Raw genomic sequence first — 72,089 nt, 5'->3', positions numbered from 1 at the left:
GTCACATTCTCCCATCCATCCATCCCTCCCTTCATCCATCCATCTTTCAGTTCCTCTTGGCCTCAAGAAAGGGCACTATGGCCTTTCAAGCAGACAAGAATCTGATCAGATCAAACCAACGTGGAGCCTTATACATACATACACCTGAAAATCTTTTTCCTCTGTTACTGTTCATGAAGCTGTCAATTAGTCTTTTGAACACTGCTCCTATTAGCCTCTTTCGGCAGTAGGCATGAGCTAAAACACACGTGCAAGCTCACAAACACACAACCAAAGGCATACATAACCAGGCATGTGTGCAAAGTACTCACTCACATGCTCACTCACACACACACACACACAGTACACCAGCCCAGCTGACAAGCCAACCAAGCATCAGGCCCTCGCTCATTGATGTTTGTTAAAGTTATTAATTTTCTCTGTGAAATAAGAGGCCATGGTGGCAGGACAGAGGGAGATGGGTGCCAGCCCCAGAATCTCTCTCTGCTTTCATCTGCTGACACTGGGGCTCTATGGGTCCACAGCCTTTACATGGGCATCGGGGTTACCCACGCATACCCATTGCCCTAACCAACAAAGGCTCCGAGTGGGGCAAACGAAGGAAGACACAGATGAAAGAAAATGCTAAAAAGATAAAAAGAAAGAGATGGAAAGGATGTGAAAAATGATTACACATAAAGGCAGTGAGATAATGAGAGAGGGTGAGAGAAAGTACAAAGAGACCGTGGAGAATTTGACAGGAAATGAGGACTGGGAAATGAGGGAGTAAGGCGTGAATTAAGAAGATGATAGAATACAGGGACGGGAGGGGTTGAATGAGTAAGAGATAGTGAGTGGCATGGCACATTAGCTGGTAAACAAGTGAGTTTGGGTTGTTTTTCAGTCAGTGGAAGCTAGCGTGTTTGTGGCTTGTGGTGGATTGCTGTAATGGGGGTTAAAGGACGTTGTGCTCAAGGTAACAACAGCTGGTGGCTAAAACCACCATCCCTCTTCCTCCTCCTCCTCCTTCTGTCCCTCCACACACTCCATCGTCCAGCCCCAGACCACAATAAACACCTAACGCTATGTTTTTAGTGCATAAGGCTTCTAAGCATCTGAGTGGTTCTGTCTGAAACCTTGTAAGCCTTAATCTTCCAAGACAGGGGGATAAAGCTTCCTGGATGTGCTTCACTAAACGGTAGCCTTTACACTTCGTGCCATACATTTTTTTGGCAACAAACACCACTTGGACAGGGCGAGCAGTTTAGGAGCTAAGCCGTAGCTAACGTGGCAGCCAGTGAAAACCATAATGACCAGATCCGTCTGTCACTGGTTGAGAGTGGCACCAATACTAGTCTTGCTACACGCCAGTTCGGCGCAGCGTGTTTGGTCAGAGAGTAGACAGAAGGAAAATAAAGGCAGGATGATATAAAAGTGGAGCACGGGCTAAAAGTGTCCTGGAGTTAGCGGGCTAGGCTATCCACCGCATGGCTAAAGCAAACAAAGAGCTGCCCAGGGGACTGAAGTAGGGTTTGCTTTGCTCACACATGTGCTTGGAGGGACAAAAACACACATGCACTTAAAACTGGAGCATAATGTCAAATGTGGACGCGACGTGCAACATTTCATTAAGCATTAATGTGTGCAAAATTCACAAGAGTACAAAAAGACAATCTTTCACAACACACATGTGTGCAGACACACTCTGCTTCTCAAAAGATTCAGTCCGATATATCGCCTCATAGAGAAGAATCAACTACAGTAGAATAAAATACAGGCAAATGAATTCCATAAGTTCCTCAAGGTCATGGTAATATTATTTGGATAATTATCTATTTAAAAAAATTGTTCGATTTGAAAAACAAGCACTGAACACTGACAACCGCTGCAGAAGGAAAATCAAATTTCAAAGTTTCCTCTGATCCTTATAATTTCACTTGAAAGGCATATTTATTAATTACATATGGGTGCACTAAAAATAAGCCTTGAGGGCCAAGTGAGACTCAGAGATTGGAGACTTGCATGAAGATTGTTGACAAAGGCTTGAGACAAATTTGTATGAAGTGTCCTAATAACAAGTTCAGGAGCTTGGTAATGCCAACAATAATGCAGACTAGTGCTCCTGCTGCACTCTCTCCATGTCAAATGAGGGATTTTTTTTCTCCTCCCTCTCTCTATCCTTCTCTCTCTCCCCTGAGTATGTGCCACATCTGTGGGCTCTGTGGTGATGTTTCTCTGCTCAGAATGGATTCACCAGCTCAAAAACGTCCTTATTATATTTATATTTTACTACACCACTAGAAAACCATGCCAGCTGGGCTGCAGAACTCTGGGCAGAAAAAGGGAGAGAGAGCAAAAGGGGGAGGAGGGAAAGTGAGAAAGAGAGGGAGGAATGAAAGATGGAGAAAAATGGAAAGAAGCAAACAACAAGCAGGAAGAAAACGTAGATAGAAAAAAGGTATTGACGTGAAGGAAGAACAGATAAAAGAGGAAAATTACAGAAAGTAATTGAGAGATCCCAAAATAGCCTGTCATAATATGAGTATCCTGGGTGCTCCAAGGTAAATACAGAAACTGGCAAACAAATACATGGAAGGATGAGGAAGCTGTGTTTTAAGTTAGTTTTTAAGTTAGTAAAGTCAGATTTGGTCTGATACACACTCATGTTCACGCACATACACACCCGTTCATACAGACAGTTACCGAAATCAGAGACAAACAGAGTAACCTCTGATGATTGGAGCTGGAAGAGGGACAGAGGGACGTGGCTTTGAGAGAACTCAGGGAGGGAGAGTTGATGAGAGACAAGGAAGAGAGAAAGTTCACAGATGAGGAGAGAGGAGGTCAAAAGAGGGTAAGTGGGATGACAGAAGGATTTGGTTGAGTGGAGAGAGAGGAGAAAAACACAATGTGAAACACAAGAGAGCTAGAGAAAGTACAGTTAAACGGAGCATGAAAGAGGAAGACTGAGATACATTTAATTTCATATTTAGGTATGTACAGTAAGTGATCAGAAAACTGCTAGTTTACATAGTAAATCACAGGAAGAGCATTCAACCTTGACAAGTGTGTTAACATCTTTGTTCCATCTGTCCATTATCCATTATATTAGTGTGGGTAGGCATGTCAGTACGTTTATTGCACTGGGCTTTGCTGAGGATATATCTACGATGTTGCTGATGTCTGGTCGAACATCAGTCCCTTGCCCAGAGTCGCACCTGTTTAAATCGAATCACCAAAACTTTGCCATTGGTGTTAGACAGATCTCAGTACAGGTATGTCTTCCCTTAAGAACCACATTATCGGTATCATCTAGGTTTAGCTTGAGGCAGTGTTTATATATCTACTCTGATATGCGTGCCAAGCGAGGTATGATGCACGCCTCCGCCTGTTCGCCAGATAGGGAGAATGACAAGAATAGGGGGGCCATAATTGGACCTTGTGGAATCCCTGACATGCAGTGTGGCTCAGATCCTAAGAATTCTTCTCACCTGGTAGAAATGATGGCTCATATGTCATGCACATCAATAGTATGCAGCGTTTGAAATCTTCAAGGTTTGACAGAATGTTCTGGTGAAATTCCAAATTCTGGAGTACGAGGACAAGAGACAATGAGTTTTTTCTAGTTTCTACAATGACAGCTGCCTCAGGAAAGTGATGTACTTTGAGTCCAGTACAGCGGCGGGAAAAGAAGGTCTCTGATTTCACTCTCTCATGATGTCATAATACAATCAAAGTTAAAAGATAATCAGGAAAGGTGTTCATTGCTGTACCACTTCTGTTATCTATCCAAACAGATGCTACTGTATCGTGCAGCCACCAGCTGATAAGGCTAATGGCTTACACTTTCACTCAATCTATATGCAATCAGTAATTTAACACTGAGCCTTATATCTGTAAACATATCTCGCTTAATTCAAAATCCATGGTCAAAAACCATCTAATGGATAACAGTCCCACAAAAACCTCAGGGACAAATATTTGAACATCTGTTGCCATCAACATCAACATGTTATTCTGGAGAGAAAACAGATTCGCCCGTGGTTTCCTTTGAAGAAACATTCAAGTTTTATTCTGGATTCTATTTTCCACCCTTAATGCCCTGTCAGCAGCTTTCTACTGGCCATTAGAAAAATATGTCACAAATCTCAATGTTATCTACGTAAATAAATGCTGATGCCCTTATCGTAGGATAGGGACTAGTCGAAACTATATCTCCACCCTTGAGTAATTGTTGGTGGTTTAGAAGCTATGGGCCTGATGCTAATACTGAATTAGAACTAAAAGAAGTCCTGCAAATCTTGTTGCATAAAGAGTTATTTATAGAAATCTACATTCAGATTCTTTCTCATGAGGCGTGGAACAGCTACCAAGGAAGGAAACGGTGACACCGAAACAATTTTATTGAACAAACAGCAGGATTAATCAAGATTGTTATCAAAAGGAAGTGATACCGGCTACTCCCAATAAAACTAAAACCACAGTAACCGCAGTGTCTACTGTGAGGGTAGGTTTTTTGTACCACACTGAATCACTCTCTACAATGAAAACAATTACGTGTTTTAAAATCCTTTTCCTCCGTTTGGGGGCTCAAACCATTCAATTTGGCATTAGCAAAGGAAATGCACCTGAAAGTTTCTGTCACAATTAGTAAGATAATTTCAGTGTCGAGAAAGGAAAGTCAGAAATTGTAAACTGATGACCCTTGATACTAGATTCAGAATTTTAAGCGAGAAAAAAGTCAAATCTGGGAAAATCAATCATAGAATAGTTTCACACATTTCAAACAAAAACATCTTACAAGGCATAAAGTTTCAGCATGAGTAAATGTGAATGAAAAAACACTGATTGAGGGGCAGACAGAGAGACTATGAACGAAATCTCAAGTGACACAGACAGTGCATCAGAGAATGAAAAGTCTGAAAGGTAAGATAAAGAGAGTCACAATTTGAAGATACCAACAAAAATGACGGCACGGAAGGAAGAAGAAAGGAGATCGCAAGGAAAGAAAGCAAGCGAGAGAGAGCAAACGAAAGAGATGGATTGCTATGAAGACTGGTACTGATCAGTAGCTCTTTTTGTGATGCGGCTTCCAGCTTCCAGCCCACCGATTGGTCAGCTGCCTAACTCGGAACATGCGTTCCCACAATCCCTCAGCACCACTTCAATCCCACCACACTGGTTTACCACTCTGCGGCTCAAAACAGTGCCTGCTGGCATGGGCAACATATCAATAAATTCATTACACATTTATACTTAAATATTTATACTGCAGCAGTGTGTTTTGCACAGAGATGGTATTTATAGTATGTGTGTGTATGTGTTTGTGTGTCTATGTGTGCTCATATTTATAGCACAGTGTCACACCGTAGCTCTGCGCTGCGGTGAGACAGATGTCTGGGTCGGGGGTGGGGGAGTAACAGAGAACAAGTAGAAAGAATGAGAGGCAAGCATTTAACCAATAAGTATAATGCATGAAGAACTAAGCACTGAGAGACAAAAAGAGGAGTTGAGAACAGAAAGGGGTTGCACAGAATATTTAAATGGGAAAGTAGGTAAAGAATTAAAGTAGCTGATAACAATCCATACTGCTGCTAGAAACAGCGCAAGAAAACCCCCAAAATGAAGAAACACAAAGCGGAAAATAGAAATTAAATATTCTCTCATTGGCACCACCAGTCCCACCCTCATGCCCTTGTGCAGAGACAGAGAAATATTTATTCTGTGAGCAGAAAGAGACTAGGGAAATTACATGGTGTTATATTGTTCGACTGTTTATTGTACAAAGACGTTCCCATTCAGAGGCCCTTTTAGATACTTCACTATTGTTTGTACGATTACAATGGTTTTTATAGACCATTCAAAGCGCTAGCGTAAGACTACGTGCCATCTAGAACATGGCAAAGAGGGTGAAAAGGCCACAGAGACATCAGCAAGCCCTCTTAACATGTGTTCTGTTGAAAGGGAAGTCCGTGTTAGATTTATTTGTGCTGACATTCCTGGTGATGAACAATAAACAATGACTTTAAGGTGTCAGGAGCAGAGTGATGAAAGAATTTCAACTTTTATATCATCAAAACAAAATCAATTAGGCCAACACACCAAACCAACATCACATAACTAGCAGCAACAAACACCTACTGGACCCAAAAGTTGCACTTGAACACGCTGTAAAGACTAAAGCCAACAGCCAGTTAATCTGTACATTCTGCGCCTGTGTGACAGGAAATAACTCTCCATACCAGTGGATAGCAGTACTCTGTATTTGTCATTCAGAAGGGGAAACTGGAAGAGCTAGGACCGTCAAACTGGGACCTCTCCAAATAAAGGTGTGTGGTTGGTTTTTCAGTTTCTTCATTCCAGGTCACCGTGTCATTGTGAAAAAACTCTTTTGTTAAAATGCTCACTTCAGTTTGTCTTCTTCATTATGTTGACCAGCAATCAGAATGATCTTTCTCACTGACTGGCACCAGCGCTGATTCAAAGGGTCTGAAATGTGGTAACAGTGCAGGACATTCTGCAAAAACTCTAGTCAAGGAGACCCCAACACTAATCAAGGGTCAGCCATGCGTCAAGACCATCCTTTCATCTGGAAAGTTCCCTTGATGAATCAACACCACCCGCAGTTATCTGATTTTAACTTTGTTACATTTACAGCAACAAACTATACATTTTCTACATTTATATTCTAATTGAATTGGGTCTTTCTGTGTGGAGTTTGCATGTTCTCCCTGTGTCTTCTCTCCGGGTACTTTGGCTTCCTCCCACTGTCCAAACACATGCTCATTAGGTTAATTGGTGATTCTAAATTGGCCGTAGGTGTGAGCGTGAGTGAGAATAATTGTCTGTTTCTCTGTGTTAGCCCTGCGATAGAGGAACAAGCGGTTACAGAAGTTGAATGAATGAATGAATGAATTGGAAATGGACGGGAGGCACTGTACAGACACTCTACAGTATTTCAGTACAAGCAGTATACAACTTAGGTTCAGCACATGTAAGTCAAGCTTCCATTTGTTATGCACATGATTTTGCATTATGGATTCAATAATTGCTGTAGTAACCTTGTGCCGTAGTTATTTATTAAAGGTTGTGCCACTTCAACAAAACTTTTAGTTACAGTGGGAAATTGTTGGGGTTATCTAGATGTGTTGACTTTTTTACTGCATGCAGTACATGCAGACGGTTTACGCAGCGAGCCGCTGAAAGGAGTATGTGTGTCCTTTTTTTCAGTGGTCCTGCATTGATACAGTGCCTTTCTACCTTTTGGTACTCAAAGCACTTTACACTCACAATATACCCACTCGTTCACACAAGTGTGCACACATTCACACTGGGTTCAGTGTCTTCCTCAAGAACACTTCGGCGTGTGGTGCATTTAATGGGGATCGATCTGCTAACCCTCTACATACAGAGGCCTTACTGTCCTCTGGTTTGTGGACCACCTACTGTACCGTGTGAGGTCCCATTTGGGATTGGGAACTTGGCCACATGTCATTAAATGCATGTGTGAGTGTTGCTACAAAGAGTTTATCATATATCCTCATTTATGCATGTGTCTTCCCGTGCAGCCTAGTGATCTCCTACTTAAACTCCCCCCAAATCTTATCTGAGCTAGTTGGAGACATTTCTGTCCAGGCCTGAGCCCATTAGCGAGGAAACAACTCGAGCCTTGAATATTTTACCCACAGCAGTGGTCAGCTTCTGTCTTCTCTCCCGCTTCTGTTCAAAAACATGTCTGAGTGGCACCCACTGAAAATAACACCCCAGTCTACAACGTCTTCATTTGACTTCATCCACCATCAGCAGCGTCATTTTACCTTACCATAATTATACCTCAACCATCCATTCCCCAGCACCAACATCTGCACTCTATTTCCATCACGCATGTCAACATTACAATTACATTGTCAATGAACCATCCAAATATCCATCTTGGTATCAATTAACACATCTGTATCATATAAGAGTTTATCATGCTAACACCTGGAAATGATACATTTCTTCTAGTTCTAGATTTTTTTCTTCTTTAAATCAAACACAGCAAACTATTTTGGAGCGTAAATATAGCGTAGGTCCAGGAAACCTTGGGAACCCTATTGTGGTTCAATTTTTGTCTGATCAGACGAAGTACAGTCACAGCATTATAATGTGTGCAGCCAAATATGGCGATACCACAAAATGGAAAAAGAAATTAACATACTGTAGTTGCTGCAGTGAACCACAAAGCCTTCTAGTTTATGATCACTAACATGAACTTTTAACATCCATTTAAAAAAGAAATGGCATCCTGATGTATCCTAGAGCATAAATCATTGCATATATTTGTTTGGTCGTGATTTGATTAAGATATATGTCATTAAAACTCCCTCATAAATGCTCTGTAAATGAATCATGAAGAAGCTTAACTAAATGCTCTTTCGCAAAGTGTCAGTGTTCAGTGTTATGAGAGGTGGGCAAAATGGAAAACAGAAATAAATGTTGCTCCTTGTTAATTAATCAAAAAACTTACAAACACGATAATTCATGATTATTCAATGGAAACATATTTTTGTGCTAAGTTTCATGTAAAGCACATTTTAAATTTGTGAAAGTGCGCCCTTTTTGACCAACACTTTGACCCGAAAGAGAGAGCAGCAGTTTTTAGATGTGTGAGAGAGAACAGAGTGAGATGATGTGAAAGTAAGAGAGGTTAAAAGAGAGAGAGACGCAAAACCGGGAGACAGCGACGAACAGACCGAGAAATTAGGGGCTCCACTGACCAGAAGCGTCTCTGACTCAGACAAAGTCAACATCTTTGCTGACATCACTGACCATCAGCTCCATCATTTCAACTTTAAATGCTTTGATGGCCCAAACAACCTTCATTTGTCTGAACCCACAAGAGTTTTACTACTGCCAGAGAGACAGGGGGAGCCCTGTAGCGTTGCAAGAAAAAAAAAAAATAAGAAGACTTTTTTTGCAGCATCCAAACACATTAAAGGTTTTCAAGTCAGATGAATTCACTTCAATGCAAAATTCTAGTTTCAGGGTGAAAACATGGTAAAAAACGTAAATGATGAGTTTAAGATCTCAAAAAGACCCCTTTTTTTCCCTCAGCGAGTGTCTATTTAGAGCTGGGTGTTCTGAATAAGAGGACTGTAGGGTGAGATGAGAGAGGTAGACAGTTGACCACAGGCGTCCTCCAGGCACCAGTCAAATATACACAGACTTAATTAACACTTGTAAAAAAGGTAACAAGGCTGACAACGTGATCTCTGATAGGTTTTCATGTATGCTTAAGGAGAAGTGTGAAGGATAGATGCACAGAATTTGTGACTGATGAACCACAGTAGGTAGAGCAGACATTTAGGCATTATAATAGAGGGAAAACAGCAAAATATTATCAGTGATCATATGTGATATGATGATACAGAGATGGACCTTTCAATAACAACTCAAAATACAGAATATATACCTTATGAACTGTCAAATATCAGTACGGAATCAAATTTATTAGACTTATGATGATATCACCTTTTCAGTCCCAACACACACACACACAATACAATCAGAATAAAGAGTAAGAGGGATTTTATGGTTTCAGGTTGCGGTAATCTGTATGGGGGGGCAGGCACGTAAGGGGAAAAGGGGGGTGTCGGGGTTTCAAACCAGCAGCCTCTAATCCTGACACGCTGCCTCTGCCAATTATAAGGGCTTCAAACACGGCCGGTGGGAGGAAAAAACATGACCAGGGAGACCAGACTAGCGCCGGGGCGTATTTAGCAACATACAGGCAGACTGTAATTACATATATGGCCAACAGAGAGATTTAATGACTTTTTCCTCCTTCTACTGATTGACAAGGCAGAAGGATGGAGGGGGGGTTATGGGGTGCATAAGGCAACAGGAGAGGAAGAGCGTGAGCCTCACTGTTTCCTTTTGCCAGGAAAAAATATGGATTTTTGTGAAACACGGTTTTCACTCGACTTCATCTGTGCACTTCCTGTGACATGTAGTGAATCAGTCTGCCAGAGAGAATTGCATTGTTGAATGATGTAATGGTTTATTTTCTACAACGTTCACATAGTAAAATATTTGGAGCTTGACCACGGGACATCATTCTTGACCATGACCCAGCAAAGGCCATCTAGATCTGTAGGTCTCCATCAAATGAATCTAACTAGGCCACGATCATGTGACCTACTCTAGCCTACATACATCGTACATACAGTTCACAGACGTAACTGGTCATATTTGGGTGAGTAGATATCAAACCTTGTCTTCATTCTAGGATGAAAATGTTTGGGAGGGACAATTATTATTTGTCATGACTTGAACAGTGTTCTATTCGCATGTCAGCTGATGACACTTTCCATTCACGGACAAAAGCCATAAGATGTGGGTGAAAAAAAAGATTGGAAATCCAATTCTTGGTTGACATTAGTTTGTTACACATTGTGATTTTTAGATTTGTGGATATCTGCATGCAGGTCAGCTGGGAAAAGCTTCAAACCGTCCAACTGAGCTAGTTTCACCTGAATCATGCTATTAGGTTGATCTTCAGTCTCTTCACACCAATTGGCCAAATATAGCGTACTAAAATGCTCAGATGAAGATCAAAGTAGCCTTATGTGCTTGTCCTCTTGACTTCTGTCACCTAGCGCTGATTCAAATCCACTGATGAGGACCCGATTAGTGGTCAGTGTAGGACATTCTGAAAGATCAGCTCTAGGGCCACAAAGGCTTAACAACACCCCGACACTGGCCAATACCGTGTCAAGACCATTACTCCAGCTTTAAACTTCTGCTTATAAATCAAACTCCTAAGACAGGTGTCCCTTTGCAACATTAAAGGACCTTACAACCTTGGACCTTATTTCTGGCATAAAATACGATTGTTTACTCACCCATGTAAGTTTGGGGTCATTTGGAGTCGTTTGGAAGATATTTAGATCCAGTGGTGTGCCGCGTATATCCATATATTGGGAGTGACTGGGGCACCGAAACGCATCCTCTAAATAACGCGTTATCTGCTGCGAAACTTGTTCATTTCACTAACATTTTGTCATGAAACGCTAGTGGTATTACCTGTTATCTACATCCGGGGTCTGTAGATTTACCTACTAACTTCTGACCTGGATGATGTCATCTCTGAGCGCCGCACGCACCCGCGACGGTCGGCTTGTTTACCTGTAATGTGCTACTGCTAGTTTTTTGCAACATGACTGAATATTTTTCCGATTCTGAGATTGTGGACGACGACTTTGTTTTTGAGCCATAGTATACTGATGAGGAGCTGGTTGAGGAGGATGCGGAGGCAGAGAGAGGAACAACTGGCCAAAGAATAACAAACCGCTGCACATCCGCAAATAGATAACAGGTAACTCCGGACTCAACAGGGAATAGCACTAGCGTTTCATGACAAAATATTGGTGAAATGAACAAGTTTCATGTCAGATAATGCGTTATTTCGAGACTGTGTTTCGGTGTCCCAGTCACTCCCACTATATGGAAGTTATATGGGTGAGTAAACGATCGTATTTTATGCCAGAAAAAAGGTCCAGGTTGTAAAAAACGGTAATTCCCCTTTAACTTGAACTAAACAGCAACAAACATTACATGTACATTTTCGACAAAGATTTGTTTTATGACATGTTCTGATTGAATTTGCAATCAATACACAGGGGCCACTGTAAAGTATTAAGTTCAGCCTGATTCATGCACAGGTGTGTACTGTACATACACTGAGCACATGGAAGTACAGCTCCAATTTGTTATGCATACAGCGTTTAACCATATACCTTCAGTTTTTTCCCCATTGCAATTAAAGTTCTTTCTTAAAGGTTGTGCCACTATGACCAAAATCCACATGCTGATTTTTAGGTTTAAGAATGTCTACAGGCGGGTCAACCATGATATAACATATGATTGATTCATCCTCCCGGTACCCTGGATATCTGATGACCATCTAATGAATTGTGTCATTTTACGGATAAACAATAATATGAATGTCACGGTGGTCCAAGATTAAAAATATCACTGAACAGTCTTCAACCTCTGGGTACCATGAATATATCTAAGAGTTGTTAGAATAGTTTAGTCTGGACCAAAGTGACAGATGAGCATGACAGCCATGCTACTGCCATGGAACTAGAAAGAAAAGCTGAATGGTGCAGCTCTCTTCGATTACAAACGCCAGCAGTTATAGGAGGTGGTGAGCCACAAAAGAGCAGTTTTTCATTCAGAGTAAAGATGAAGTATCAAATCCAAAAAATTACAAAAAAAATCCTTTTGTAAAATTTCTGCAGCACATAAAGTGTATATCTCTCTGGGATATCTGACAAAACAAAATTATTCTAGCTGTTTTAATAAAACAGTTCATTCTCTAATTTTTTTTTTGGGGGGGGGGCTTGAAATCTACTGAAAGCATTTGTAAGCATTTGTAACTGTTGACTGTGAAGATTTCCTAATCATTTGAGAGCCACAGAAACATCATGTTTTCATATGATGTTTGTAGATAGCGTGCTGCTCTTGTTTACTCCCTTGCAAGTATCTTACATCATTACAACCGCAGCAACATAATAATAGCGTGCACTGCAGGCGCACACACAAACAGACATCCACACACACACCTCATCCCATCCTTTCATCGCACACCACATTCACACTTCCCGTAAAGGCCTGGCTTCTTAACGACGGGTCTGAACCCGAGATGGGTCGGAGCCCTATTTCCGGTGGATTGCCACATGATAAAGAGTCCTTATTGTTTAATGAGCTCGCATCACACGCTATACAGTATTTCTCCTCTGTCTTTAAAAGGCAGAGGATGTAAAAGAAACTGCGGAAAACATCCTCTTTTATTGGTGATAGATTTTTCCAACCCTTCATCTATGTATCAAAAAGTTCCACCCTCCAGCTTTGATTTCTTCTTTCGAATCTCTTTAATCTGTCTCGCCAAACGTATGACCACAACAAGTTACCATGGAGATGACTACATCACTGTTGATCACCATAGGTAGGGTGTATTAAACATGGCTGTACACAGCACGCTTGTTGTCCAAAAAGTATTTAAATACCCCAGTGTATTGTTCAGGCCAAGCACAGGCTTTAAAATAGACAAGGTTCAGTTTGTCATTAGACATTTTTTGGTGAACCAACAGGAATAATATTTCAGCTGGTAACATTTTCAAGCAAGGAAGTCCCACTTCTGAATCACTGGTGAAAGATGACTCAGAAACTTGCTTGTTTTTTCAGAGAAAAAAACAAACAAGGATATATCAATATCAAAATCAAAAGGTTATAACACATAAACTACACAAAAACTGGTAGTAGTGAGATGACGACAGTTCACAATTCACTTGTCAGATGTAGTTAACTGGCTTGCTGCATTGGCGCACGTCACTCTTCTGTTGCTTAATTTACTCCAAAGATTTCATACCTTTCTAAACAGATAAAGCTGTCCCAGTTCTTATCTATAATGCTCTACATTCCTAGGCCCCCTGAATTACCCAACGTGCTCTCTGAACTCTTTCAAAACAAAGCAGCATTTAGTGCTTGGGCATACCAATCAGGCATAACATTATAACCACTGACAGGAGAAGTAAATAACATTGACCATCTTGTGACAATGCAACATGTTCTACTGGGAAACTTTTGGACCTGGCATTCGTGTGGATGTTACTTAGACATGTACCGCCCACCTAGACCAGACCAGGCACCCCAACCTACACAATATTAGGAAGGTGGTCATAATGTTGGGCGGCACAGTGGCATGGTGGTTAGCACTGATGCCTCCCAGCCCCCTGGCGATCCTTTACATACTGGTGTATGTACCTAATATTAGCTACATAGGGTAGCTAGCTTTGAATATTAGTCATTATACTTTTAGTTCTTACTTCTATATTAAATTTGGTATATACCTCAACGGGTAGAATGTTAATCAAGACAAGAAAAATGTCATTATGGGGGGGGGGGGGGGGGGGGGGGTAGACACACAAAATGTAACAGTCGTTCATTCTTTGATTAGTTCTTTGTCTATTTGGTGTGTCTCGTACCTTTGAGATTTTAATCATGAAAAATTGTTTAATTGAGGAGCTAATTGAGGAGAGTTACTTAACAGCATTTGTTCCCACCATCTCTCACTGTTTTGCTCTCAGTAACAGATCTGTTAACTTAAACACTAACACAGGATGCCAGGGCAGTGTCTCTGTATGCACATACATCTCTCACTCTCTGTCTCTCTCTTTCTCTCTCTCTCTCTCTCTCTCTCACACACACACACACACACACACACACACTTAGATACATCTTGCTCCCAGCAGATGTTTTGTCCACCGCTGCCTTCCCAGAAACCCACAAGTGAGCGTATTTTCCCGCCGCAGGGTCGGGGAGCAGAACCACTGAAGAAGACCGCTGCACCCCAACATAAAACAAAACACCAGAGGGAAAAAAATGCACAGAAAACCTTTCAAAAAGCTAAGGAAGGGAAAAAAGCAAAGGATTTTCTAATCCATCCTTTATTGAGGTGGCTGGTTTTCGGCAGCGCAACCTTTTTTATGTGTGAGAAGGCTGGCCTGTAATTTGGGTAGCCACGGCGACCAGAGGGACTTGTAATAAAACGAGACTCTATTCTGGGATGCTCTGTAATAATGGACGCCACCATCCACTCCTCTTGTTAGAGATGGATGGATGGATGGATGGATGGATGGATGGATGGATGGATGGATGGATGAATGGATGGTAGCATCACATATGAACAGACTGAAAGACAGATGGACTAATGATGGACATGAACCATGTCTGAGGAAGTCAGTCCTGTCTAAAAAGTCCAAAAGCTTTGAATGGATGGACGGATGAATGGATAAATGGATACTGTAGATGGCACAAACTAACTCATCCTGTGTGGATTCCTCTGGAACCTGCTCACCTAGTTCTCATCAGTACCTGGCTGAACTTCAGAGTGGCCATCATGCCCTTCAACACTGTTACAAGTCCATGTGGTTGAACTTCTGCATTCAGACACCTCTCTATAATCTCCACGCCATGTTAACAGTCACCCATTATGCCAAGGCCATAATTAGGAAATCACGTTGGCATATACATCCTGTCATTAGAAGTGTCTATTGCTATTGCATTGTAATTACATTTTAGTAGGTTGTTATTACACCATTTAGAAGCTGTCCGTCTTACCTCAATCTCCTCCTTAATTGGTCATGTTGGTCTGTCCCGCCCCCCGGGTCCGCCCACCTCTTTGACGGAACATTCCAGTGGTCTAAGCATTTTAAGCTGGAGAGTATTACAACTGAGTCTAATATGCCACAGAATGAAAGAAATGAAGGAGGAGAAAAAAAATCGAGAAAAAAGAGGGAGGGAAATTGGAAAAAGACAGAACTTGGAAAGAGGAGTAAAAAAAAAAAGGATCGAGGAGACATGAAAGAGGGGAAAAGGGTGAAAAACACAGTTTTCTTGTTGCATGACAGATTCCCTCCCAGCCAACCAAGGCTTGTCCTTTAATACCCAGAAGCCTTCATGTGGCTTCTCAACGATTGCACATGGGGCAAAGCTGACCACATTTCTGCCACGCTGCTTATTATACTGCATTGCTCACACTCTGCATGTGTGTTAGCATGTGTGTGTGTGAGAGAGAGAGACAAAGTGCCCATCTACAGTAAATGTGTACACATGTGTGTGTAAGCTTGTTGGAAGGCAGCGGCGCTCATGCAGAGAAGCGTTCAATGAGACTTGCACGTCTTAATTTGTCAACATGCTGGTGATGGATGGGAGAGAGAAAGCTGAGGAAAATGTTCAAAATGTGTTGGAGAAACAAGAACATAATAGTTTTCAAAACAGCATTTATGTATTACAAGTGTCTAAACAGAAGTAAATCTTTTAAAAGTTAAAATTATGTAATCTTATGCTTAAGTTTGAAAGGGATAGCTTCTAATTATTGTATTAAACTTGAATCTTTAATGCAGCTGTAAGACTGGAAATATCAATTCATAATTTGAAATGTAATTGAGCTGGATATTGGTTGAGGTAAGAATAAGATTAGTGGCTGTACAGCTAAAGTAGAATTCTTAGCGTTAAAGTTACAAAGTAAAAACAAATAAACAGAAATTATTTGCACAAAACAGTATTAAAAGAAATCCCAAAGCCAGACTTTAATTGTAAGGTAATCCCTCAGTGATCCCTAGGTGATCACTAGTGCACGTCATCATTCCGTTTCATACACAGACTCACCCACGCAAATACAGGCCCACTGGACACGCTGCATGAGTTTTCCACCGCTGTCAAAGGCAAGAATAGAAAGAGGAACGGAGACCATGACATAGAGCAAAACATGTGTTCCTTTCTGCTGACCACAAGGACTCCCTTTTTTATGATCTTCGTGACAGGGCTTGTGTACAGTGCACATACACACATAAACATGCACTTAGAAGGAAGCTTCCCTAAACTTCCCATACACTGGATGAGTGGTCTGTAAAAATCACTTATTTAATGTATCTAAAGCAAAGCAGTGCAGTCATTTCAAAATCACACTAGACATTCAAGTACATATAACGTTACAAGAGAAGCATAATACGTCCTTAGAGACGTGTCAATCAAACCCAATCCAAATAAATTTCTTTATTCAAAAAATGTTTCATGTTAAGTTTCATATAATGCAATGGCTTCACAACATATCTGTTCTCTTCAAGGGCTGAACATAAGATGACTACACAATAAACACATCATTGTACTGTAGAGGTATTTGTCTTGGGTTTTATGTGTAATATATTAAATATTTCATTGGCAGTCATATAATATTATGCTAGTAATTTCACAGAAAACTAGTCACATTATGACCTGCAGGTATCAATGGTCTGGCTGAATTGCATTTAGCTGCTTCACTTTCAGGGTTCTAGTGTTGCACATGCTTGCTATCTGTCACACTACCATTATCTGACAGTAAATGACAATGGGGGCATTAACAGCATGCTTATTCTGTTATACGTGTTAATACTCAGTTATTACAGTATTATAACATGTTTGGCTGTGACTGCTGATTGTGACCCTTATACTACTGGACCACGGGTTTCTTTCTTTGGCTTTTGCTACCCTCTGCTGTTCAATGGTCAAATGTCAATAGACAGAATCATCGTTTTCTCCTACAAATGTGATTAATTTGGACATCTTATAATAGTCACATAAACCACTAACAGATCTAAAAGAACAACACATGTCCTATTATGGAAACCATGTGTTATTTGCTATTTTTATTTGCCATTTCACAATGATTACAGTGTCCAGTTAATCAGTATAATCAACAATTATCATTTCTGTTTCCTGGCACTTTGGCATGAATGTTATGTCTCAGTGATGTCAGTCTTGTTTCATTTAAGTTATTGCCTCTCAGCATCTTTTGTTCAGTGCTTTCAAATATAGAAATGACAGGAAAAAACACACACAAGCACTGTGCTTAGTTTATTGTAGCTAAGTGTTCAAGAACATTGGTCACAGAGCTCTAAAAACCTGTCAAATGGCCAATTATAGCGAGCCAAACAGGGCCAGACGTGTGTGTGCGTGTCCCTATATGTGTATGCATGCGTGCCCGTGAATGCGGACAGGAAGTGGTGGTGGCTGGTTTGAGGTCAGTGGCAGGAAAGAATGGTAACTATGCTGTTGCTGAGACAACGGCTGGTCACAGCACAAGGTCTGGGTTTCCTGACACACTGCAGCCTGAAACCACATCCCAGCACCGCTCCATCCATCGTTTCATCCATCCACCCATCCATACCTAGTGCATCTATGCCGTTAATCATTTCACAATGAAATACAATGTTGAATCATTTTAGTTTCACAACTTGGCTGGAATTTTGTGCATATTTTTTTATATCACACTTCTCATCCATCCCACATCCCACAACACTCCAACACCCCACTCCATGCCCAGTGGCATCTATATAAAATGCTTCCTTACTAAATGCTGCTCCACCCTTCTCTTTAAACATTAAACACTGCACAACAGTGTGACCACAGGAACTAAAAGGCCGTGTTTCTGTGCTGTTTACTAGCCTGAGGCAAACCGCATCCCTCTTTTTCTGATCCGGGCCCAAAACCATCAACAAAAAAATGACAGAGGGACCAAATGGTATCACAGTGAGGAAACTCATTATGTATGACACCTTTTTCTGCATTTTTGTAGTCAAAGTAAGTAAAAACAACTCTCCCTTGCCAACTAACTCAAAGTTAGTGTCAGTCAGTGCAAGGGGGGTGTGGGGGCTAAGAGAGACACAATACTTTCTCTCTTCTCTTGTAATTACATAGTAATTATTCCATGGGTAACATGTTAACATTTAGGACTCTGTAGCTACATAGGTCACTGGACTAATATTCCATAGTTGCCAATAATATCGAACAACATGAACAGAATTGAACAAGTTGTTAATAATCAAATACCTAACCAAGATCCCACCAGCAGATGTCAGCATTTCCTAAGAAAAGTGTCTAAGAGGCAAACAATGCCAGTGTTGGGTAATGTGTTCAAGAAGCACAACTGCATAAAACATTCATTCATTCATTCATTTATCCCCTGTAACCGCTTGTCCAGTGAAGGGTCGCGGGGGAGCTTTAGCCTATCCCAGCTGTAATCGGGCAAGAGGACAAACACAGAGAGACAGACAACCATTCACACTCATATGCACACATACGGCCAATTTAGGATCACCAGTGAACCTCATGAGCATTTCTTTGGACAGTGGGAGGAAGCTGGAGTCAACATTATGACCGCCTTCCTAATATTGTGTAGGTCTCCCTTGTGCCCCCAAAACAGTTGTGACTCATCAGAGAATGGACATGGGCCTTCTGAGGGTGTCAGAAGGTAACAGACAGTGTTGGGAGTAACGCGTTACAAAAGTAATGTAATTACTGTAATGTATTGCTTTTTGCTGTAACGCGGTAATGTAAGGCATTCCAAAAAATAATTGGGTAATATTTTACTCGGTACAAAGGTCAGTAACGCGCGTTACAATACACTTTCACCCGAAATTAAGTGGTGTTTTGTTTTTATACTATTGCCAATAACACCGCGGAGGAGGAGAAAAATTCAGCGCAAATTGTAAAAAGTTTCTTCCTGTACGGCTGAAGCAGGCTCGACGTCGGACAGTAGCCCGTTTATAGGGGTGCTCAAGCACCCCTAAACTTTGTCCCAGCACCCCTAAAAATAAGAGTTTAAAAAATGGTTGCTTTATTTTAAAAAGGTTTGTCTATGATACGATGACAAAAATAGCACAATCGAAGAAAGTATGTGGTTTAAAAATAATATTTTAACGAGGAAATGCAGTACCCCCCCTCAGTGGTATGATCCACCTCTCTCGTTTACCCCTCCCTCCCACGCACGCAGCGCGCACACACCTCAGGTTTGGCTGACCACCTGAGGGGCGTGGCTCCTATAAGTTACCAAACGATCTATTTACTTTATCACTCAGCACCAACACATTACAGTCATTAGAACCAGTCCTAACTTTTCCTGTTGTTGTTATTGTTCAGTAGGAGTTTACTACCTGACGTTTCTCTCTCTCTGGAAAGCTAATAGTGCAGGTTGTCAATCAACCACTGTCCACAGTTTATATTAAGCTTTTGGTTTGTGCATATGTGTTGATGTTAAAGCCAAGGTTTAAGACTAATACTGTCTATCTATAGAGGACATTTACAGCTTTTGCAATGAGAACAAATGTAAAGGGGTGGGGCTTTGGTACCTTTCTCTTTCTCATTAAGGAAAAAGTCGTCCATCAGTTATATGAAATCTCAAAAAAAAAAAAAAAAGTTTTCTTTTTCAGCATTCTAATTACCTTACAAAGATTGGGTAATTAAAAAAAAATGTGATTGGATAATATTTTTTTTCCTGGTCGTCAGGAGGTTAGCTTGCTAGGAGTTGCTTTTTTGACGGTTATTGACCTTAAGTTAGTTTTGCACTTATTGTTCCTACCTCATCTTCTCATTTAAATGCAATTTCTTTTCTTTATTTTTTAAACTGCGCCTATTACATTCTTCTGTTGTTAGCCTTAAACCTAGGAGCATAATAAGATACACTTAGAATAAGTATATATATATATATATTTCCAGTTATTTTGGTGAAAGTAACTTAAAAGTAATGCAGTAGTAGTGTAATGCCTTACAATTCAGAGACAGTAATATTGTAATGTAACGAATTACTTTGAAATGACAGTAACAAGTAATACATAATGTATTACGTTTTTGAAGTAACCTGCCCAACACTGGTAACAGAATGTTGTTAGTGGGGTCTTTGGGTCCTATGGTGTGAGGGGTGGGGCCTCTGTGGATCAGGCTTGTTCCAGTGCATCCCACCGATACTTGATCAGTTTTGAATCTAGGGAATTTGGAGGCCAGGTCAACACCTTGTGCTGTTTTTCATATATTTTTTTAGTTGTTCCTAAACCGTTTCTGTGTGTGTCATGCTGGGGATGGCTGCTGCCATCAAGGAGTGTCATTGCTATGGGGTAGGGGTGCCTGGCGTGGTCTAGGTGGGTGGTACATGTCTAAGTAACAGCCACATGAATGCCAGGTCCAAACACAAACACAGAGAGACAGACAACCATTCACACTCACACCTACGACCAATTTAGAATCACCAATTAATCTAACAAGCATGTCTTTGGACAGTGTGGGGAACATAAAACAAACAAACAAAAAAAAAATCGAAACCATTCATTGAACAGATTCAGATATGAACCAGTTTTTATTATCACCATGTGGAGTAATCCCATTCACTTTCCTACATCTTTGCACATAATTCCTTTAAAACTTTGTCCTTTATTGTAGCAATGTAAGCACGGATTACTCTTGTGCACTATTTTATTTTTATTTGGCTTTATAATTAACATTTCTTATATTTCCGTATTTATATGTATATATATATATATATATATACATATATATGAAACATTGACTATGAAAAAAACTTGGTCGCAGCCCGGACCGCGCATGCGCAAAATAGTGGCACCAGTCCACTGTCCCTGCCAGCTCAGCTGACAGCAGCAGCCAGATGATCATGGCAGACTCTGGAAGTAGTGAGGAAGTAGCCGTAATCGGTAACACCGATATCACTTCAACGGAATCAGAGAACAACCTTATAAACACGGTCGTACTTTCTGTTGTTCAGTCTAACAACCTTGCGAGAAGTTTAAAATGTATTTGTTGCACTTATAACAACGTTACAGTGAGGCCTGACGAAATGTTAGCTAGCGCTAGTTAGGAGTTAGGGACATACGTTCAACGACGGAGACTTTTCCACTGTTTTCAAAACGCTTCAACACTTTTGTGAATGGTTCATTGTTTTCACTGCTAAATGTAACCATTAGCTCAGCAGTGTTAAAGTTAAAGCTTCAAAATGTGCTGGAGCCACTTTTGTTAACCGTGATTCAAAACTACTGTTTAAACTTTTCTCCTGGCGTTAGCTTGCTAGCTAGCAAGTATGAATGCTAACGTTAAACTTTGTGTTTGCTTTAAATTAGCCTCATTCATGAGTAAGGTCTTAACCAACTAAAAATATGTCGTGAAAATGGGCAAATTCCTGGTGCAGAAATTACCTTTTTTAGTACTTTGTAGGTTTCTGTGTTGTCTTGTGACCTGCACACGTCTGTCACAACCTTGTTACTGTATTTCCAGTGGCAAATCAGATGCCCGTCCCTGTGTGTTCCTCTGCGCTTATGCTTGTCTGTCTGTGTCTGTTCTTTTAATCCCAGGAGACCACACCGGTTTATTCACCTGATTGTATTTTACCCCAGTGCTTCTTATATGTGTCACGTACCTCCTGTGAATTTCTTTTCTCATCAGCTGTTTTGGTCTGTGTAGATGGTGGAAAAAGGGTCAGCCCTGCTGAGGAAAATGGAGATAAGTGTGGGGGAGGCAGAGAAGAGAACAGGGAAGAACACTGTTAACATGCAGGAAACATATACTGTCTACCTCATAGAAGTACGGTAGGTTTATTTGCTTTTGTGCCATCAGTTAATTTTTAATCGGACTCAGTATAAAAGGTTTCCATGCAAACAGCTCTACATGGTGCCACAAATAACAGGAGGGTAAAAGAAACAGAGTAGTACCTACTGCAACTACAGCTATAGTTGCTTTTTCTTGCACAGTTTTGCCTCAGTCTCAGCTGCAGGAGTTACAATTTGTGCCAAAATGAGAAATGAGGCTTTAATGTAATTCAAACTTTGACATTTTGTTATAATGCAGTCGGCTACAAAAGAGCTTTGATTGGTGCATACAGCGGGGAAAATAAAGACAGCCACATGACCATACACACTTAATTACAATGAAACGTGAGTGAATGAAACAAGGCGCAGTATCTGAGTGATTTAAGTCATTACCTTGTTACCTTGTTAGGCTACTGCCATAAAAGAGTTCATTGCTGTGACTGGGTTGTGTAGTCGGCCTTAAGGAGCCTTCTGAGATTTATTTTTTGTCCTCAGCCAATACATTTAAATAATAATTTTATCCTATTCCTGAAATGAAAATGAGTAAGATGCCATAAGTTGCTCTTCCTGTGGCTCACATTGTTTTGAACTAGAGTATTATCTCAGATGTTTGGTAGGAACTAGGAGACTGACAGGAGCTACCTAAAATACTCTTTATTATTCACATTCTCGTGTCTGCAGGCCAGCTGAAACTGTCCCAGATGGAGGTACGCCAGCTGCACCTGACACTTTGTGGAGACGCTACAGTGAGTTTGAGCTGCTCAGAACATACCTCCTGGTTACATACCCCTACATCATCATCCCACCACTGCCAGAAAAAAGGGTGAGTGGCAGATAGGCAGTGTGCTAAAATTACTGAGTAAAAATCAACCCGGTGGGTTTAACTAATGACACAAAATCTGCCTTCACTTTCCTCATTGTTGTAAATGATAAATGCAATGTTTTTACTTGATTGTGTCTTGTAGGCTGAGTTCGTATGGCACAAGCTTTCAGCGGACAACCTCGACCCAGATTTTGTTGAACGGCGGAGAGTCGGTCTGGAAAACTTTCTGTTGCGTGTTGCATCACATCCTGACCTTTCCAACGACAAAATTTTCTTCCTCTTTCTGACAGAGGTTAGCAACCATATATCGCCTAACATCCCTTTCGTGCATGCAAAACTTGCACATTCACAGTGTAATAGAGATTTCAAACTGACAGTAGCATTGTTGGGAGACAATGAGAGAGACTTCACTGGTGTCAGGATGCTGCTAACGCGTCATGTGAAGTTATATAGTTCATATGATGTAAGGACATAAAGGACTTAAGGATGTAAAAGACGAAGCTGAGCTGTTTTCATTTGAAACCCTCTGCAATGAGACTTTCTGCAGAAACCTCTCATTAATCTTTACAATGGGAATGAGAAAGCCGGTAGTTTATGGGTCAGAACTGTTACATGCACTCGTACTAGTTTACCGTACCATACTTAATTGGGTTTGAATTGTATTTCTGCCCTTGTTAACTCATTGGATACACGGTTAAACTTCAGGGTTTGTATTTCATTGCAGTAAAAAGCTCAGCTCTGCCGCCTTTGATTTTTCTGTGCAGTGGTATTGTCAGCTGGAAGACCTTGTTTAAGACCCTGATTCTGATTCTGATTCTATTTACACACTATGGTTGATATATTTCTGTTTGTCCTCAGGAGAAGGGATGGAGGGAGGCAGTTTTGGAGACAGGTTTCCAAGACAAGGTACAGAAAGTTGTGCTTGATCTATTTTATTCTAAAACTGGGTAGTAAATTATATTTCAACAGTTTTGCAAACAAGCATCGTGTTGTTCTTGTCAAATTAATTTAATGATAATCATGTTGTTTTGTAGCATTATCAGTGTTTCAGGTTTCCTTAATGATATCAAACAGTATCTTAGATTTCCCTCTATGTCTTATTGATTGATATCGTCATAAAATGAGTGTAATTCTGTTCCCTACCAGGTTGACTCCAGACTTAAGTCTCTGAATGCCACGTTCAGAGTCAAGAATCCTGACAAGTGAGTGTGGAACACACATTTTTGTTAGCTTAGGTTTGCTTTTGTTTTTGTGGGATACATATGAATCACAGATTAAAGAACTACTTTGAAACATTAAACTGCGTTAAATATTAACGGTGTCTGTGTCTATGAAATGATCATACCAACATATTTAAAAGTAATTCACACTGATGCAACTCAAACTGACGTTTGAAGAAAAGAAATGGTTATATTAGGTAATGCAGATTAGGTAATGCAGAAACATGGTTTGGAAGATAACTCATTTGTCGTGTCCTCTAGGCGATTCACAGCCCTGAAACAGTACAGTGATGAACTGAACGCTGTCATCTCTCAGTTGCTCAGAGTGCGAGCGGTGAGTTTTTGCATATGCAAACAATAACAGTGAGTTACAACCCCTCTGTACTATGTTTCGCAGTGTAAATGTGACAAAAAACACTTGCAAAACTTTGGACTCGATGCAAATTCATTTCAGAGACTTTTCATATCAGATGTTTCTCTGTGAGTTGCTCATGTTTGTTTTGATTGTTATTATTCTAGCGAGTAGCAGACAGGCTGTATGGAGTTTACAAGGTTCATGGTAACTACGGCAGAGTTTTCAGGTGAGCGATGCATGGTCTATTATGAGTATTTGTACAATAATGAAATAATAGTTTAGACCCGATACAGGGCAGTACGTTTAATTTCAATAAAGCCTTGACCAGTCTTAAGCTGACTGAAAATTCATTTGGCATATGCACTGTTCTGCTGGTGGTGGTGATAATAAGTCATATTTGACATCACACTGAATTTAGTTTTAAAATAATACACACAGTAGTAATCTTTTCTGTGTGCATAAAGTAATGGGGACTGTTTGAAATTTTTGTTATTCATGGAAATCGATGTTTTGTCCTGTTTTCCTTGTTTCTCTATGAAAGTCAATATTTTATACTCTTGTTTGAAATGCATAACTAATAAAACTAATAAAAAGTGAGAGGAATTTAAAAAAAACATCAGTTGTTATCTGTATTATCTGGACCAACAAAGTTTTAATTTAATTATGTTTGATTTGTCATGTCTGTAGTGAGTGGAGTGCTATTGAAAAAGAGATGGGAGATGGACTGCAGAGTGCTGGACATCACATGGACACGTAAGTAGTAGACAGTAGTAATAGTAATAGTAATTAACAGTCCTGGGGTTATCTGCAGTACCAATAGACGTATCCACACACACTCTCACACGTGTTTGATCATTGTTGTTCCACTTATAAATGTGACTTTGTGTTTTTGTGTCCAGATATGCTGCATCAATTGACGACATTCTGGAGGAAGAAGAGCACTATGCAGACCAGCTGAAAGAATACCTCTTCTACACTGATGCTGTCAGGTAAGTTAGCATTTATAGGAAAGGCTTGTATAAGGTTCAGTTTGTGTTGAAACAACACACGGAAGGTGGTAAATCAACTGTATGGTCATTTTGGAGGATGTAGTTTGTGGTGCTGTTGACCTGGATTGAATTAAACACATGTAGCTTAACACACTGATTAAAATGGGTTTTGTCAAAATAATAGAAACAGTACAACAAAATGAAAACACAGTTGAATTAACAGCTCTCTCAGTTATTTTAAGCAAATACTGAATCCAGTAACCTTCATGAAGCCAAGATTTAGTGCAGGACTGTTATACTGTACCCAGTGAACTGGCAAGTGAGTGTGTATCTCTAAGGGGCTACCACTGAATACGTGTTAATTAGCTAAACTCTTGGCATGAAATATGAGAATTAGCTTCCTAAAGTTTTCAATAGTTTGAATGAAGGAATTTTTCTAAATGCGTGAAAGACGAAATTGATAATTAGCTATTGTATTAGAATCTATCTGACTGGATTGATTGTTTGCATAGCTGCAGTTTACATCAGGAGGAGGTGTATGCCTAAAGTAAAAGATGTCCCTCCTCCTGTGTCAGAGCAATAGTCAGTGATCATGTCTGGCATAGTTAGCGTGAGTGCTTTCACAAGTTAAATTCCCCTTTTTCAATTTTGATAAAAGCTTTTCCTCCTGTGTGTTTAAGAACTTTCTGTCTAAACCAGTTAAAGCATTAAAGCATTTTTCGGCAGAGTAAAGAATGTCATGTAGTTCTCAGCATAATTGATCGGCCAGAGATCAACTGTGCCTCACATTATTCTTATCATTATTATTATTATTATTTACATGAGCTGAAGAAGAAATTCTCTTTGACTGTTTTTATTATATATAGCAATGAGATGCTTTCATGTTGTGGGATTACAAATGATTTTAAACATCCGTCGATTTGTTTGCATGTCAAGGTCCGTATGTAGGAAACATGAGATGATGCAGTATGAGCTGGAGATGGCATGTCAGGACCTCGCCTACAAGAAACAACAGAAAGAGGAGCTGGTGACTGGGGTAATGCACATTATAAATGCCACACATTCTCTTCATACTCAGCCGTCATGAATGAAAGTCAAATGTTTGTTTAGAAAACTTGGGATTAAAATTGATGAAAGCGTAAGTAAATCTGATGATTTATGTGTTTGTGTATGTGTGACTGCAGACGGTGCGGGTGTTTTCACTGAAAGGAATGACCAGTAAATTATTTGGCCAAGAGACCCCGGAGCAGAGGGAGAGCAGGATAGCAGCCCTGGAGCAGAGCATCCAGGAGGGAGAGGAAGCGGTCTTGGAGAAGAACAGCGAGTGCAAGTAAGCCCAACACTGACAAATAAACCATCCACCTTTTCCAAGTTTCTCAATGTCTGCTTTTGTTCTTTTGCAAAATAGCTTTGGTTATTTACTGATGAATTGTTTCGAAGTGTATCACCGAAACTTATATTTTCCAAGCAGTGTCAAAGTAGTGACTGAAGGTACTCACTTAAACTTAAAACCGCAGATTGGGCGGCCTAAAGCCACCTAACAAAAGCCATCTGTATCAATATAAAAAGCAGGAACCAGTGGGAATATATGAGGAACAAACCAAGTGCTGCATTGTTTAGTTTCTTCTTCTTCCCCCTGCTGACTGTGGATTTGTGTACTTTTTTGTGATTGTGTCATCAGAGAGTTTGTGCGAACGGCGTGGGGCGACATTGAGCGTTTTAAAGAGCAGAAGGACAGAGATTTGCGTGAAGCACTAATCAGCTTCGCCATTATGCAGATCAGCATGTGCAAGAAGGTGCGTGATTTTTCATTTCTGCCGTTTGTGATCGTTCATGTGTACCTGCCAATTCTAAAAATGTCTTGGAATGTTTATTCTTCAGAAGCTCCACTCCTCCTCTGGTTTTTCCCTTAAAGTCACTCTCGTTTTCTGTTTCAGGGAATCCAGGTGTGGTCCAACGCCAAGGAGTGTTTCAACAAAATGTGAACCACTTCCAAATCCAATCACGCGGTGCACCAAAACAATAATTGCTCAAACTGTACAGACTGGGACCAGCGGCCATTGGTTATACTGCAGATTCGGAATGGGAGCCCAAATACTGCCAAATCCTTGTCACTTTCACTCATTGGCACGCGATCACAATTATTTACAAAGAGTGCGCATCATTAATTTGATCAGTTCCTTTTAAATTCTTAACAGTGCCCCATTTTTGACATTTCACTGGCAGTTCAAAGTCTCAGTGCTCGTCCTTAGTTTCACAGTTAACAGCATGTCTAAGAGAAAAAACCCAGCACTAATAATGCAGGACTGTTGCACACTGGACAGCTGTACAGTGTATTTCAGTTCTTTCCTCTCTCTATTTCTAAGCCAGACAAAAACAAGCAGAGTTCTACTTAAAATTTACTATTGACTTTACTTTACTTTAAATTTCAAGAAAGTGCTTTTAGCTTTTAGCCAGTGGTCCATGTGACTCGTTTTAGAGTTGCCAGCTTTGAAGACATTGAAACAAACTGGTACTGTGTACTTTTCCATATTTTACCTTTGAATATTTTCCATATGTGTTTGTTTCTATTGACAAGCTAAAGACAAGCTAAACATTATATATAAAAAAAAAAAACCATACTAGCATTATACTGCTGACCAGTTTCATGCATATGTTTGAGCTAATTGGTCACTGGTTGAAATCTGAAATCTTCAAGAGCATCTCTTTAAATAAATATGAAGGATTTTGTATTTCCTTCAAATTGCATAGACTGCCTCTGATAATAAATCCTGCCTTTGAAAAACGTCACGTTCAGATCTACTGAAGATAAAATGCTGGGAAACTGACTGAAAGGCAAGGGAACATGGCCCTCACTTCAGAATGCCACTACGCTTTCACATTTCCTGTTCTTTGCGTTCATGTAGTTATTCCATATCCATCGCACTGAAGTTTTTGTTATTATTGACGGATAGCCCGACCAAAGTGCTGATGACCAAGTGCAGATTATAGATGGAGAACTCAGAAGATGGGCAGTTAGAGTATTTAGAGAATTTTGTGGTTGTTTTGTGCCAAAAAAAAAGCATAAGTGCCTCCTTGATCTACCAAGTGCATCTGTAAATGTTAAAAGCAGCGCATGTACAGATCCACGGCCAAACATTTTCTTTGCTGTCAAGCTTTATATTCTCATCCCAATCATCAGTTGAGACCAAAAACGTCCTGACCTTATCTGCCCTCTGTCAATGTGCCTTTTATCTATGTTAAACTAATTCCCTGAGGTCAGAGTTGTGAAAAGTATTGATCAGAATGTGGAAATCATTATGTTGGATCCTCACAATCTGCAAAATTATACATAATACATATCCCATAGATAAAGAATACTCGTGCTACTTTTGCTTCTTTTACGGTATCAGTCTGAGAAGGAACAATTCCCACCGAATGGATCTGACATCTGAATGTGGTGCTGAGATCAGCAAATTCTTTTTATTTTTTTTCCCCAGAATAAAACACAATCACTTAAGTGAAATAATCTCAAATTGTTTTATATTAAATGTGTCAAATGTAATCTTGCTAAGACACTAATAAACATATTTCTTTTGTACATATTTTGTTGCGTCTTTATATAAACTGTCTAAAGAATGAGTCGGTGATGATCCCACACACCAGGATGAAATGCAGCCTCAGGTTTCACCTCACATTTAGAAATGTCTCTTGATTTCTGACGTATTTTGCTTTTCACCAGCCGCTCTGTTTGTGGCATAACAATGAGAGTAACTGCCTTTTAATGAAGCACGTCTGAAAGTCAGCGACAGCGCACCTCGTCACCCCCTTGGCTGTCTTTTTGCTCACGACGCCAGCGGTGAGAAGAAACTAAAATGTGTGGCAGTATGTTTAAACTCATCTGTTGGCTGCTTTAATATGAATTCAGCTCCTCCGTTGTGGATTCATGAATCGACTGTTGTGAATCGTTCTTAAACACATGGATGAATATGACATTTAGGCATGACTGAGAGACCACAATAAATTTATTTTCTGCCGCAGAGGAGGGTGATCTCCATGCGAATATGCTTTGTGAATCATTCTGTGAGAAAATTGGTTACAGGTGCCTTCAAGGAAATTGGGAATAAATGTCGCCCCCTGTCGGTCGATACGAGTAATAACATTAAAGTTTGGCAGAGAAGACATAGGCTTAACAAAAAAAAAAAAAAAGAAAATGGTAGGAAAGGAAAATATTCCCATTTAATATCCACCTACTGGTTGGCTTGCATGAGGTCATATGTGGCTTTCTTAAATAGGAACCTACCATTATTTTAACATTAAAAACAGACCGAGCCCGTACATCTTAAAGTCCAATAATTGTGTATTCACTTCAGAAACTTCCACTCAATCTATGTAAATTACAGTTATTAGGGCTATAAAAAAGTATAGAGTGCCTAAATCATCCACTTTTAAGCCAGTATGGGAATGTTTCAGTCATGTTATGTTAAGTGATCCTTTCAGGTACTTCAGTGTGGTGGATCCTGTCAGCTGGATGGACAGAGTAAGTAGCCTCCAATTAAGAATTTACCACTGCGCACTGACAATGGAACCACCACTGCTGTCATATAAATGAAGACGACTTGAATGATATATTAAGTCTTGCATGGAGTTTCTGGTTAATTGAGATTTTTCTCATGCTAGTCATGATTGATGAAGACGAGTATCAGTCTAAATTGGTGGTTACAGTCATGGCGTCGGTATGGCCAAAAAAAAAAAAAAAAAAAGCCATTCCGATCATCAGTGGCGAAAGTAATAGCAACGCTCTCGCAGCAACGCACCCAGCCCGTCCGCCCGTCTGTCTGTCTGTCTACATTTGGGAGAAGAGACCCGCCCACCTTAATAAAGACCGAACCGTCTCTCTCCCCACATCCAGACAAAAGAGGACGACTGATCCGCGGTGGCGCGCACTGCACTGAGCTCGAGCATCTGAGCGCACTGGATTGATCCGCGCAGGAACGCACCGGCACAGAGACAAGCACGCCCTCCAGATCCACCTGAGTCTTCCAGGCCGCCTAATTGTCCTTTCTGAAGGGCGAGAAGAGGGAGAGTGAGCCCCGATTTTCTTCGAAACCAGAACACCGTGTTCCCATGATGTCATACCTGTGGATTCTGCTATTAGGAAGCCTGCTGGCCTCACACGCCAAGGCACAAGGTAATGGTTTATTTGCAATTAATTCTGCCCACTTGTATGCAGCTGTTGTTTTCTCAGTATGCACATATCCCTCCTATCTATCTATCCATCTGTCTATCCGAATGTCTGTTCTGTGTCATCTTCATCTCATTGTCTCTATTTCTCCATCTCTCACCTCTTTTTTCTATTTTTCTCTTTTCTTCCTCATGTGCCTGTGTGTGTGTGTGTGTGTGTGTGTGTGTGTGTGTGAGTCCAATTACGAGTCAGTCTCTTTTTCCAGTCTGTCTGAATCCTCATCACGACTCAGTTCACATGTAACTGCTCTCCCCTTGTTCTGACTGAATACATAAAAGCTCTTCACTGTAATTTGTTCCTGGGTCTGCAGCCCAGGCCTCATCAGCAAAAAAAAAAAAAAGGTGTGTCATGTAATATCGTTTTTGGACTTTGCTCTAAAGGGGTGTGGTGGACCCATTGTCATCATATAAGTAATTTTCTTCCGCTTTTTCTCTTTGATTCCTTTTTTTGTGTATCCCTCGGGGCTGAGCCTCATCCCCAGCTTTCTTCTCTGTATCTCTCGTTCTTCCTCTTCGCTCTGTCTCTCCTCTTCCTCTTCTTTCTTCCTCAGCTGGCCCATGGGCCTCTGCCCTTCCCTGCGGCGCTTGCAGCAATTTCAGATTGTTTGAACCCGCAATAAAACTCACGGGGAGAGAAGGGGCGCATTGAGGAAAACACATAAACTGAGGAAAAAGAGAGAGGGAAAGTGGGGGATATGTTGGAAGGAGATAAAGGCGAACTGTTGCAGCCGATCGAGAGGGAAAACAGAGGGTCACACACTACAAGGAAGGGAAAAGAACCTCATTATGATTATGCAAATATTTTCAGTTGGACGTCTGATGTGATCTGATATCTCACTCTACCGGTTCACTTTTTTATTGTCTAAGAAACAAACACCTTCACTCACACGTTGTCTCATTTTGTACTTTTTACCTGCATTTTTTCTTAAACACACATTTTCTCTTATTGCTGACCTGTAACTTCATTCTAAACTGTGGAAATTGGTGTATTGAGACACAGGGGAAAAAAAATCACCATTGCAATCATCAGTTTATAGGCACGCTTACATATGTGCACATCATTTATGGTGTAGGTTATAGAAGAAAGTGATAGGGAATGTCAGTAACTAGATCCAGCTCCAGCTGTAGACAACACCCAACGACACAACTAGTCTCAGCGCCTTTCTCTCCCCAAGGGCCCTCAGCATCTGTATATGTGTGTGTGAGAGAAAGAGTGAAAGTGTGCGGGCGGGTGTGGGCTCCAACTTTAATGTACAGAACATGTGGGAGTGTGGGATTGCTTCATCAGTGCGAGTGTGTACATAAGTCAGCCGTGTGTCTCCTGACGCAAATGAAAGGAGCTTTGTGGTGTGCGCCAGGTGTGTGTGTGTGCGCGGGCTTGCCTGTGTTTACACCTTCAACTGCCAAAACATAAATCATTCTCTTTGGTAGATAAGTGGAACCCACACACAAGCACACACGTCCTCTCTCATAGGGGCAGGTTTAAGATGTGTATGATGATGGGGGTAAACACAACGCTTTCTGTCCCACAAACGCACAATAGAACCTTGCCTGACAGAACAATGTGATGTGGATGTGCTGTTGTATCGCCTGACACACATTTACACAACAGTTCGCGGTGTACTATTACGAGGCAAGGCTTTTTTTATGCACATTATTACTCGCACACGATCTCATGACAGGAACCAGATGAGTCATAAAATAAGTTTTTTCAGATTTGTGGCACTGATAATGAGACACAAGCGAACCACGCATTGTGTGCCTTGCAACGGCGTACGTTAGATAAATAAAAGTACAGTTCATTTACTCCTTTATTCTTTTTCAGTTTCCGTAACATTTCTTCATTGCTAGTCTAACCAAGAGATGATATCAGATGTCAAGATAGGTTTCCTCATGTCACCTTTTCAGATGATCCAACAATGGCACCTGCATCCACATGTCAGTGTTGGTCTAAAACATCCATGCATGAGAAACGTGATAAACATCACTCTTTCTGAATGCAGTGCTTCTTATTTTGTATTGACTGTCATCATAGCAGCTAACCAGTATGATGTAACGGCTAAAAAGCAGTTGCTTATTGAGCACAAGCTGTTAAAAAGAGTATCAAATCGTCAAATCAATTTATACACCTGTAGTACATTTAAATTATGTCAGTGAATTTTCTTTTCCACCAGAACTGCTGGTACGTTTCCCATGAACCCAACAATGTTTGTTTTGGACTCATGAGATGTTTGCAAAGCGTATCAAGCGCCCACTTTCCAAAAAGTCATGTGATATCAGTGCTGGCAGTGAAATGATCAGTAACCATCCTGATCATCTCTGTGATTGCACCTGGATTTCAGTGTTTTAGTTCAATTTCAGGTCCCTCCTGTCTGCATGCCGAAATGTTGTTGGGCATAACACAATATCTGTTCTTGTCTTTACTTGTGTTCTTGTGAAACGTCATCAGGCGCTTCCGAAGTACTGTTCCAATTCAAAATACGCGTCTGACCAAGTACAGTTCAAGGGCTGGATGCGTTTTTGCCCTGCACGTTTTCACCAAGGATGTATCTGGAGGTATCCCAAAAATCATTTCACAGGCGTCCTCTGAACAGGCTGTTCCAACGCCAGTACTTCAGAATCGAACTGGTGAAGCCTGAGCTACCAAGTACGCCAGTCCAATGTTTGCATACTTGGTGGCGATAAACGCCCTTTGACTAAACACAGGCCAGAGACATTTGCAAAGCTCTTTGTATGTCTAGTGTTAAAAAAGGATGGCAAACCACTTTCCTGTTGATTAGTTGATTCAAATTAAATCCACTACTTTAATAAAAACATAAAAAATGGTCATATTTAAGCCACAAAAAAAATATATATATATAATCACTGTAGCTCAATGATTTGATTCATTTCTTTAGTACACATGGCAGTCAACTGAATATCCTTTATATCCATTTTGGTTATATAAAAGAAGAACAAAGAAGGAAATTACTACTTTGTTCACAGTCTTTTACCATTCTAATGACTGAAAACATAGCAGATTAATTAAAAATGAAAAAAACTGTTGTTGCAGCTCTAATTTCCTTATTATTAGCTTATTACGTCTTGTTTCCATTACTGTGTATTGTTTTTAGAAGTTGAATAAATTAGATTTTGCTTCCTTTAGATGGAGCCAGTAGCTGATTATAGTTGCTGAGCTTGATCTGAGCTCTTGTCTCAATCAAATATTTCTAGAGAAAAATAATTATCTAATCATCTGTCAAGTCACTTGACCAGTCTTTAAAAGAACACACTGTAACCGACAGTTTGATACTTTCCCATGTGCGTAAACTGGTTTGACTTAGTTTTTCTCTGGAGACCCATTTTCTGTGGAACACTGCTGCGTTGCACAGTCCCATACAATCGCGTGCAGCCGTGTCAGAGACACAGATGACTCACCAGCCTCAAGGGGAAAGAAGTGGCAGTGAAACAGAGGGAGTTAAGAATATTGGGAGACACAGAAGAAGGGGCTGATAGATTTAAAGACTGATGGGAAGGAGGAGAGAGCTTGTGATGTGCAACAGTTGTTTTCACTCACGCTAAACAGGACACACCTTAGCCAAAGTGTTAAAGAGTAAATGTGAACATGTGTGTGCGCATGGCTTTCACATGTGTGAACATGTGGTGGTTTGTATGTTCGCAGTGAAAGGGGAGGAGAAGTTGTTTTATGAGTTTGTATGCTTGCGTGTGTGTGTGCGGCCGTTCATTAGTGTCCGGGGGTACGTTTGCAGCAGAGGTGGTTAAGTGGCAAACTGAACAGAATGTTCTACGGCACAACAACACAAAGGGAGAGATCGCATGCGGCCTCTCATTCTACACACACGAGGGCTCATACACATCTAGTGGAGCTGCATGAGATACATGAATTAAAATGAATACTGACACGGCAGAGTATTCATACATGGGATCTTTTTTTCCTTTATCTTTTATCATGAGTGTGGTGAGACGCTTTAACTTTGTTCCGCCTCACTGTCCCACATGAATAGGATGCTAAAGTACGTCTCCAAGGAAGTCACGAATGCAGTGACACACCCACCCATCCATGTCCACACTGTGTCACTCATTAAAAACTTTGAATAATGTTTGTCTTGGATGCCAGGGTGGCATAGTTACAATTCTTCCTTGTCTGAAAAGGAGGATGTGCAGCTTTGCATGGCCAATAGTCATGTTTTAGAGCATGTGGTATGTGCATAATGTGTGTATGAAAGGAGCTTGGGTGTCACCAGTACGTCTCACCGCTTAGAGGATTTTCAGTGTTATAGAAATACCTCAGATGTGTTCATACTGCTATCCCTCAAGGCTTCACAGACACTGATACAATCTCCCTTGGCAAGCCCAGTGATCCCCCTCTGAAAAATTCACTGACAAAAGATGAAGAGTTCTTCCTGTTTAAGCCAGACTATTGAGGTACACAGTTCTGAGCTTCCATTACTTTCCGAAAGGACAGGATCGCTCATACGATAGTTTCGTCAGTAAGAAAGTACCGTCCGGCATCAGAGTGCTGCTGAAGTCAGCAAAGCAGAGAGCAATCGCGTCAGACAACATTTTGCCGTCTCAGCTTCTCACATGCAACAGGGGAATGTCACAGCACTGGGTCAAACACACACACACACAACAGAGAGCATTTTCTCATTAGTGCAGAGCTGCGATGCCAGCGCTGAGGTCGAGACTTCGTATGATGGCGGAGCAGGTCAGACGTGATCGATGTGTCTGTCATCTGATTGCGGCTGAAGTGTTCACATCAGGCACCAATCAGGCCGGGGTGTGGCTCCGAGCGCGTGTGTCTGTTAGTCAGCGGTGAGAGTCGTGATAAGAGAATGTGTTGAATCCACAACGTTTTGATGATTTTAAATGACAACAGATGGATTAAGGCACGCAGTGTTTAATTACCACTGGTTACACTTATCACTAACAAGTTCTGCTGGTTCTGTTTAACGGCAGATTTGTATTTCCTCTTATTGGTTTGTGTGTTAAGGCCACACGGTGGTCAGCATTCGTCAAGGATGCTGTGTTGTGTGCGTTCAAAGGCAGGAAGAACTTCCTCTGAGACACAAACAAGGCAATTTTGGATTGCCTGGTTTGCCTCCTTTGTTAAGTATTTGTGTAACATCTGTTGAGGCACCTGGGTTTGCTGTTTTTTCCACCCGTTTGACATTGATGTGTCTCAGTATTTAGTATGTCACTCTGCGCTCTATTCTTACTCTGTTACTTTCTTCCCTCACGCAACTTTGTGTAGAGGATGGAATCCCAGAAGATACATCTCAGACTGTCAATGAAAACCCTGGCACTACTGCGGAACCATCAGAGGTGAGGAATAGAGTTATCTTGATACTTGGGATTCTTTGCTCGTTTGATTGCGTTTTGTTTCAGTCAATCTTTAAACGCAGTATGTCCTGATATGTCTCCTAATAGATCACAAATTACGAGTTTTTTTTTTTGGTTCCATTATGGAGATCCTGTTGAGAGCTGCATGGGTGGAAATAAACCATTCATCTATTTATCTGTTCATCTATTTACACACTTTTCTCAGATCTCCTTGCCCAATAAACCCTTTGGTGGTTGAGGCAACACACTATAAATGGTGTCCAGATGTCCGGCTCTCGGCCTCAGCTTGCTATTTGACTGTCTTGTCTGATCTATTGGAATTTGTAACGTAATTTCATGAGATAAAAATGTTGTTCCACATACAGGAAATGCAGTCCACAGCTGAAACGATTCTAGATGAAATAGCGACAACCAGCTCTCCTGCAGGTGGAGAAGAGGAAACAGCCAGCCCTCCTGCAGGTGGAGAGGAGGAAACAACCAGCTCTCCTGCAGGTGGAGAGGAGGAAACAACCAGCTCTCCTGCAGGTGGAGAGGAGGAAACCGATGGAGATGAGGCAACAACTACTCCTGGAGCTGAAGATTTGGAAACAACTACTCCTGCAGATGAAGATGCAGATACACTAACTGGAGATGGAGGTGCAACAACAGAAACTCCTGCTGATGGAGATGCAGAAACAACTACTGCAACGGACACTGAAGCTGATGTGCTGGCAACAACACAAGGTGATGAGCCACAATTCAAAAATGCACATACCGAATGATAATTGATGAGAAGATCATTCTCACACATACACATACTATTGATGTCAGTTTTCTCATATTCTCCAATTTTACGGTCATCCTACACTTGTGTAAAACAGTGTAGTAAAACAAGCCATAACTAAACAAGTAAATGGCTAATAAAAGCACAAATCATTGCTCTAATACATTCAATGTCATATCCATGGCCAGATCCTGATTCAGAGGTTAACGATTCAAATACTGAGCTGCCAACAGATGATGTAGACAAGGATCCTTCTACAACACCTGATCAAGGGGAGGTCAGTAGAAGTTTTACTAATAGATAAAACATCTTATTCAAACCTAGTCCAACATGCTGCGTTTATTACACCACAGGTATTATTCAGGAGCTGCATTATTGTGAGTTCACGTATCTTTGCTCTTTGATACTTTCTTAATAGAGCGATTCACCAATTGGTACCACTGAAGCAGACGATCAGGAATCACCAGCCGATCCAACTGAAAAGCCATCCAATCCAGGGGATGAGAAAGAAATTGTAGCAAAGGACGCAGATAACTCTGAGACTGGTAAGAATATAAATATGCTGCCACGGACATTAAGTTACACACGGGTGTTGAAAGAAGTGTATCTGACCTTTTGTCGTGATGATGTGTTGCACAAATAGAAGTTGTTTGTTAAAAGTTAAGACAAAGAGAACAAAGTCCTCACCGGGAAGATGACAGCAGTGGTTAAATATTTAAGGCGACTGGACAGGCTGCAGATCCTGTGGATGTGTGGATAAGGGAATGGCTTCTAGGACAAAATACATAGTCAACTACATATAAAATGTAAGGGTCTGCACAGGACACAAACCCATGTCTCCTGGCTGAAAGTCCATCATTTGACTTACAATGCCACCCACCCCGCTTTATTTGAAAGTGGACTTTGTTGCTCTTACTACTGCCGACAAATTTGTGAATAGTCATATGTGTTGCTTCTGAAAATAACCATCTGGTAAGTTAAGGGTCACTCAAAACATTTCAAAATGAGCATCTGTAACTTTTATGCAACACTTTTGGTAAACATTCAATGTTAGCAGAACCCCCTTAGTTGCAACAGTAATATCTGATGCAATATCACACCTTTACCTACGTGGGTCTGTCTTATCTGGTGTAATCTGTGAGAACCACACTTACAATTCTAAAGGAGTGATGCGATTTCTTACTTTAAACTGTTTTAGATATTTTACTTGGTTCAGCTTCAGGCTAATTTTTCTTCTTTCCCCAGCATTTAAATCAGTATACAACGACAAAAGGTTAAATAGCAACCTCACCTCTGGTAACTGAGTGTGTGGTTTAAGGCCAAAAGCATAAGGAGTTGCAGAGAGAGCTGTATGCATTCATTAGATGATCTCACCTCCTCAGCATGCACTGCACTTTACAGGGAAACTGTACAAACTTGTTTGTGAAATGTCAGGTTCTTTAACTTTTTACTTGTAAAACTACAGTGGTCTGTTAGCATGTCGTCTGACTGTAGCCACACGCTACAAATCGTCGTGAGAAAGATTCGGAGATCATACCGCCTTCACAGATGTCCAATACACTTACCAGTTTATTAGGCACTTATCCCACGCCACCTTCATGACTGTTATAATGTTTAGTTTATGTTTAAGCAGTGCTAAGTCCAAGTGTCCAAACCTCTTACTGAACTGAGTATTTTTTCATCAGACAGCCCCTGAACAACAGAATTAAAACCATGTTCAGCGATTACAGTAACAATGGTACCAATGTAAAAGCTCTGCTGTGCAACTGATCCTTAGACATGTCCATTTCTGTACAGCAACATTTTGAAATATTACAGGAATACCTTTAAAATCATGGAACAGAGGGGACTCATAAACTGTGTTTGAGGTAAACTGAATAAATACCTTGCAGTGTTTTGTCTCTTCAGCTCTGAACCTACTGCAGCAACCGGCTGACGTTAAGCAGATTTTGAAGAATGCCATTTACACTCTTGTGTTTTCTAGAACAAGGTCATCTCAGATTTGTTTCTAAATATTTCCAAACATATTAGGTCTCCACTGCGACTTCTTTTGACCCCTGAAACATCAATAAAATTCTGTAGACAGAATTTTGTTTTATCAGTCATTTTAAATATATATATATATGTCTTGCTTTCATGAGTTATCATGTATCATTGTCCTGCAACGCCCTACTTTCTGAACAAATTAATGGGGAACAGATGTGCCTCTCTATCAAAAAATAATATACAAATCCCTTAGGAAAGCTGCGAGGTGGGATTTTGGCCCATACGATTTTACCTCCTTAAATTATGTGCGGTGATTTCTGTAACTAGGCCTCCCAAATGACCTCAGTGTGAGTTTATCACGATTGAAGTGTTAACTTTTATTTTCTTAACCCCGTCTTTTTTCAAGGCCGGGATTCTTGCTTGTTTTCCTTCTAGACTCGAAGCTGATCTCATTTCCTGTCTTGTTGTTTGTCTTTACCTTCTTTATAGCAGGACATCCTCCTTTGCAGTCACTCAAGAATAGTCATCTTATGTTTAGCTTATCTCCTCACAATGGTGATGGTAGGAGGGGAAGAATGCGTTTCGTGCTGAGGAAGTGGTTGCCACGGAGGGTTACTTCCATGCGATTCTCTCACCTCGGTGATGAGAAAAAAGATGAGGGTGAAGAAAGAAGAAGGCAGAAAAAGATGGCAGAGAAGAGGGAATGTAGGAGCCATAAGAAGAATGATCACAGCAGAAGTAAAGGGACTGGGTAGAGCAAAGATGGAGAGGTTAATTAAAAGGCCAGGAAAAGGGTAAAGGCTGCACAGTAGATGGGATTGAACACTGGAGAGAATGAAAGTAGGGGCCTGAAATTTATGCTTCAAAATATGGTTTTGCTACTCTGTATTCTTGTACCACCCTGTGGCAAAGGGTTCTTTACAATGCAAGTACAAGGCGTGCTCATTATTATTTGCTTTGAGGGTTTTGTTAAGGCGAGGGGATGGGTCACTGCATAATTGTGCCTCTGAGCTCCTATTAGCCATAAATTAGTTCACCTATCAGACCTCGCCCTGCCCGGCCTAAAACTGTTTTGTACACTGAGTCACCGCACATGTTGTATAAGTCACTTGGGTTTCCCCCCAATGAATATAGAGCAGGGTGAAGTATTGTTCCCGACAGATAATAGCTTTTAATTTAAGTCAGGACTGGTTCACAAGATCGCTGTTACACCCCTGGAGCTGGTGGCGTTTCAGAGACCCTATTGAGTACGCCTCTGCCGGGCTTTTACGCTGCTAGGAAGGCTGAGACACGGTTATCATTAAATAGGAAAGTGCAGTGTGAGAGGGAGACATTATGTCTGGGTGATTTTCCTCCAGGGATTCAAATTATCACTTCTGTCACTGGTGATATTTAATAAATATTTTCTTTCTCATGCAGGGTTTAACTTGGAGGATGCCTTAGCAGAAGACACTGACAACAAACCCAAGTCAGGAATGAGCGTCAGTGCTGACTCTGATGGTTAGTAATTACTCATAACAATTACAGTTAAATTTATTATCGCAACACATGGCCTGTCCAGATAACGTACAGAAACATAGAAGAGCCAGTAGTTACCCAGTTAGCAATGCAAAAAAGGGCCATGGAAGAGATACCATATAAGTCTATTTGTTTTTTTCTTGTTGCTCTGCACGCTGTTTGGAACTACACTATGTGGTACAATGAGATAAGTGTTGTTTACCACGGCGTCTGGGATCAGGAGTCTCCAAGAATGTGGGAAATACTTTTTACTTCACCAGTGCATGCATTATAAAATCCTAAATATTACCTCAGGGTTATATTTGCACACACAAATAGGAATATTTGATACCACTTTTATATATTTTCTTGCGTCTTACTTGTTACTGATATTAGAGACTTAATAAGAATGTAAATTACAACATCCCAAGAGGTTTAAAGTTGTATTTCTCTGCCTTGTTTGAGCAGAAAAGCTAAGTGGACTTGGAGATATTTGTTCACTAAGCTAAGTTAGGCTTCTTCTTGTCCTTTTGCATTTCCTCTTTTCATACAAAAATTCTTCTCCTGCTATTTTGATGCCTCTTTCTGTTTTCTGCTGCTTAACATAAACAGCGCCTTATGAGCAGTGGCATCAAATCATGTGGTGTTACATCAAAACTACAAAGTTACAGCTCTATCAGATTGACAGCTTAAGAACTGCCTTATAGACTGTGTTTTCAGACGTTCTTGTGGTATCTTTGTCCCGCAAGTATGCTGATGATTTTCCGAGCTTTGCTCCCATAACAAGATACAGAATTGACTTGTTTTACTAAGGTTTAATCAGTGGCCACAGGGCAATTTGACGGCAATTCTGGAACAAGAGATTTTCTTGAGACAACTTTTCCCAGCGGTTAAGCTTTTATTCTCCTTCTGAAAGATGACTCACCTAGATCGGCGTAATCATTATATTCAAGTGAAAAGTACTCTTCTGTCGTACTCTGTCATTAGCAGCTTTGTCAAGTTGAAGCAAGTGTGAGGCCCGCCGTGTCATAGACGTATAGAGACAGGCAGCGACGGCGGAGATAACAGGGTTGTTTTGATCAAACCCAAGATCACAGGAAGAGTTATGTCGAGAGCGAGTGTCTCTCTCAGATTTGTTATCACTCTGATGTTATAAAAGCATCTCTGTAACTGTATTAAAGAGACTCTTCATGCAGAGTTTTGTGTGTGTGCGCGTGGGTGTACATGTGTGTGTGTACATGTGTGTGCGTTTCCAGACCGGTTAGGACAGAAACTCTAGAACCCTTAATGCCCCTGAGGTATAAACTACCACAAAGAGTCTAATCTCAGCCTTCTTCTCTGTTCATCTGCCATTTCTGTCACAATGCTGTACATGCACCATTTACACATTTAGATAATGCCTCTTCTGTCCATCCTCCTTCTAAAACACTTCTCCCCTCTTTCTGTCTCTCTTTAGTCGATGCTGCCGCCTCGGGAAGTGGTAAGTCCTTTTCTTTGTGTGTGTGTATGTGTGTTCATGATCAAAATATCAAGCCATCTGAAGTCTACATTTCACAAATCACAGGCAAATACTGGACACAGCCTTGCGGCCTCTGCAGCATTTGTAGGGCTTTTGTCTTTCTGAAACTCGGCGAAACGCACAGGATATTACTGGCATGCCTCCGACAAGGCAGACAGGATGCTAGAGTCAGTGGAAAATGCCTCTCCTGTTTTGTTTCAGCTCAAACATCGTTTGAATCAGGGCTTCTTTAAGAGAACCTTACTATGATTTCTTCTTGTCCTGAATGTCAATCCTGGAAAACAACTGCACCAGAATGTGTTTATGACTCAAATAATGTTCCTACGCACATAAGATGCCATTTCAAAGATGTTCAAAGATGTTACCATTAATAACATGCCAACTGTGTTCTTGTCTGTTCTTCCCTACAGGTGACTCTGAAACTAAACGTGAGTTATCCTCCTCCTCTTCTTTCTTCTGTTTTAAACACATTAGTTCATCCACCCATTCTGCACATGCATACATGCATCATCAGCATTCCCTTATTGTTGTGAGCCACGCAGAGGCCTGGGGCAGGTTTACTGCAGCTGCTGCATGACATTTTCAGCTTTCCTTTTAAGTATCTTTGCGTAACTTCATGAACGACTTCAGGTGAAGGAAGATAAAAATTCTCAGTTTCCGTTTCTGAAATATGTAATGGTATTAAAACTTGAAAAAGGTTTCTTTTAAGAAGGACTGGTATGGCTTGAGACATGTGGTATATTGAAGACGAGTTGCCTTTACGATAGCCAGCGCTCCTCTTTTCAGTGTGATCTGAAATCACGGATCGTCCGTGCTGCGTGTTCAGCACTGGGGCACACGCATGTTCACACATGTCTGTTCCTGCACCCACCTTTACTTCCGTTCACTGACTCACTATATTCTCCTGATTTCTTCCGTTCAGTTACGCTGACTCATTCCCTTTTCATATTCATTGAAAATGTCTGACTCATGCGTCTGCTTTGTTTTTTTCACCATTTCCTCTGCCGGTGGATTTGCAGAACTCTTTCAATCTTTCAAGTGGGCATAACTTGTCTTTTCATACCTCGAACCATCTTCAACTCTATTGTCACTTCAGCTTAGCTTGGCATTATTGCTTTGTGCTGGTGGAAGCCACTGTAAAGACATTAAAGGTTCAGCTGCTGCATCAAACTTTCAATGCAGCTCAAAATACATGAATGTAATGTGATGTGGACACCTTCCTTATGTCTGATACTAGCTGTGCTAAACTGCTGCTTTATTATTAAATACACATATAAGTTATAAACGGGTTAATTGAATTGAATTTATTGTTGGGCAAACTGTTGATTACCCCTGCAGAAAGCAACTAATTTACTTAGACGCTAAGCAATTCTTTATGTTTTCCTGGCAGTACCTATACTTGGCTGTCACACAGCTTGAAAACTATTCAAATTGGTGTTGTCATGGAAACTAGGTTACAGGTGCAGAAGGATTTCTGTCAATGCTCACTGCGAATGCTATTTGGAATCTAAATTGTAGGATAGGTGGATGAAAAGGGATCAGAAAATGCTGGAACAGGATGATGCATCGCTCTCTCACACTTGCACGTCATTGAGCTTCACTGCTGAACACTAGGGTTATAGCCGCTATACACTGAAAAGCATTCAACACGGTGCAGATGGCATCAGCACTGTGAAAACATGTTCAGACTGACATGATTACAGCTCAAATGGCAGTCTCATGTGACATGCTAAACTGGATCCACTGGAATCACTTATCTTTTTGTTTGTTTCCCCACAGAGGGCAGCTCTAGCCCTTTAGCTGCTGTTGTGACTTCAATTGTTGTGGCTGCGGTCGGAGCAGTTGCTGGATACTTCACCTATCAGAAGAAGAAGCTGTGCTTCAAAAACAGACAGGGTAATTGTGTTACCATTGTGTTGTGGCATGTGGTCACCTTTTACTAATAATTAGAATAAACAAAAGGAACGCCTAAATAAAACAGTGGCTACGGAAACTGCTGCACACAAGGTTTAATATTTCACTAGAACACCTGACACTAGTTTCGTAAACAGTGAATTAACTGCAAGCCAAATCTCTGTTTGGTGTTTCACTTCAGCGCCCATACTGGCAAAAGCGTTGGTTTCAGTAAGTCTGTAGGGCTTGTTTAGCACTGTGGAGTTAATGTCAAGCCCCATAAGACCTTCAGATCCTTAAGAGTGAGCAATCTCGGTTAGTCAGAATCTCGGCCTTAACTTAAGGTGTGTCCAAGACTTATCGTTGGCCAAGCTCCATTGCAAAATGGAAAGGGTGTGCATTTGTGTCAGAAAAGCACAATGTTTGAAGGTCAGTAGTCCCTCTTTGAGACATAGCCGACTCAGTGCACATCCTGCATCCCAATACTGCAAATTCAGCAAAGTTTAATTTACAGTCAACATGAACAACAAGATATTCAGCTTCAACAATATAGGCCAAAAGTCAGATTCAGAATACGTATCATAAGATTTAGATTAATAGCTGGTATCTAAGGTTGAATAAACCTCACGTTTAGAAATGAATTCATCATATTGCCCTGCAAATTTCTAAGAAAGCTCAGTAAGTATTCATGAAAATGAATTAACATCCTTCAGTGGAGGGACTATAATTGGTAATGTCATCGGGATGTACAGCCTGGAGCTGCTCCATTAACAATGTATGGGGAGTCCTGACTTAATAGATATGAGTACTTTTGCACTGTTAAACCAGAACACAAGGAAACACATTTTTGTGGTGGTGATAAGATGCAGTTAGAGCTGAGAAATATTGGCATACTCAGGGACTCCCCTTGGGTGCTTAATTTATACCCTGTGAAATTATACGGGTAATTATTCCTCTTTTCCAAAGGTGATATCTACTAATTTGTAGGAAAATTATTTAGGTAACTGAATCCATGTGAAATTAAGCATTGCAATGTGTTCTCGATTCCGCTTTGGTCTTTTCATGGTTTTCTAACTGTCAATCTTTGTGATTAGAAGCAGATCCAGAGGCTCCACACAAAGCTGATGCTACAGAGGCTCAGGCAGATCCCCAGGGTATGACACGGAAAACACAGAATACATTTTATACAAACAGTCACATTCAGTGATTTGAAAGGTTTTAACCATAAAACCCCTTTCTTCAATATTTTACAGCCTCCAAGACCCTGCTAGAACAGCAATGATCCCCCGACTGCCTGGACCTACTTCAGTCAAGCAAAGTGGCAATCTCACTGTTAGGCTCTTTTCTCTGTAGAGCTAATTTACTGTGAGGCCCCAGAGTAGGGCTGTGTGTTTTGGACTGATTGTCTGTGTGTGTGCCTGTGTGAGCGTGAATATGTGTGTTCATTCTTGTGTGTGCGCATATTTGAGGGAAAAGAGTTAGATAAAGATCAAGTATGTGAACTTTAACGATTGTTGCAACATAGAAATGTATTAAAATAATTGGACAAATTTTATGCGTTAAACCAAATCCAACTTTTTTTAAGAGAGTGACCAACAAAGACATTAAATCTCCTTTTAACTGTTAACCATAAAAAGACTTAATTATACATCCCCTTTTTATATTACTTATATGGCTACTATCCTGTAATTCAATGTGAGTAGAAACTCAGATATTGATATGGTAGGTGTTAAGGTGTTAATTATTACAAGTGGATTCTTTTTTGTGCTAATTGCGCCGTTGTTCGAGCCACCCATATGATTTTCAAAATCCACTGATAACCATTCACTTCAGTAGAACGTATTTTCCTGCGTCAGTGCAATTATCTGCAGTACATTGAATTTCAATCTCTACCACTGTATTTCAAGGATTTCTGAATAGGACCACTAGTGTAGGATTTTAATCCTTGTATTCTGGGGATGCTGTTACGTGGTCCCATCTGTGTTTGAAGGGGCCAACGATGTCACTGTATGTATGTGTGTGTTTGTTTGTTTGATTGGTGAAGGGGCTTAGTTTTAAATCTTGTTAAGTGGCTAACACGTCTCCTCAGTCGCCTAAATACATTTAATATTCATATATGAACTTCACAAAATCAATAGTCACTGATTTAAGAGTAAATAAGATTTCAAGAAAAACTGTACTTTTTAAATTTGCTGGGGCGAGTCGAAGTGAAGTCTAACCCAAACCTGTATCCATCAGTGGACGGCATGGGCAAATTTAAAATGTAGTCATGTATTAATACGTTGTTATGATGTAGTGTGTCAGTCTAGTTGTGATGCAGTAATTTCTTCTCGATAGTGCCTTTCACTGACACAGCCTGGCTTGACCAATCTGTAGACACACGGGGTAGATAGACGGGACATTAACGTGTAAACATGATGTGATTATACGTCAAGAAGGAACGTACGTTCTTTGTTAATTCCTAAATGACAAAATCTTAACGCTTAACTTGACTACGCGTGCACGTGAATTACTGCATTATTACCCATGATTGTAACAGCTGCCGTATGTGTGATCACAGTGGGCCAGTTTGCCGCCGTAGTGCCAGCAACCTTTTGTTAACATCCTCCGTTGATTTCAGCTGTAAACAAACTCGCCTCGCTGTGTGTCTCTTTATTTGAGCAAGCCAGTTGCTGTTGCAGTGTGTTTTGTATCATTCGTTTTCTCCGCATTACAGACATCTTTCACCTGTGATTTTTCTATGAATCCTTTACAATCGGCAGCGGTGCCTCAGAGCCGACACGGAGAGTCTTTAGTCAAGTTGTTTGCTGTGGTATTATGTGATTATCATGCCTCAGAAGCAGCGTTACTGCTTTTTTTCGCCACTGTAGCACAAAAAAAAAGAAAAAAAATTAACTTCTGAATGTCTTTTTGTTGCCTTGAAGTTTTGTACTAGACCTTTAATACTTTTAAATATGGTTATAGAGCTGCAGTTCATGTAAAGTGTGTTACTTGTAAAAGCACCATATAGCTGCAATACAGGACAGAGACTGTTGCTAACAGCCTAGCCTCAAGCTGAGAATTATTGATAGTCTGTGATGTCACATATCTAATAAGTCTACGAACTGTGTGGTGGATGCAGGCTCACAGCTTTGCCTTCTGCCTTCTTTTCCTGTAATCTGTGATAGACGATAGATGAGTTTCTCTTGAGACACCGAACCTGGTGGATAGTGTGTCTGGCATGGAGTGAAAATGCACAAATAAACCCACTAAATGATAGTACAAGCTTCGAGAAATAGCCAGCGATGCCTTCAAAATAGAAAATTGTCCTTTCAATGCAGTACTCACCCCCTGCGTGCACTCTAGCCAGTGCTACAAAAGTACTTTGATGTCCCGGGGCGCACATTCACAGAACTTGCTGGGGCTGATTTGATGTGAAGGAGACTGCAACGATACTAAAATCCAGAAAACTGTAACTGCTTGCATTTGAGAATATTACGCCCATGCTACCTTTTAGTCCCAGTCCTGTACTAGAGCACAGCGTCCGAACCAGAATGTAAACCTTGATAATCATTGACTTATTGGGTCCTGAAGTGCACTTCCCAGATAATGCCGGGGCGTCAATCAGGGCGCTGACCAGTCCTGCCTTATACCGCACATCCTCTTGAACATTCCTGAGAGGAAAACAAATAATGTCATCAACAGAAAAGGAACGGTGAAACAAGCAGAGATGTTTTGTAATGACCATCTCAAAGGGAGAAGCACTTTCCTATCCTGTATACATCTTGATTTATTAAGCATATCTAGACAATTCATTTTTGATTTAGACGAGTGTAAGACCCTTCCTTTTTTTAATTTAAATATTGTGTTTTTTTTGTAGGACTCTTTTTTGTCATCTGGCACTTGCTTTCTTCTGGAGTTGTGTAAATAATGTTTGAGGAGTCAATTAAACTGTTTTCGTGGGAGCTGTTTTTTCTTTGTCTGGTGTGTGTTGTATGTCTCTGTTTCTCTCACAGTCTGCCAGCCAATACATAATATCTATAAAACAAGCTAATGCATTACTGTCAAATGTGTTACTCACATGCATGGTCTTCAGAGGATAAACCTTGAAAACTGATCCTTGTGAGAGTGTGTGCATGCTAATATGATTAAATTACCACAATGACTAGTATATGTTGATTTATAGGATACAAATACGTATTTAAATTATAGTGTTTTCTACTAATGGAAAAACGCTTTAATGTGAAGCCTGTGCACCTGCATTCTTTGTTTTCCCTCTGTTTGCGGCATTTTTAGTGCCTGCAAGCTGTTGGAAAGTTAATAAAGCTCAGAGAGAACAAAACAACAAACAGGCATTGTAAGACATGCACTGAAATGCTTGATATGTGAGGTATTTATATGGACAGGAAACTCAACACAAGTGCAAGCGATGGGAATGATTGATGGTGACAGGTCTATAAAGATATACCTGATTAGGTCCTTAAAGTAAAATGTGGGAACCTGCGTAAGGTTCTCTTGCTAAACACAAACACGCCTATTCATTTCGTACCCGCCAGCTGTTACACCCACCCAGTAATTAAAACCAGCACTGAGAGAGGCTACGAAAACCTGGTAGTGACTAATGCAGCTTATTTGATTCCAGACAGAATTATCTTTCATGATTAAAACAATGAAGCTCAGCTGTGTTGGTATCGGCTTGGTAAAATGACTCATAAACATAGCAACAGCGAGTACCTCAGTGCAAAAACACCTGACAAGAAAGGTTGTATTGTTATAATGAATGGTCACAAAGGGTAAAACTAAAATATGACAGCAGCAATTTATGTGGCAACAGTCAAACACACACAAATTAGCAGTTGGTGTCAAAAAACTATTCCTTTTTTGCTTTTACTGAGTGACGCGTTTAAACCAGCCTGAGTGGTTGGGAGGCCCTGAGGGGCCTCAAGATGACTCTGAATGCGGTTGTGATGTACTTAAACATAAAAGGTAAAAAAAACACTGTCACATCTTTCATGAAATAATAAAAATATAAGGTAAATAAAAACTTGTGTTAAACTTTATATGATAAGACAAATTATTCTGTCTTTTAGGTTCATCATCCCGGAGTAGGCGACTGTGCAAATTTTTGTGGCGCCTTTGCTTTGTACATTAAGGCAAATTTAGTCTTGCGCTCCTAATCCAGTCATTAGGGTAAAGTGAGGGGCGGGCTTTTAAGCAGAGTAGGAACCACTCTCATGAATCGGAGCATTGTGATTCAGGTACATTATGAGGTGAGTTTACATGACGAGATTTTCCTGCTTATCAAAAACAACAGCGCTTGCATTGTGTGCTGCATTAAAGTATGGTGGGGAAAAACAACGCTGAATTAAGTCAAATCAGGAAGTAAATGTGTCGGACTTTGTTCATGGTATGGATGGATTATTAACAGCAGTTAACGCCGTGCATTTAAACCCACCGATGTTTATTGTCGTTTTAAAGTGTGTCACTGCTGCACAGCAGTTGGCACAATACAGTTGGCACAACACAGAAAAGAGAGATCAGACGTGCAAATGCACTGAGCCACACTAGCTAAGAATCACAATACATAGCCTACTAATTGTATAGTATAAGAAACGCACAACAAACAACATGGAAGTGCACATCACAGTTCACAGTTTTTTGTTTGTTTTGAATACTTAAGCACTATATCACTTTTTATATAAACAGGTCTGCCCTGTTGGGACCTCTTCTTCTTCTCCTCCTGCTCTGGGCAGCAGGAAGTGATGTCAGAGGGGATGAGGCAGACAAGAAGCCCAACTTTGTCCTGATGATGGTGGACGACCTGGGTATTGGTGATATAGGCTGCTACGGTAATGACACCATCAGGTACGTCCCATGTGGTAATTTATGTGTGCGTGCTAAACTTTGGCCCATCCATTGTTTATTTTTATTATTTTTTGTTACTTCCTTAACCAGCCCTCTTACTTATTATGCCACATCCGTCTGAATGTCACTGTGCGTTGTACTGTTAGGACTCCTAACATTGACAGACTTGCATCTGAGGGGGTGAAGCTTACTCAGCACATTGCGGCTGCTCCTCTCTGCACCCCAAGCCGGGCTGCCTTCATGACGGGCCGCTATCCACTCCGCTCAGGTCACAGATACTTTTGCACTTGTGCCAGTCACGTCCACATGTTGAATTGTGAATGTTTAATTGCCAAACACAACATGTTTCCATAATTGTATGTACGTGTGTGTGTGTTGTTGACTAGGGATGGTTAGCACGGGGCGAGTGCAGGTGCTGCTGTTCCTCGGAGGTTCGGGGGGGCTTCCACCCACTGAAACCACCTTTGCTAAAAGGCTGCAGCAACAGGGATACACCACTGGCCTAGTGGGTGAGAGAAAGTGATGATGATCATTTATTCATTCGTCCTCATTGTAGGATTTCTCCTTAACTTTTCGCAGGCAACAGCCAAACAAGAGTAACAACACTTTGACGTCAAATTGGGCTGGAAGCTGGGCCCGGATGGAGTTTGCTTCACTTGTCTTGGTTTTCTTGCATGTGTGTGATAATTAAGCATAAGGAGTCAATTTGAGATGTAATTAGCAGGTTCATCAACACTGTCACACTTTCAAATTTGGCAACAGATTAAATCCATGTGGTTTTGCCTGGGGTCTCAGCTGCTTTAATGCAAGTCAGAGAAAGCACTGAGAAGTGAAAGGTTCATGTGTGCTCACACCTATTTTGAGCACCTATATGATTCCTGTGTATCTGCAGGTAAATGGCATTTGGGTGTGAACTGCCAGCACAGAGGGGATCATTGTCATCACCCCAACCAGCACGGCTTCAGCTACTTCTACGGCCTGCCGTTCACTCTGTTCAATGACTGTGTGCCGGGACACGGCAGCGATGTGCTGGCAGATCTCCAGCATACACTCCGAAATCTGTCCGCTTTGGTTGCAGTCGGACTCGCCACTGTGGTAAGCGTGAGATCAGTTTATCTTTTCTTCTCCACAGAACGATCACTCCAAGGCATGTTTGAAAAGAACACGTAGAGTCATACAATCTGAATGAAATATGATTAAGCTGAAAAAATTAAAAATAGAATTCAAAACAAAAAGTGAAATACAAATTTTTGTTGCCAGATGATAGGGAAAGAAATTGGAAAACAAAGGACAGTTGTGCCAATTGCCCCAAAGCAAAAATAACTGATGTGTAGTCACTTAGATATGTGCCAAAGGGTTGGAAAATTAAACTGGGAACAGAAGCTGCTGTTGTGAAACTCAGAGTCACGCCACCCAGAAACGTGTTTCAGGAGTAAGCATAATGTCGAAACCAAAAACTGGAGAAGACTTGGCGGTGGTAGGTACCTGTAGGAGAAAATTGGAACCAGTTGTGCCCCAGATAGAGCAAATCATCAAACTAGAAACAACTACTTTTAATGAATAAACAAATTAATACAAAATAAAGCCTGCTGCAGGGAGTGCTCTGCAGCGAGATGGACATCCTGTCATGTGTTGCTACATAAAGCAATTTTCAGATCTAAATTTAAACACTGCACTGTACTGTATGTATGAACAAAATGTACAATGTAGTATTTGTTTCACCCAAAACTAAATAACAGCTTTGGTTTGGGGTGCCATCTACTGGCAAGATCATGGAATTGCAAATGCGCTCCAATTCACAGTACAGTAAATAAAAGTCAAAGTACACAAGAGCAACAGCTCTGCAAGAAATCCTTCTGTTGTCTAAATGGTATGATTTGATTCAGCTGTCCTATTTGTTTAGGTTTTAGTTTGTTAGAGCTGTGTACTAAAATAAATTATATGATGAATTGTACTTGGCTTACTATATACAGAATGTAAGACAAGGAATGAACAATGTCAATGCAGTGCAGTTTATTTATTCCCAAGCTGAAGCCTTGCTGTTAACTTTCAGTGAAAGACGTCATCTGTATTTTGGCTCTGTATGTGAAAATCTGTCAGAAGAAGCCTTTCAGGGAGAAGGCCAGGTTTTCTGAATGGTGTGTGTGTGTGTGTGTGTGTCTATGTCTATGTGTATTTTCAGGTGTGTGTCCGTCTGTGTGGCCTTTTTGAAGTCAGACTGTGGCTCCTGGTGCTACTTTTCCTGCTCTGTATCCTAGCAACCGCTGTGTGGTATGTGCCCTTTATGCTTCTGCCAACCTGGAACTGCATCATCATGAGGAACCAAGACGTGATCGAACAGCCTATGACAGTGGAGACACTGCCCCGACGGTTGCTGGGCGAAGCACAACATTTCATAAAGAGGTAAGAACACCAGAGTAAAGCAATGTGCTGTTTCTTTCTTTGTTTTGTTTTTTACAATTCGTTTTTTACATTTTAAACAGTAATTGCACAGCACTCATGAACTCTTTTGCATAGATGCTCGGTCCAAGATAGTGTTTATATTTCTCTGTTTATATGAGGAGAAAATAAATTTAAAATTCAAATTTGGTCACTTTAAACACACCTGAAATTATTCTTACTTGCAATAAATTGCATTCAAAGATCAATAAGCAAAAGCTTAATCCTTTTTCTCTCCCTTACCTTGTGTGGCGCAAACACTGTAAAAATATGACTACCATTAGTTTCTTTTTGTGTTATTTCCACTGTTCATCACTGAATCATTTTAATTACTCACAGGAGGCAGGGATTTTCCAGAAAGGGGTTTGAAAACTCACTATGAGCTCCATTCCCAGCACCAAATGGCAAACTGACAAAGTGACTTACAAAGTGCTTCAGACTACATCAGACTTTGGCTATACAGGCAATACAGTCAGAGGTTTCAGTTCAGGTAATATTAAGGAGCTTGTGAATTGGTAGTAGCTGTGGAGTCGTGGTTAGAGAAGCAGTTTTAGGACTGTATGGTCACAGGTTCACGTGAATGGATCGGTCAAATGCAGAGAAATAATTTCCCCATGAGGGATCAATAAAGGAAAAATGATTATTATTATTATTATTATTATAAGTTATTCCTTCTCCTCATCAGGAATGTTGATCATCCATTCCTCCTCTTCTTCTCACTGGCTCACATCCACACACCACTCTTCACAAATCCAGCCTTTGCTGGAAAAAGTCGTCACGGCCTCTACGGTGACAACCTAGAAGAAGTGGACTGGATCATTGGTGAGTGAGGGGTGTGTAGTGAATGAGTTAATATGAGCATAGATTGGTAATCGTCATATGGTGGCTTGTATTTTAAAGCCGTCAATCAGTCTGTGAAGGTTCTCAGTCACCCAGGATATAGTATATCCAAAAAAGCTGAAAACACACTAACCGTATCCCAAAACTAAAGAAACTACTGGGATGAGTGGGGAAACATCTTCAAGAAACTCTACAAGTCCACTTGCCTTGTTTTCATCTTTTTTGGGTCGCCATCAATCAGCTGTTTTTATAATGTTAGCCAACTTACCTACATTTTCTTCCAGGCAAAATGACAGAGACGGTTGATTCCCTCGGCCTCGCCAACAATACTCTGATTTACTTCACATCAGACCATGGTGGACACCTGGAGGATTCTGATCCGATAATCGGCCAGAAAGGAGGCTGGAACAGTATCTATAAAGGTAAACTATAAGTGGAGCTGTTTTTTATTCTTTGATGTATTCAGTTGTATAAAATCCCGACTCCTCTCCTGTCTCATCTCCAGGTGGGAAGGCTATGGGGGGCTGGGAAGGAGGGATCAGGGTACCTGGTATTTTCCGCTGGCCTGGACGACTGGCACCAGGAAAAGTGGTGGATGAGCCTACTAGCCTCATGGATCTGTACCCCACACTGAAATATTTAGCAAAGGACATTCAACCAGACAGGTACAGTGTGCACTTTCATTCACCAAGGCTAATCTCGTCCCGTGTACAGTATTCACTCTAAATTTTACTCTGACTAGGTTTGAAATCCCTCCCGCATTCTCTGCTACCCATAAAACAGACGCACAATAGTTTACACTGAGGACTGAGATTTCTAACACTAATCATCACTGAATCCTCACTGAAACTGGTCATTTTTGCATGTTGCATGCATCTCAACTATCTGTCTTTCTTTCAGACAATCAGATGGCTACAACCTCATGCCACTATTGGAGGGAAAAGCTGTTCGATCAGAGCATGAATTCATGTTCCACTACTGTGGCATCTACCTGAATGCGGTTCGCTGGCACCCACCTGGCAGTAAGTTCACACATGATGACACATAGATGAGTTTAAGCATACAGCAGATGCATATTTTTTTGTCTCTCTTAAAGTATGGTAAATTTCCTGCAGAAAAAAAGCAACATATTCATATAAAGCAGAAATCAGACTGGCCTGAATAGATTAGAGACACAATATAGAGTTAAGTAAAAGTAACAAATGTAAAATAAACAACTTTTAGTACTAAAAAAAGCTTAAGATAAGATTTGATGTTACATATTTTGTAGTATGCGTGAGTCTGCTACATCATGGTGAAACTCTGGAGTGTTTTCTCTGTGCACTTTCATTTCTTTCTAAAAGCTTTCATATGAAACCGAATAACACAAAAACCTGAGAAATGTCTGCCAAACATGTAAATGTAACTAGGAAATCTGTTGAGGGAGAGATCTGTTTACTAATTCCAGTTCGTATTAAATCCCCCATCTGAATCTTGTTGTATTGCACCACAAATGGAGGTGAAACTGGGTTAAAAGCAAAACAAAAAAAATCTCTCTTCTCAGCAGAATCTGAAAGACTTACATCAAACAGGTTAATGTCTACAGACAAACATGCTTTGCTTGCATGCACTGCCTTCTTAGAACCGGTAGCTTGGTGCTGCAAATATCAATCTAGATGACCTCCCTCTTACGAAAGCTTGCCTCTTACACTTACAAATTGGAATCAAAATGTGAACCCTGCATTTCTCCAAGATGCTCCTCTAAGTCAAACCGAATGTGTTAAAGCAAATAACTTTTACTGAGCTCATCCATTAAACGTTCTCAGTCCTTGTGGAAAAAGTGAAACCTTGGATTAAATGGCAGGACAAATCTTTGGCGTCGGTAAAACAAACAAGTGCTTCCGGCAGCTGCAGATTCAAGAGGATATTAGGCTCAAGAACTACCTTGGCTCTGCCATATTGTAATATTGTCCATATGTCTGGTGTGATCAGTTCTCTTGAAGTCATGCCATCTCCATTAGGTTAATTTATTGGCTCTTACTGCCAGGAGGTGGACTGTCTTCATTTTGAAGTCATTCTGTAGTAGATTTACTTTGATATTAGGGGTCATTGTCCTGCTGCACCACCAAGATTCTGCTGCGTGGCAGCTGGAGGAGAGCCAACCTGGTGTTATCCTCTAAGATACCTTGATAAACCTAAAACTTTATTTCCTCCATCATGAATTGTCAAGCGTCAATTCATGATGCTCCTTTTGCAATAAGATGTTTTCACATATTCAGTGTCTGTTTTACACTGTACATAGTGCTGCTGGTTTTTTCACTAATGGTGTGGAACATAGACTATATATAAATATGGACAACAGGTCCCCACTTCCTTTCATTGGTCAAACTGGCCATCTTGCCCACACTTCCACCAGATTCATTCGCGTTTTTCTTTAACCTTCACCGGTTACAAAGAAATGTTGGATTACACACTGTATATTTTTTTTCCAACACTTTATTTACAGCCTATGGTGTGGAATATTAAGTTGTCTATAGCCAAATATCAGGTGTGAAGTTATGTTTTTTTGGAAAATATCAGCTTACCACAGTAAGCTGATATAATGTCCTGTCATGGACTCAGTTCAACCAACGTACATTAGTGGACTCATGAACAGAATCAGCTAATGTAGTTCCTTAACATACTAATTGATTTCTTAAGCGTTCTGTATTGTTTTCGGGGGTTATCTTCCTATCTTACTTATAGGGAAAAGTCCTCTCCGTTTTTAGACAGTTTAACTGTGGACCGATTGACATCTAAACTCCTTGAGATTACTTTGTAAAACTTTCCAGCTTTATCTATGTACTCTGTGACTCTATAATAGTTTATGGTTTTGAGATCCCTTTTTTTGTGAGGCTTGGCTCACATTAGTGACCTGTAAAATCAAAATGTCTTCATGAGTCAAAATGCCTTTTTGAGTCAGAATGTCTTCATGTGTTGAAGTAACTCTAACCTCCAATCTTTCATCGATAGAACTTTGGTTTTGCTAACTTTTGATTCTAGACTTTGAATTAATTATTTATTATAGCAAGAACACCATTTGTATGTTATTAAAATAGATTGAATTATTTGTTCTTAAAAACCTTAATCATATTTTAATATCTATACACAAATGTTCACTTCGTACTCAGGACATGAGTTGACTGATGTGGGTTTCTATCCAGGTGACTCCGTCTTCAAAGTGCACTTTTTCACTCCCAACTTTTCTCCCCCGGGAGCCGGTGGTTGCTATGACATTAAGGTCTGCCTGTGTCACGGAGAACATGTGACGCACCACAACCCTCCGCTGCTGTACGACCTTTTCCACGATCCCTCAGAGTCCCGACCTCTGACCCCTGAAACTGAGCCGCGATATGCTGAAATCCTTGAGCAGACTGCCAGAGCAGTGGAGACGCATAAAAGTACCCTCATAAATGAACAGACGTCTGATGACACCCAGTCACCCGCCAGCCCAGCTGCATACAAGGTTCAAGGCCAGATGACTTGGGACAAGATTCTATGGAGGCCCTGGCTTCAGCCCTGCTGTGGGACTTTTCCATTCTGTGGATGCAAAGAGAACGCAACGCATGTTTAAACCTACAACGCAGAACTTTTGTCTCCCCCTGCTGGCAGTGAAGTAATTACACAAACACGCTTGTTACATTAAAGGGGAACTACTGTTTTTTACAACCTGGACCTTATTTCTGCCATAAAATACTATCGTTTACTCACCCATATAACTTTTGTGTAATCTGTATTCCTTCGGGAGATAATTAGATCAGCGTATATCCATATAGTGGGAGTGACTGGGGCACCAAAACGCAGCCTCTAAATAACGTATTATCTGCTGCGAAACTCGTTCATTCCACCAATATTTTGTTATGATACGCTAGTGCTATTCCCTGTTGAGTCCGAAGTTAGCTGTTATTATCATCCGGGGTCTGTAGATTGACCTATAGACCCTAGATGATGTCTTCTGACCTGGATGATGTCGTTTCTGAGCGCCGCACGCACCCACGGCGGTCGGGTTGTTTACCTGTAATTTGCTACTGCAAGTTTTTTACAGCATGGCTGAATATTTTTCCAATTCTGAGGTTGTGGACAAACCATAGCAGTAGAAAATTACAGGTAAACAACCCGACTGTCGCGGGCAGATAATGCGTTATTTAGAGGCTGCGTTTTGGTGCCCCAGTCACTCCCACTATATGGATATACACTGATCTAATTATCTCCCGAAGGAATACAAATTACACAAAAGTTATATGGGTGAGTAAATGAGCTTAATTTATGCCAGAAATAAGATCCAGGTTTTAATAAACAGTAGTTCCCCTTTAAGATGACGTGTGCCTTTTAGATCTGGAAACTCTCAGGCTCTTGTTCAAAAATAGTCACAGAAATATAAATGCATTTCTGCAGTTCCAAGACAATAATATGTCATTTAGGCAGAGAAAGAGAAAATCAAATGGCTATATAGCTTACTCCAACCTTTCCTAGAGCAGTAAGACGCCTTTGTCTGCCCTAAATCTCTTCTCTTCTTGTTGTCTTCTCCAATGAGGAAAAAGTTAAACCTATGGCAGTCTGCATTTGTCCTGGCTGTTGATTGCTTTTTTGTCTAGACATAGTGTTGAGTTTCTTTTTTATCTGAAGCATCAGAAATGCTTTTTTTTTTTTTTTTTTTTTTTTTATTTCGTCACTACTGACTGACTGACTGCGTTCTTCATCTCTGGCAAACAAGTGACATAAAAAGCATTAGATCCCGTGCACCACTGAATGAAAAAAACTGTGTGAACTCATTTGGCAGGGCCTTGAACATAAGAAGCATTAGTTTAGAACAAAAAACATATTGCAAAGGGAAATACTACAATGCTATGAATAATACTTGAATGGACCAACTCAAAATTAAACAGTGCACTGTCTGCACTGTGAGATTTACAGTCTGTTGTTTACATCCAATAAACGAAGGATCTATTCTGGTGGTGCTTTTATTTTGTAAGTAAAAAGTCAGAAGTGCTTGGCATATATTACAAATGAAAAATATTAAATATATATATTTTATTCTCTGTTTGTTTATTGTTTCTGTTACTGTCCCTGTGTCCAGACTATATTGAGATTATTAGAGCTAATGTAATATTTGTAGTCGTTTAGAGGTAAAATTCCTCAAGGAGGTAGTTTAGGCTGAGATCCATTAGGGGGCAAAGTCAGTCTGTGTTTGTTGCAGTGGATCGCTGTGATGCGCTTTAGAGAGAGAGAGAGCGAAAGAACATTAAGATTTCATTTCTGTCTCTGTGGGCTTTTGTGCCGTGGAGCAATAATTGTCATTATTAGAACTATTAGCAGTATGCATACGCCGATCAGCCACAACATTAAAACCACCAGCTGGTGAAGTGAATAGCATTGATGATCTCATTACAATGAAATGGTCTTCTTGGAAACCTTGGGGCGTTTTATGTGGCTGTTAATTTGACACGTACCACCAGATGAACGTCATAGCAGAACAAGTTCCTTTCATCCTTGTGTTATATATTCCCCAGATGAGCCACGCATAGGCATCTGGCCATCCATATGATGCCAAAGCAAATCTGATACATCAGACCGGGCCACCTTCTTGCGTTGCTCCCTGGTCTAGTTCTGATGCTCACCTGCCCTTCATAGGTGCACTATGATGCTCGTGTGTGCTGATACCTTTCTATCAGAACCAGCTTTAGCTTTTTCAACAATATGAGCTACAGTAGCTTGTCTGTTGGATGACGCAAATCTGGCCAGTCTTCTCCCTCCATGTGCATCAACGTCGCAAAGCTATTGCTTCATCCTTCCCGTTCCTCTCCAGCTGTGTAATTTTGGTGTCATATTAGTACTTTTTGAGCTCATAAAGTGAATTTTCGTGAGGATTAGAGTGCAAAGAAGGCAGCCACTGAACTCCACCGCTCAAGGACACCAAGGCAGGGTGGATGGCTGACCTCCCCTGAGACCCTGTGGCTTCACAGATCTTTACTAGTAAAACGCTTTAAAGACTGTGTGATCTTCTCCATCATCAGTGGCATCACCATTCATTATCGTCATGAGCAGCATTGTCTCCCCTCCAGCAGTGGCTGAAGTTTGCTACAGCGGCAGCCGATAATTGCTCTCCTTCCTTCCCTCCTCTCCGTTTCCACTCCCTCCGTCTCCTCAACCTGCGTCCTCCCATTTGACAACTCCTCTCCCTCCAAATACTGCACTTAAATCTGCAAGTGAGGAGAGAAATTTTATCATCATCATCACCGTAACCGATGCCATCTCGGCCGCAGTATTTACTTCTCTCCCTCCAGCAGCGACCCGTACATCAAACACTCAGCAAGTTCATTACAGTAGCTACTCCATTATGTCTCTAACAGTAAATCATGCAGTCGACCATACATAACAACATTTGGCTGTACATCAGAGTTAATGATAGCTGGTGGGATAGAATGTTACTGGCTGTACATCATGTCACACACAGCGTGTAAGTATGCGCACGCACAACCACATAGAAACATGGGTGTGCGCACAGGCCTTAATGCACACACATGTTCGCGCGCACGATATATCATGCTGTTTTGAACAGATCAGTGGTTTTCTGTAAAGGTCAGTGTTTCATGAGATGTCATGAATCATTTTTATAACCCTCTGTTTGACACACATAAACACACATGCAACCTGCAAAGATAGGACGCATGGCAGCATAAACACGCTGGAAATAGCTCTCCTGCATCACAAATGCTAGCAGTAACGGGGCTGTATAGTTTTGTCATGTTTATTCTTTTGTGACCAGTGTGGGTTTGAGGCTATGGTTTAAAGATGCTAGGAATAGAGGCCGTTATAGACTAGAGAACCATTTTAAAATTGACATTGTCTACCAACTCTGGCAGAATATTTCCGTCGTGGAAAGTCTGTTGTCCATCTCCCCAATTAGTTCCCATTGATATTTAAATTCAGCGACAATGACAAGCGTGGGGGATGTTTGCTGTGTACAACATTTGAAGCTTGAGTTAGAAAAACATTGAGATAGTGGCCATTTTAAATGTCAAATATGCATGCACAACAGCTGTGCTATCAGTCAATTTGCAAACTGTTTTTGAGGGAGAGCAAATGAGCATTGGACCTTTGTGTCTAGTTTATTTTCTATTCCCTATCTTCGGATTACCTCTTCTTAACACCCCGCCTCAGTCTTGCACATGTTTGCCATCTGTGCACCATATGAACAGACTGCTAAAGAATAGGAAGGACTAGATAACACACTTTATATTCCATTGTAGGAGCATGCTTTTGATGGCCCTTACAGGTCTGCAGATTAAAGTAATAGTTTGATTTAAATACAGAGCTTTGGTATTGTTAGCCTAGCTTAGCATACAGACAGGAGGCTGGACATATATGTTTGGGGGCGTGTCTAGCTTGATTGACATCTCTTTAATGACTGACATGCCATTTGAGCAGGGCAGGAGGGTCATTCACCGGTCAACTTGAGTCGCGTGCTCATTGCTTATTGTTTTATCTGTGTTTTTTTTTTCTCTTTTGTCGCTGTAGTAGGTAATATATTTTCCACAGGCAGTTTTGCAATTCGTTCACTGTAATGAGTGCTCAATGTTCCATCTTTGTACCCTCAAGTGATTCCAATGTTCTGTTTTTTTGGTAAAGGTATTTATTTACATAACGGTTTCCAACAATGATACAGAATATGCAATTCTAGCATTAAGTAGACTGTACGTGCAAGAAGCTAGTGCACCTTTTTCCCTTGATGCTTTGACCAGAGAGGAAGAGACATTTAGAATCTTAATAAATATCACATTTAACATATATTATAGATATGACAGATGCACCTTGCCACTCTCTTCTGGTCCCAGAAAACAGCCAAATGGGGCAACTGTCCATAGCATTCACAAATATTAACTAGTTCCTTAACACAAAAATGCAACTTATGTGCTGAGACCATTTAGTGCCAAACAGAGAGTCAGTGAGCAGCATCTGTTGAGGTTACCAGGTTCGGTACCATTGAAATGGTGCAAAGACATGTTCTAAAGCTTGTCCTTACCAGCGATATCTTGCAAACTGCACAGTGAGCTAAGTTGCTTCATAAAGTTGAACAACTTGCACTGAAACCAGTAAAAAAACAAGGGAAAATGACACGTTAATCAGTGAGCTTTAGAGAGAGTTACACACTTACCATATCTCGTTATAATACTCTTTTGACGACATTTGTGTGCCTCTCACTAAGAATATTTCAATGTCAAAAGATATCCTTTCAAACTGCACCCACAGCCCCGGTATTAATAGATTCACAAGCTAATGAGAAACTCACAAACACAGCAAGCGTTTGTTGGCTGTGCGATGGATAGAATATAAAAAGCTGTAATATAGTACATGAACACGGGGACAGAGTCAGTACCCACGCTGTTCTGGTTGGCTGAGGTTTTGTTAAAACCACAGCTGACCTCTGTGGTAAAGCCGTCACACACCATTACAATCTACAGTCCATGGCCAATGCGGCGTGCACTCTTTGCCCTCCTATCTCAGTTTATGCCTTTTAGTATTTCCTCAAAATTACTGCTAACATGCTCTGCCGTGTGTTGAAAGGCCTGGGGCCACATGACGAGGGAGATGAATAAGACATGCACATCACAATCTTAAAAAAGCAGATGCTTTCACTGGGAGGAGATGGAAACGAATTTGGAAAGTTAGCGTTTCTTCAGAATACATTCCACGGTAGTAAATTAAAAACTTTCCCGACCAACGAGTTCAAGAGCATCAATACTCTTCCACTAGTCAGCCTTGACTATCTGTTTCTCTTTCGGCTTAATTTATCTACTTATCTCTGAAAAACAGGAAACGGCAGAACATTTCTGTGGTTGGTCGGCCGTCTGCTGCTCTCTCCTGTTTTGTTCAGATGTGGTCTCATTTACTACGACAGACTGCTGAGGCAAAGCAGCAATTACACATCATTACAACACTATTACATCCTGGAAGCGCAAAAACCCTGTGTGGGAGAGGGAGGGAGAGGGAGTCAGGTTTGTAAATGAATGAGGTTCTCAGAGGGCGGGACAGAGGTGTTCGCGCCGCTGTTGGAGCTGATTGGATTTGTGCATGCAGTAAATGTGTCTTTACGCGTAGCAACGCAGTACAGAAAAGAAGACGATCTGTTTGCACACGTGGCTGTATGCTTGTTTATCACGTAAACGTTTGTGCAGCACAGACAGATTTGTGTGCATGTATGTATCATACGTATATTGCGTGTGTGTTTTCAGCAGCACTAGGTTGAATTTATGCCACGTGATAGGCTCCAGGGGATAAAATGTTGTCTCTGCTGGGGAACTTTTACTAGAAACACACACAAACACCAACTGACTATTTTTCGCTTTAATTTTTGCGTGTCTGCACTCTGCCTTTGTACCTGAATGTAGATCTTATTCTGATCCCTGAGACTTGCAGGGGAGAGGTACTGGACAAGCCCATGTTAGGGTTTTTTTGTGTATGTGTGTATACAGTGTGGTACACTGTCTGTGGTTTAAGTATGTGTCATGTTGTGTGCCATATGGTGAAAATTACCTCTCACAGGGGACAAGGCTCCAGGCTGAGAGTGGACTTGCAATTCAACACACACACACAAACACACACGCATGCATGCACTACTGTGAACACGTCATTAAGCCACGAAACTTGCACAGCATGCATTTTCAGCCGTTAATGCTCATGTCCAAACACACACACAAGAGGTTTAACAGTCACTCTCCCTTTGGTGACAGGAAGTGTTTGGGTAGGTGGGGTCTGATGGGAAACCGATAGCTAAATAACAAGACTAATGGGACAATTGTAGCCCATCGTACACACATACTCGCTCTGTACTTAACCTTTCTTCCTGCCCTTACGCCTCTTAAACCGACAGAATTTGGCTCCGGCGCTTTCATCTGGTTTTCACTCGAGCACTTGAGCAACAGCTCTCTGGCTTTTTGTTGCCGAGGCACGCTTTGACTCTGCGCAGGCAAAAAAAAAAAAACACGAACAACTGCAGCAAAATGCTAGATCACACCCAGTTAGTGGGACATGGCAGAGCGGGACGGTGTGTATAATTTAGGAGAATTACGGGTTTTCAAAATTACCCCCACATCTGACACCTCGACTTAAACACACACAGGCTGCATGTGTGTGTTTCCTCTCAGACAGCAGATGTCACAGCAATGCCACATGTATGGCGTGCATATGTTCACTCATCATGTTGGATGCAACACTTTTAAGGGGTTACGTTTTATTGTCCTGGGCTCCCTTTGTTGCAGCAGTTCACACAGTTCAGTCTGACATAAATTAAAAAAAATAAAATAATCATAATACCACATGGTTGGTGGACCTCTGGATCTCAGAATGTGATCCAGTTCTTACTTTTGAGTGCTTGAAGCACATGTTGGAATATAAAACACATATCCCCCAGTAATGATCTTTTCTCTGTGTTTCTAAACAAAATCCATGTGGTTACTTTGTGTTTGTGCCAGAAATTCTGTAGAGCTAGACACTGGGTTGTGAAATTACTGGCAAACTACACAACCTGGGGCCTTTTTACTAAGGGAGTATGTACAGTAAATATGTGACACTAAGTGTTATTAAGGAAAAGCTCGACATTTAAGTCACAGCTGAAGGAGGAGAGAGTACATTAGAGAAATTAAACCAAGAGGAGGGACTGCAAATAGGTGGAATTAGTACATGCAAAAAAAAACATTTTCACATTTACAGAGTCTATGAGATAGCATATTTACATATACCCATATTAGAATATCACCTCATTATCCCTACCCTAACAATACGTAAATACAGCCAAAAGCAGTTTGAAACATTCACAACATCCATGACCAGACACGACACGGTCTGGGCTGAGGGAATGAATGTGTAAGTGTGATGATCAGTCAAGGAGGAATGTGAGGTAAAATGAATGGAGGAACAACATGAGGTATAATCAACAAGAAAGAAAGAAAGAAAGAAAGAAAGAAGAATGAAGAATGATACCAGCCTTTGTCATAATATGTTAAGTGAGAGTGGAAGTCTCGATTATAAGGATTGTGGAGGAAAATACGGGGAAACAGGATGAAGTGGGGATGGGAGATAGAAAGTAATTGTGAGATGTTGACCAACACCTCAAGGTCTCACTCTAGGGATGAAGAACAAAAAGCCCAAATAAAAAAGCAGCAGAGAGAGGTTTTCTCTCTCCAAAAGCACAGAGACACACTTTCAAAAAAAAAGGAACAATGAAGACAGAGACAGAATGAAGTCTCACGCGGTACTACTATTTATGGAAAGCCCTGGCCGATACACCTTCATTAAAAAGTAACACTGAGTAATGTACTCAATTATCGTACCGTACGCTGCTGTAAACCTTGACATTTCTCAGGGGCAAAAGTGTACTTTTAAATCCGCTACTCCATTTATTTGATAACTTTACTCATTGGATACTTGGCAGATTAGGATTAATAACAGAAAACACATTTGGCAAATAAATCGTGATGTTTAATTATAATATATAATTGTATCAAAAATGACCTGTCACAAAAGGTGCTACAATAATTAAAATGATCCATATCTTTTCCCACTGCAGTATTAAACATCAATAATTATGATCCAGTCACATAATATTCTGCACAATAAGAGCTTTTACTTTTGATATGTGTTGGTGTTGAGCATTGCAGATTCACATTTCACTGTTGTATGTGGAACAAGTGGAAGTATGGAATACAAATACTGGACAACTCCTTTGTAGTACAGCGCAATCAAGTTTCAATATGTTTCTTCATTTTACGTTTTCTTGCAAAAAGCATGGTGAACTTTACTGTGGCCAGCCCCTTTCCAGTTCAGTCTTAACTTGCTACCAGTCAGCATTCAGACCACGCAGTCTTGGCTTTTTGGAGGGCCACCTGAATTTGTGTATTTCTTCACGCTGCGTGGAAGGAGAGCTACGCAAACGGACACCAATGCGGAATACTTGTTTAGACAATGGTATGCATTTTGATGCAGTAGTTTTGACATGACACTGACCACTGGTGCAAAGCATGCTAATAGTTGCCAAGCCTTCCCAGAAGAATAGAAACTGTTATGTTGGCATATGGTTGCCATGAAACATTCAACAAGTGTACACGTGTTTGACCATTGTAGTGTAGATGCGTGGGCTATTCTGTCTTGGGCAAATAAAAGAGAGAAGGGATAGCTGTTTGCTAAGGGACTTACCATCTTGAAGAAGAAAGAGAGGTGACATAACAGATTGTAGGAGTAAGAAGGAGAGGCGGCTTACTTGAGAGATGACTGAAGAGTGATAGAGGTATTTGTCATCACTGCAGAGATGAGAAGAGGAGAGTAAGACGAACCGAGGGACAAGAGAGAGAGAGAGAGAGACGGAGTGAAGGAGTGAGGAGAGGGAGCTAAAGAGAGATGGAGAGTGGTTCAGAGGGCATAATAATGACAAAATGACAAGAGGATGATCGAAGCATGGGTCATGTTTACCCACAGGAGATGGAGAGAGAGAGAGAGAGAGAGAGAGAGATGGCAGAGTCTTGGAGGCAGAGAGGCGACAGCAGGCTGAAGGGTCACTCTGTTTACAGGGGAGAAGGAGAGATTGAGGGATATTGATGTGAGGACGGAGGAGTGAGATGAAGAGAGACAGCTTGGGATGGAGCGAAGGCCTCTGGCTCTGAAAAGAGAAGGGGGTGATGAAGCAGAGGAATGATGAGAGTCCGGGAGGGGGAAAGCAGCCACACAGGGGCAGAATAGTTGATAGGAATAGAGAAAGAGGGAGAAAAAGAAGCTGAAATCCAATGAGAATATGGAGTCTGCTGCACAGAGGCCGTCCTTTGATGTGTTGGAAAGATGCAGGAAACATGAGGGCTCCAGTCAGTTCCAAACATGATGCATTTTATACCAGATGAGGGAGTCTGCAGGGAGTGAGAGAGACCCAGAGACATGAGTGATTTATCCATGGGTTAGGAGGGAGAGGTGCAGACGGAAGGATGATTGCAAAGCTAGCGAAGCTTGACTGAGAGTTGAGAAAGAGAGAGATGAAGACATCATCAGCAAAAATACTGACAGAACCGAGCATCGGCAGTAAATCAGGAGAAGCCCAAATCTGTGTTTCTCAGTAAAAAATCTGGATTCTGAGATTTAGAAAGCATACAATTACCATCGTCGGTATATAAACCCTGTGTCACGTCATCCATAATATTTCTGCAGTGCATCTTCGAAGCTCGGTGTGGAGGCTCCGGGCGTCGCCATCTTTATTGCAACTGTTCCAGTGATGGAAAATGTGAAACATTTTGGTAAATTAAGAGCAGGCTAACTAGGCACTGTCACAGTAAACCATACAACTGTTTTAGTAGCAATACCACTATACGTCAACATAGCATTATCAGCTCACCACCTTTGGATGTTAATGCAACTATATAGTATTAATGAAAAAGAAACTAACTCCTCACAATCACCTGATTCAGGAGATGACGTACGTTTCACTTTAGGTGCAGCACATCAAGAATAAAGAGCAGCGGGACTGAGGCTGATCATTCGCAGCAAATAAAAACATTTACAACCATTGACCTCATACAGCACAACTGCAGTTACATGGGTAATTTCTAATCGGGCTGAAATCTGATTAGACTGTTCAAAGGCATGACCACAAAATGTTTACAACATTGACAGTCGCCAACAGCTAGCCTAACACTGTGCTTGGACGGCAGTGGCCAGCCTCATGTGGCCAGTCGAGGAACTGCTGTTCTCAGCATTCAGAGACGTCAGCTTACATTTCCTAAACCTAGCTAAAAAATATTACATTCAACTTTTAATTTTAACTCTAATTTCGTTATCTACATACTAAAGAACCAAGAGGATGAGAAAACTAGAAAGCTCTGTGTTGCACACAAAATGGAAATTCTCAGACGAGCAATACAAACAACGGATGCCAAGTAAATCCAGCTTCCGCTAACATAAAGGATCTATGAAATTCTTTAAATGTCAGTGATCCCAGTTCAGGCTCTTTTATACTAAAAGGAGACGAGTCCCTTTAAACAGCTTCATGTGAATATCGACTCCACTGACAATACACGCAGCGTTGGCAATCAACCAAACTATAGCCAAAGAGAACAGTGATCAATGAACATCAGTGTAAATGTCAATGTTATAAAACACTGAGCAGACTAAGTGGCAGATCATCTGGGTGCTATGATTAGCCAGAGACTGAGAGAGGCATTTCATACAGAATAAAGTGTGTCATTTCTGCCAGCCTCAAGATGGAGAGATGTAGATATGAAGCATTGTTACGCTGAAGCGTCTAATGCCAAAGAAAAACTTTAATTGAAAGTCTTACTTGCTTACAGAACTTACAGAACAGAACAGCAAAATAGGCCACTAAGGAGTGGCTTCTAAATCTATTAGATTTTTATTTAAGCTGTGTTTATCTGCGTTTTGTTTTGTGTTCTGTATTTTATAGCCTTTATAGTCATGGGGGTGAAAATAGAGCGGGAGACAGACTTCTTCTCTGCACGGATAGAGGATGATGGCCTCAGTGAGAAACAGATGAGTGACAGAGACGACGGTGGAGAAACCGCTGAGTCACTCCCATGAGAGGAAAATGGTGATAATGAGGGAGGGCGAGGCAGCCAAGAGGGGGTGACGGGAGATGAAGCGAACGACGGGCGCAGTGGGGGAAAACGTCGTAGCAAGAGAGGGAAAGGGGGAAACGAAAATACGCTGGGAGGGAAGAATGAGGAAAAGAGAAAAGAAGAATAGAGTGATGAAAGCAGAGGCAAGGGTGAAGTCATGTTTTTGCTATCATTAAAGAGAGTATGTAGGTCATGCCTCTGTTCTCTCCTCAGATGATCTGGGCTCGGAGCACACCTGTTTCTTACTGATTCTGACAGCATGTCGGAAAGTGCCCCCAGTAAGTGTGTGCAGTGTTTTCATTTTTGCTGCCTTCAAACAGCGTTACGTTTAGCTTGTTCCTGAGATGAGTACATATGGAAGGCCCCCTCTTGAGGTATTTATGATCTTTTGGAAGTGGAAATTTTCAGTAAGGTCACGTGTTGACGTCTTCGCTGATGTTTTCAGAAATGACAGAGGTAGACAGTACGTAAATATATAGAAATTTACAGGAGGTTTTATTCATAATTTCATATGTCTGAGACCTCAACAACCTCATCCTTTCATGATGTCCTTGCCTATGACGTTATGCCTGGTTTAAGTCACCCAGTCAGTAATTTACTAAACTGCTAGCGTAATTTGTAGTACTGAATAGCTCCGGACCCTACGGCGTGACCTGACGCGCACCTCTCCAGAAATGTAAACCTTTGTTGAGGCAATGGGACTGTAACGGCTGTGACTGGTCTGAAAATGCATTTCCTTGTTCACGTGACTTAGCGGACAGACAAGCACAGAAAGTTGATCCAAATTGTTGATCCACATTTAATAACTTCAACTCCAACCTGATTTGCTCAGGTCCATTCACCATTGTGTAAAGTACGGAGTGCAACTCAACACGGCTGGCCAGTTGTCGCCTAGTGTATCAGTAGCGTAATCACATAACAATACGGACACACCGACAGACAGGTATAAATGCTTTTGACGACGTAAGCCTCTACGCCGTCAACATGTAAATTATGCTTTAGCCTCAGTGGCTTCAAGGCGCCAACAGTTGTTACCACTTGACCTCCAATCATTTTGTGTGCACAACGTCTGATAATTGGGAAGTTATCAACACAAGCTCGCAAGCTCCATTTGAACTTCCCACTGTCAGCACATCCCATGAAAAGACCCAACCTAACAACACATTAGTCTGTGTAGCTTAAAGACAGTTAGCTTCTACTGAGGACCACAATTTATTATCTTTATGTTTCTTTTATAATTTCAAGTTGGATGATGTAGTTTTATCAAATGGGTGACACTTTTTATGCATCAAATAAAAAAATAAAAAATAAACAGTTTAATGAAAGAACACGTCATGTTGTGGCTCACTGATGTGTTTACATTCTGTATGTAGATTTTGGACAATCATGGGGTTGTATAGCGACAGTTTCTCAACATTTAACAACAGATTGGAAAACTTTTTAGTGAGATCAACTTGTTGGTTTCTGTGGGATTTCATCTTTTAGTAAAGATTATAGTTATTACTTAAAATAAGGATTACTTGATTAAGGTTACCAAAGAGCTTTTTGTGCCCACACAGCACAACCTTTTCACATCTGCTACAGTCATTATTGCTGTTGTGCCGTTACCTGAATTGATTGATGAACTGTGACTTGCCCGGCTGAAAGGAACTGTAATTTCAAAATCAAAGAGAGAACAGAAATGATGGCTATGGATCATGTTGCAGAGGCAGTTAGTGAGAGAGTGTGTGTGCTCGAGATAGAATCTTTTATTCCAGCAAAAGAAACTGTGTGTTAATTTCAAAGAGCCGCTACAGAGAGGGACTATAGCTCCATATAAAGAGCAAAATCTCAGTGCGGGGTTCGCTGCAAACTTGGTTAACAGCTGTGAGTTTCAGCGAGCAACCGTCACGGTGAGACCTTCACATTCACGTCATTGTGTCTAAAAACGATTCCAGTCGAGTTTCCTTGGGAGGGTGTCAATTGTGCATTAGCATTATGGCTTCTACGAGCAACACGGTCTGCCAATACAGCAATGTGAAGACATTTAAACTTGATGGCAGGGTGTAAAAAAGGTCAGCGCGCACTGTGATCTGTCGTCATCATTTGAAGCGGCTAAACTTCATCTGGGTGGGGTGTGACAGTTGTGGTCTCACATTTCATTGTTGCCTTTGTGAAAAGTAAATTCTCTGACAATGAGGAAACAACCGTCAACACCGAAATTGCTTTTCCACATCTGTTATTCATGAAAAGAAAAGACAAGATAAGGTTGCGGAAATTCAAAAATTACACAGCGGGAATACAACAAGAGACAGTTAGATATATAGATATACATGTACTAAGGAAATATTTAAAAAAAAACAACAATAAAAAGTGTTTTCTACACTGTATACGTGCAGTACATGTGCCTAATCTATGGCACTGTGTACAAATATTGCAAATTTAAACCTGTGCAATATCCACAGTAAATTGTGCAGCATCTGTGCTAATAACAGCAGGAAATGTGCCAGGCAGGCAGCAGTTTGTGCAATTTAACTGACATTGAGCAGAAAGCTGTTGCTGTGCTGCTCTCTTGTTAAACATCTAATCACCCGACAATCAGTGACATAAACGCAGGTGTTTTTTCCATTGACAGCTGATTAAAAACACTCTCTCCACTGAATTTCTGGGGTGAAGCCGGGAGAGTTTAGATCCAAGGATAGATTGCTTTGCACAGTCATGTAATGCTAAACTCCTCAGTGCCCACTGATCTGGAGAATGTTAACATAATGTATTTTGCAGCAAACAGGGTCTTGCTCATATGATGTCAGAATCATATGGTTGCTTGGATTAAAAACTGATTCTCTCTTGTTGATTTGATAGACACTGTGCAGTTTGACATGGATTCAACGCAGAGCATGATCCTGATGCGCTGCAGAGAGGTTCAAGCAAATGCTTTTTTTCTCATAAAACCCAGAACACACTACAAATGTGAAAGTGCAATGAAATGCTCAAACCCAGTGACTATGATGTGTAGCTGTTTGCTAAAAATTATTACATTTCCACTTTTGCTTTTTTAATCCAAATTAAGACTTTTATTGAGTCCAACAAACTTGAAAAAGTGTCCATCATGCGGAGATCTTCATAACTAAAACAGCTGGTTTTGTAAATTGATCGTGGTTCATATTTCACACTTAAAGTGAAATAAATTAGTTTTCCAAATAGCTTGTTTTAACTACAGTAAGTCGTTTATTCATACATCCATAACCATTTTTACAAATCTATTACAGAATCCTAATTTCAGTCACTCATGTCCTCAACCCAGCTCGCCTAACATAAATACATTTTGAATACCGAAAGACCTTTAAAAGCAGCTCTGGTTTTATTAGAGCCTAATGCTAACAGGATGCAATTACAGTTACAAGATCAACTGTGCATATTTTTGCCATCTCTGGTGACTTTCCACTTTCCTTTATATTGGTATTTCATTTCTTCACAAGTGTCTAGGACTCACTGAGCACAGACTTCCACTCACTCTGCCGCTGCACACTTGAGTATGATGAACATGCGGGATTTGATTTCTGTCTTTATTTTGCTTTTCATTTTTTAACCCGAACAGAACTGACAGCCTACGCAATGGCAGTATGACAGCAGGAGAAAGGGAGCCTTTTCAGCCAGTATTCAGTTGTCAGAACTAACAGATTACAAAATCAGCCTGAAGAATATCCTTAACAATAGAGCTTTATCTGATGTGTTACAGCCAAGATGTGTGACATAACTTATTTAGAAAAAAAGGGAATTGTACTTATCCTGTATTTCATGTATGCCCATGGGCGGTTTGTTCTTTGGGGCAATCGGGTAAAGCACCGCCGAAAGGAAAAAGAAATAGATTTTTTTTTTTCTAGCACATTCAACCACAGCTGTCACTGTCGCAGTTTTCACCATTTGTGCCACGTGTATCTGAATACCGTCCAATCAGCTCCAAACAATGTTCAACGGCACACTGCTGGCCTGCTCCTTTTGGGCGATTTCAGTCTGGCTGCAAATACCCCAGATCTTTCTGAGAAACACTTTTATTAAGGTGTTTTTTTGTTGTTGCTTTTGCTTGTATCCTATGTAAGCTAATTTTTGCAGAGGGCTGCAGCTGCCAGTTAGTTAGCGATCAAAACAATCAGGATCAGTAACAACTGAATGCACTGGTACCTCCACGGAGAGGAAACTAATCAAGAACTAGTATCACTGAGAAAGAGAGACTTGCAAATTTGGGGAGTGGGTAATTTAAATAGTGAGTGATGTAACTTATATTAACTGTAAATATTTTTAGTTTATTGCATGTTATCAAACCCAGTTCCACTGCTCTGTATTCTGGATTTGCTTCATCTAAAATGAAATGTGATGTTCTGACTGGTGACTGTGATTCAATCAGTTCAGTAGCTGTTTTAGTTAGATTTTAAATCCTAAATTGCAGCCCATCTGCTGATGATCATGGGGGTTAACCTCAGCCGTCAGTGCAACAATCGCCCCTTCTGAGAGATTTAGATTTAACAGTCACCACTGTTTATATCTAAAGTGAAATAATTACAGCGGTCGCATCAAAATACCAAATAAAGCCACAGTGCTGGGGTAATCTGCCCTATTTTAAGACTAAGGATTGTGCTGTTGTTGCGCAGCGGTCAAAGGTTAAAGGGTGAATTCTGTTCATCAGCCAGATGACAAGGCTACAGCGTCAAAGCAGATCCTGAGGCAGTTGTAAACGTTTGGAATTTTCCCGACTTGAAATGCCGGAACGCTTGATCTGCACAGCATATTGAAGTCTGCAGCAGACAGTGAATCTG

At 40.8% G+C, this 72,089-nt stretch overlaps 3 protein-coding genes across 4 annotated transcripts; all 3 read left to right on the top strand.

The window, feature by feature from the left end:
• Positions 1–20,967: 20,967 nt before the first annotated feature.
• Positions 20,968–29,176, top strand: LOC311488090 (sorting nexin-4-like). Its single transcript, XM_084544598.1, has 14 exons — positions 20,968–21,097; positions 21,811–21,935; positions 22,617–22,758; positions 22,901–23,050; positions 23,617–23,664; positions 23,905–23,960; positions 24,240–24,312; positions 24,498–24,559; positions 25,021–25,086; positions 25,233–25,322; positions 26,259–26,358; positions 26,507–26,652; positions 27,004–27,118; positions 27,260–29,176. The coding sequence occupies exons 1-14, from the start codon at positions 21,002–21,004 to the stop codon at positions 27,305–27,307; spliced, it is 1,317 nt and encodes a 438-aa protein (XP_084400724.1). The 5' UTR covers positions 20,968–21,001; the 3' UTR covers positions 27,308–29,176.
• Positions 29,177–30,211: 1,035 nt separating this feature from the next.
• On the top strand, positions 30,212–47,490 carry LOC311487923 (uncharacterized protein). Of its 2 annotated transcripts, none has more exons than XM_084544353.1 (11): positions 30,212–30,492; positions 35,800–35,870; positions 36,254–36,611; positions 36,840–36,928; positions 37,070–37,196; positions 40,057–40,137; positions 41,591–41,614; positions 42,064–42,081; positions 43,433–43,549; positions 44,644–44,700; positions 44,800–47,490. In XM_084544353.1, the coding sequence occupies exons 1-11, from the start codon at positions 30,429–30,431 to the stop codon at positions 44,826–44,828; spliced, it is 1,035 nt and encodes a 344-aa protein (XP_084400479.1). In that variant the 5' UTR covers positions 30,212–30,428; the 3' UTR covers positions 44,829–47,490. The 2 variants fall into 2 exon arrangements, with proteins under 2 accessions (XP_084400479.1, XP_084400478.1); XM_084544352.1 differs by having other exon boundaries at positions 44,641–44,700.
• A 1,139-nt stretch (positions 47,491–48,629) lies between these two features.
• arsh (arylsulfatase H) lies at positions 48,630–57,690 on the top strand. Its single transcript, XM_084544137.1, has 10 exons — positions 48,630–49,390; positions 49,537–49,658; positions 49,777–49,899; positions 50,283–50,485; positions 51,573–51,793; positions 52,515–52,651; positions 52,954–53,091; positions 53,175–53,334; positions 53,570–53,691; positions 55,852–57,690. Exons 1-10 carry the CDS (start codon positions 49,332–49,334, stop codon positions 56,259–56,261), a joined length of 1,695 nt encoding a protein of 564 aa, XP_084400263.1. The 5' UTR covers positions 48,630–49,331; the 3' UTR covers positions 56,262–57,690.
• Positions 57,691–72,089: the final 14,399 nt, after the last annotated feature.

The sequence above is a fragment of the Chelon labrosus genome (assembly GCF_963514085.1).
Source record: "Chelon labrosus genome assembly, chromosome: 5".
Taxonomy (NCBI): domain Eukaryota; kingdom Metazoa; phylum Chordata; class Actinopteri; order Mugiliformes; family Mugilidae; genus Chelon; species Chelon labrosus.
Note: the sequence above shows the minus strand (reverse complement) of the source record. Positions and strands in the feature narration are given on the sequence as shown.

Bases quoted from the DNA above. Each gene is read 5' to 3' on its own strand.
- LOC311487923 (XM_084544352.1), top strand. From the start codon at position 30,429: ATGATGTCATACCTGTGGATTCTGCTATTAGGAAGCCTGCTGGCCTCA. The intron at 36,612-36,839 runs GTGATGAGCCAC...ATCCATGGCCAG, and splicing joins TGTGCTGGCAACAACACAAG to ATCCTGATTCAGAGGTTAAC. The intron at 44,701-44,799 runs GTATGACACGGA...AATATTTTACAG, and splicing joins GGCTCAGGCAGATCCCCAGG to CCTCCAAGACCCTGCTAGAA.
- arsh (XM_084544137.1), top strand. From the start codon at position 49,332: ATGATGGTGGACGACCTGGGTATTGGTGATATAGGCTGCTACGGTAAT. The intron at 52,652-52,953 runs GTGAGTGAGGGG...ATTTTCTTCCAG, and splicing joins AGAAGTGGACTGGATCATTG to GCAAAATGACAGAGACGGTT. The intron at 53,335-53,569 runs GTACAGTGTGCA...TCTTTCTTTCAG, and splicing joins AAGGACATTCAACCAGACAG to ACAATCAGATGGCTACAACC.
- LOC311488090 (XM_084544598.1), top strand. From the start codon at position 21,002: ATGATCATGGCAGACTCTGGAAGTAGTGAGGAAGTAGCCGTAATCGGT. The intron at 21,936-22,616 runs GTAGGTTTATTT...TCGTGTCTGCAG, and splicing joins GTCTACCTCATAGAAGTACG to GCCAGCTGAAACTGTCCCAG. The intron at 24,560-25,020 runs GTGAGCGATGCA...TCATGTCTGTAG, and splicing joins AACTACGGCAGAGTTTTCAG to TGAGTGGAGTGCTATTGAAA.